This window comes from Benincasa hispida, chromosome 12 (assembly GCF_009727055.1).
Source record: "Benincasa hispida cultivar B227 chromosome 12, ASM972705v1, whole genome shotgun sequence".
Lineage (NCBI taxonomy): Eukaryota > Viridiplantae > Streptophyta > Magnoliopsida > Cucurbitales > Cucurbitaceae > Benincasa > Benincasa hispida.
This window is the reverse complement of record NC_052360.1, coordinates 59158050-59230138: the sequence shown is the minus strand read 5'-3', so window position 1 is coordinate 59230138 and position 72089 is coordinate 59158050. Positions and strand designations below refer to the sequence as shown.

The following is a 72089-nucleotide window of genomic DNA, read 5'->3' as shown; positions in this document are numbered from 1 at the left end:
CTCAATTGGTTTCTTAGGTGCAATATCTTTCACCAGTTCCTGATAAGCCTTCCTCTCTGCTACATCTGCAAGCTTCTTCAGTCTAGCCTTTAACTCCTCACTCTGTATACCCATATCAATAAATTAACAACCCCACAAGAAAATTTATATATATTTTTCTTAACCAGAAGTTCTGAAATCTAGAAGTTTTCACAGTTCAGCATATAAACTTCAATTTGGCTTCCTCAAAAACGTGGTTCAAAGACTCAAACTACTGAATACAGCTAGGGCCAAGTCATATCCAGATTGAAGGGATCCAGGACATGAATGACATCATTGGCATGGTCGTAGAAGTACTGAATATGCTGTTTCTTAAATAATGTATAAAATTTGTGTGCTCTGAGTTTAGTTCATATCCATGTAAATGTCCTTGGAGTTAATATACCACTAGTTTGAGCATTGTTCGAGCTAAATATCTTCAATTAAGATAACGTTTTTTTCACATTGATTGTACTCCAATTTTAAGAAATTTCAAAGAATCCGTCAATTAATTTTGGATTTGGATTTTCTTTCTCCAATTTTGTCATCAAATCATCACTCCGACTAACAAAACCATCAAACTAATTTGCTAATACATAAACTTCATACAGAACTAAATGAAGAGAAATTATTATACACACCTTCTCTCTGGGTTTAGGGCTTGTCAAGACGAACTCCGATCCAGCCAAAAGACGAAGCAAGTCCGGCCGTGCGGATGATTCCTTAGCAAACCAGATAGCTCTCAGCGGCTTATACGGAATGTTTTGTTGTGAAGCGAGATCTGAAGCAATCTGCCGGAGTTCATCGGAAAGTTGCGAGTCTATGGACGCTGAGGTCAGAAATGAGCGAATTGCTTCGGTGTTAGATAGAACAAGACCAGACGGATGTGTGTGGTCGTTGATCATCGTAGAAAAGGGTTTTGCAGTTTGAGAAAAGCGTTATCCTTGGCGCCGACGAGACCGGTGGAAGACGAGAGCTCAAAGCAACTAAAATGGAGTTCAACGTTTTAGTTAGATCGGGCTGAATTGTTAGGTGGAAAGAAAACCAATTTGAATAAATATAACAATTTTAACATTGACAATTTAACCTTGACAAAAATATGATGCATAGGAAAGAAATTTCGAATGTATAGTTGAACGGAAAAGTATTGATAAAAATAGGGTAATTTTGGTGGATAACATAATCATGTACCAGATCCAGTCATCATGGATGTTAGTATTGGAATTGATGTCATAAATCTAATGTATCTCACGGTTCGTAGTTTTGTTAATACAAATGATTTATCTAATAAAATTTAAGGTATTTTATTTGATATTTAGACAATATTAATTTAATCCAATAAACTAAGATCCAAAGTTATATGATATCACTTGAACAGAATGTAGTTGACATACAGATGGTTCATGTTCAAGTAATAACCTAAAAGGTCTATAATAAATGAATGAAGGTTAGGTGTCTTATCCTGGTATGTCTTATCCTGATAACACTGATACGTCATACTTTGTAATTATTACATGAGATGCAAGTGTTACAAACAATATGAACCATATTGTTTATGTAAAGTCATATGAGTGGGAGTATTAGTTTATATATATACCGGACCATGAAATAATTAATTTCTCTTTATAACACTTATTTGAAGAAACTAATATTTCACTATGATGATCATAAGAGACTTGACCTTAATCCTGAGTGAGTTGCGAACTCCTGTTTATGACGATGGTCTTTTGATCTGTATGGGTGAAAGTGACCATGATAGCAAACTCAATAAGCCTACCATTTTGGGGATTTGTTTGATTAGGGAGCTACGAACATAACTATACAAGATGAAATTCACTCCTTCCCATTTCATGGAAAAGTAGATAAATTACTCCCTTAATAGTTGGTTCCAGGTCTTGAACAATGAGGCCTCAACCTATCAGTGGCCTCATTGTTCAAGAAAGAAAACCAATTTTAACATTGATAATTTAACCTTGATAAAAATAGGATACATAGAAAAGCAATTTCGAAGGTAGAGTTAAACAGAAAAGTATTAATAAAAATAGGGTAATTTTGGAAGATAATATAATTGTGTACCGGATCCAGTCACAATGGATGCTAGTGTTGGGATTGATGTCCTAAATCTAGTATATCTCGTGGTTTGTAGTTTGTTAACACAAATGATTTATCTAATAAACTTTAAGTTATTTTATTGATATTTAGACAGTATTAATTCAATCCAATAAATTAAGATCAAAGTTTATATGATGTCACTTGAACAGTATGTAGTTGACATAGAGGTGATTCATGTTTAAGTAATAACCTAAAAGATCTATAGTAAATGGAGGAAGGTTGGGTGTCTTATCCTAGTAACACTGCAGATATGTCCTACTTTGTAATTATTACATGAGATGTAAGTCTTACAAATAATATGGACTATATTGTTTATGTAAAGTCATGTGAGTGGGGGTATCTTATATAAAGAAGTTTATACATAGACCGGACCATGAAATAATTAGTTTATCTTTATAACACCGTTACTTGAAGAAACTAATATTTTACTATGATGACCATAGGAGACTTGACCTTAATCCTGAGTGAGTTGTGAACTCCTGTTTATGTCGGCAGTTCTTTGATCTCTATGGGCGAGAATGACCATGATAGCCGACTCAATAAGCCTACCATTTTGGAGATTTGTCTGATTAGGGAGCTATAAACACAGCTACACATGATGCAATTCACTCCTTCCCATTCCTTGAAAAAGTAGATAAATTGCTCTCTTAATAGCTGGTTTTGGTTCTTAAACAATGAGATCCCAACCTATCATTGGCCAAGAGGTGTTAGTTTATAGTTGGACTATAAATTTTTATTCATTAGAGGAATTAGTGGTACTTAAGGAGTTAGATGTAATTCCAGGGGTAAAATGATATTTTGACCCAGTTGTAGTTATGAGCATTCGCGAAGGGTTATCCCTCTGTTAATTGGTTATATCTATGGACACAAAAATATATCTACAGTGCGAAGAATGCAACTATCGGTCTTTAGTGGAGTGATCTGTAGTTAATGAATATTGATTAATTGGATTAAAGGAGTTTAATCAGTTAATCTCATATCATTTGACCTTCTAATTTGTAGGTCCATAAAGTTCCCTTGTTAGCTCATTGAAGGATAGTAATAAGGAATGATTTAAATTATTCAAATCAAATTAGATAATTTTATGTTAATGAGATTAATATGTAATGGTTAATTACATATATGATCTATAATCTAAATTATGTAAGAGAGATATATTTGAATAAGACTCAATATCAGATTTATATGAATTGGATTCATAAAGAGATGTATACATATAAATATGTGATATTTATACGTTAATTAACTTCATATTAAATATGATTTAATTGATTAATTGATTAAGAAATAATGGAGATTGGAGATTAGTATAAATATATGATATTTATGATAATTAATTAAATGTATATGAAATAAGATTTAATATATGATCATTTAATTAATGTGAGACTTAATTAAATAAGGATTATTTAATTAATTAGCATTAAGGGTATAAAGGAAAATATTTGGAGAAGGGGTTAACCCTTCTCCATATAAATATATTTTTATAGTCCTTTTAGGACAAGGGTTTTGACTATACCAAAAAAATAAACAAAAAAATAAAATATTAGCCTCCCGAGCCTCCACCTTCTCTCTAACTTCTCTCTAAAAATTCTCTACCATTTTCCTCCTCAAATGTTCTAAGAAACCATTCTTCCAAGTTCTTTGGAACCCTAAAGAATAGCAAGGTAACTTTGTTGGCGGTGTCCTTCATTAGAGAAGTTTGAGATTGTTGATAATGGTGGAAGATGAAAGCTAGAAGAATCAACAAATATGAGTTTTGATTTCTTTTTTTCTTCCTTTTTTCTTTAGTTTTGTTTGAATATTTATCTTACAAATGTATGTTTTGTTTTACTATTTTTGTTTCTATAAAAATCGAATGTCTAAATACAAGCGTTCACACGCTTCCACAGGAATTCGATTCCTTCAATTGGTATCAGAACCAGTTTTTCTTGCATTTTGATTTTTTGTTTTTTGAAACAAAAATCAGTTCATGAGGTAGGTTATTTTTTTGCATTTTGCTTGAAAATGTATGAGGTTTGCTTGATAGATAATTTCACTTATTGGCACCATAGATTGTAAAATTTTATTTTGATTCGATCAATGTAAGGGTCTATTGTTTGGACATTTTATTTCTGCAATCGAGCCTGTATTTTTTGGTCATTCGAGTAAGAAACAAAGCTATCTGGAGCCTAATTTTTCAGAAAAAAAATAGAGGTTTTGCTTCTGTCTCGCAGTGCCTGGAATCTTAGCATGCGATGATAGCTTGCGGCGAGATGGCATACAACGATGGCTTGCAGCGAGATGCATTCCATGCAATGGGGTGATGGTCTTACAAAGCAAAGGAGCTTGAAGGTAAGCGCGTCAACCCATACCATATGTCGACACTTAAAAAGTTGAAACAAGCATCTCGATCTTGGAATATAAGGTTTGATGTTGCAGTCAAATCTTATGGCTTTGATCAAAATGTTGATGAGCCTTTTGTTTATAAGAAGATCAACAACAGTTCAATAGCTTGTCTTGTGTTGTATGTGGATGATATCTTACACCTTGGGAATGATGTAGGTTACCTGACTACCACTAAAGAATGGTTAGTTACTCAATTCCAAATGAAAGATTTGAGTGAAGCACAATTTGTTCTAGGGATCTAAATTATAAGGGATCGAAAGAACAAATCACTAGCCTTGTCTCAAACATCCTATATTGACAAAGTGTTTGTCAAATATTCGATGCAAAATTCCAAGAAGGATTTGTTACCTTTCAGGCAAGAAATTATCTTGTCTAAGGAACAGTATCTTAAGGCACCACAAGAGATTGAGAAGATGAGACGGATTCCTTATGCATCTGCAATGGGTAACCTTATGTATGCCATGTTGTATACTAGATTCGATATCTGTCATGCAATGGGAGTCGTCAGTACATATCAATCCAATCTAGGATTTGATCACTGGATAGCAGTTAAAGCTATTCTTAAGTATCTTAAAAGAATGAAAAACTATATGTTTGTGTATGGTGTTAAGAATTTGATCCTTACAGGATATACTGACTCTGATTTTGAGACTAATAAGGATTCAAGGAAATCCACATCAGGATCAGTGTTCACTCTAAATGGAAGAGCTATAGTATGACAGAACATTAAGCAATGTTGTATTGCGGATTCCACCATGAGGCTAAGTATGTCTGCCTGTGAAGTTACTAAAGAAGTCGTTTGGCTTAGAAAATTTCTCACAGATTTGAAAGTTGTTTCAAATATGTCCTTGTTCATGACACTTTATTGTGATAATAATGGTGTTATGGCAAACTCCAAGAAGCCTCGTAGCCACAAACATGGAAAGCATATAGAGTGCAAGTAGCATTTTATTAGAAAGATTATGCAATGGGGAGATGTGATCATCACAAAGATTGCCTCGGAGCACAATATTGTTGATCCATTTACAAAGATTCTCACGACTAAAGTTTTTTAGGGTTACCTGGAGGGTCTGGGTCTACGAGATATGAGTCGTCTAAGTTAAGGGAAGTGGAAGATTTTATTGGATATAATGTATGCCTAGTTTATTGTATTGTATATTGGGTTTGCTTTACATTGTATATTGATACTTTACTTTTTCACTCGTCTCTTATTGTATTTTGATATATTCCACTAGCTTTGGACAAGTGTGATATTGTTGGAATTGATATTCTAAATCTAATGTATCTTATGGTTTGTAGTTTTGTTAACACAAATTATTTATGTAATAAAATCATAGGTATTTTATTTGATATTTAGAAAATATTAATTCAATCCAATAAACTAAGATCCAATGTTATATGATGTCACTTGAACAGTATGTGGTTGACATATAGGTGGTTGATGTTCAAGTAATAACCTAAAAGGTCTGCAGTAAATTGATGAAGGTTAGGTGCCTTATCCTGGTAACACTACGAATATGACCTACTTTGTAATTGTTACATGAGATGTAATTGTTACAAACAATATGAACCATATTGTGTTGGGATTGGTGTCCTAATTCTCCCGGAGTCTCGTTGTTTTGTAAAGATACATATTGTTCAATGAATAAAATAAGTGTTATTTAATTCTGGCATTTACTCATATCCAATAAACAAAGCTTCTTGGTTATCTTATGTGAACTTAAGTATGTATATGTGATATACAAGTGGATTATGCCTTAAGTGATAACCTAAATCGGTTTGTAGTATAAGGATTAAGGTGGGATACCTAATCCTGGTGACACTACGGATACAGCCCGCTTTGTAGAGGTTTGCAAGTGTTGTAAACTACTACAGATGGTAGATCCTGGCCATTCGTGTGGAGACGTGGAGTGGGGGTGTCCTATACAAAGAGTTTATATAATACCTAGACCACGAGATGACTAGACTCTGTATATAATACCGTTGATACTAAAGACTTGCATCTCACCTAAACGACCATAGGTGACACGACCTCAATCCTGAGTGTTTTGTGAACTCCTACCTTTGAGGGTGGTTCTTTGATTAGTATGGGTGAGAGTGGCCAGATTGCCAACTCAAGATGCCTACCTTTTTGGGGACTTGTCTGATCTGGGAGCTGGGAACTCAATCCACAACATGGAATTCACTCCTTTCCCGAAGCAGGGATAAGTAGAGAGATTACTCCCTTAAGGGCTGATTTTGGGGCTTGAACATAGTGGCCACAGCTTCTCTTTGGAAGAGAAGACTTAGTCATAATAGGACTATGACTTATGTTCATTAGAGAGATCAGTGGTACTTAAGGAGATAGATTTAACTACAGGGGCATAACGGTTATTGACCCAGCTGTACTTACGAGCGATTTATGAAGGGTTGTTGCACTGCTGATTGGTTAAGATGGACACATAATATATTTGTAGTGAGAAGAGTTCAATTGTCAATCTTTAGTGGAGTGTCTGGCAGTTAACAGATGGTGGATCCCATGACTAAAGAGTTTAGTCAGTTATGCACGTACCGTTGGAGCTTCGGATCTATAGGTCCATGAGGTCCCCTTGGTAGCTTGGATTCTATTGAGAATCAATTCTTGGTATTGATTTGAAATGTTCAAACTGACAAAAGGTATTTTGATTATATATGATATAATCGGTATGATGTATAAGATACATCTAGTGGAGGATTGATGTAAATGAGATTTACGTTAAGTACCATGGAATAGAAAAAGAACTATGGTTTATATGTTTCATAAGATGAAATATTAAAACTATAGGTTATAAATATAGTATGACGATTTGGTCAAAGACTCCGTAAAGTGTTTAATGGATGATGATCAAAAGTTGTTCAACTATCCAAGATAAAAGTTACTCTTGAGAAAACCTAAAGTCAACTTAGTTAAAATCCTTAGCCGTGTTTTTTCTAAGTAAGCTAAAACCCTAGGTTATAAAATACTCAGTGGGAGGAGGAGGCGTATCAGATATGTCTATGATTCTACTCACGTTTCTCCCTGTATGTTCACACTGTGAGATTCATGTTTGACCTCAAGATGCCCCAGGATGCATCCCCCTTAAGATGGTTGTTTGCACGAGTCAATATCAAGGTGGACGGAGAGAATATTTTAATAGATCGCATAGCTTTGCTAGACGATCGCTGGCCCAAGGTAAACCATCGTGTAGAGTCTGTATGCGACAGACCAAGCTAAACGATAGAGCTAAACGATCGCATAGCTTTTGCTAGACGATAGCATACCTTTATCTAAATGATTGGGCATCGATCTATACGATAGGTCTCAGCCATCTCCCACTTACCCAGTCGATACACGATCATTGTTTCCTCCGTTCGTCTGCCTCACACCAAGTCCGAACAAAGCCCATCCTCTGGATTTTCACACCGAGAATACCAAGGTCGCCTTGTTAGTGGTGTCAAACTCAACTCGACATTGTCGAGGTTTTCTGGAGGCCATTCGTGTCGCTGAGGACGAGCGAGATATTCGTTCGTGTTACGGAGCAGATCGTGATCGAGGAGATGGTTGAGGACGAGTGCAAAGTGTTCATGCTCTGTTTGTGCGGTGTTGAGGTCGTGTAGATCGAGTGTGTGGTCGCTGTTGTTAGATCAAAGTGGGCATCAGAGCGTGGAGACGCTTCTGCCTATGTGCGTAGAGTTTCCCTCTGTACATTTGGTATTTGTTCATACTGTAATTTCTGCATTGTAATTGTATAACCATTTGTTTTGAAGTCAACTATAAACACATGTTAATTCATGATTGTAATTTAGAATAGTCTTGCTTCTGCTGCTCACAGAAATCTTGTTTCTGATTTCCTTTAATTGGTAACAGAGCCAGGTTCTCTGATATTCCAAATTACAGATCTGAATTGAACACTTTTTACAGTCACGGTGGGTTTCTGAATTTATAGTTAACCATTTTCTGCATTTGTGGATGATGTGTTGAACGTTTCGGGTTTAAATTGCCTATTTGTTAAATCTTTCAGTATTACAAAGTGTTAATTGTAAAGGCCCCTGCGTTTTTGGGCAAAATTAACTTTGCAATCGAGTCTGTAATTCGAAAAGTTCAAGTTCGTCAAGTCGTTCATGATGAAGCTTCGGTGCATGGCGATGTAGTTCTCAACAAAGAAGAAGATCAAGCGTTGGTCGGATCGTGTAGCCCCAGGTAAACGATCATAGGGATTTTACTAAACGATCGTTTAGATTTTTTGTTCTAGACGATTGTATAGTATTTTCTAATCGATCGTTCAGCTAATGCTAAGCGATGGGGTAAATTGTTTACCATATCGTGTAACGTTGGTTGCGTGATCGCGTAGGCGTTGGAGGTAGGCGATCGTAGTGGGAGCATGCGATGCCCATCGTTTAGTAAAAGGCGCACGTTAGGCGATCCCGTAGTTAGCAAGCTTCATCGCTTAGTTACTACCTATGTGATCGTGTGTATGCGATATGGAGGCGCTAGCTAAACGATCGCTTAGGCGATTGTGCTTCGCGGCATCGTAGTCGCTTAGACGATCACGGAAGGCGGGTGTCGTGCAGAGCGCACTAAGCGATCGTGTACTTTAGGCTTTATTGCTTAGTAAAGGTACACGATCGTGTAGTAAAAGCTCAACGATCGTTTGGATTTTTCTAGACGATCGTATAGTAATGCTAAACAATCGTTTAACTCTGCAGCGCTAGTAAGCGATAGAGCAAAGAGTTTATTTTATCGTGTAGACGATCGCGGGGTGCTTAGTACACGATGGTTGGTTGGAGAAGCGATGCTTTGACGAGTGGTTTAAGACCCGGTTCGCCTGTTTGAACCGGAGACTCCTTGTCTTTGTAATAGTTAGCTTTTCTTTTGTGTTTTTAAGGCAATTTTAACCAATTCATCAACTTTTATAGCTTATACATGTGATGTATGGTTCTTATGTGTCAAAGTGTATGTCATATAGTTAAAAATCCACCTTAGGTTGTGCAATTATTCATGCATCATCTATTATAAATGTTATAATCTTGCATGAAGAAATTACTTGAAAGCATGTGTATGCATCATGAAATATAAGAGTTATATTTTGCATGCAGTGATCATTATCATGCATCATCCTTTTCTTATAAATGTTTATAGTCTAAGGGTGAATGGAAGCATCTTTTTCTTGTTTCATTGTTGTTTTGTATAAGTGTTATATAAAAGAAGTAGCAATGAATGGACAATGCATTGAGCATGATACTTAGGCTGTTTATAATCGTTATGAATGTCTTGCATGTGTTAGCTTCACATTGTGGTTGTTTCCGTTTATAAGTGTTATAAAGGAAATTAGATCTAAAATCAATAATTCAGAGTTGCATTCGGACTTAGGGTGAACTCAAGTTTTTTAAAAGGGTTTTAAAATTGGATTGAGATAGACCTAAGTTCAAGTGGTTCTAAAGAGTTTAGTAACCTAGATTAATTTTTTCTAATCGGTTTAATAGGATTAAATTGGTTGGAATCAAAGATTAAATTTTTTGTAAACCTATCTATAAGGGACCTTTTGTCTAAGGCGGGTTTTGGCTAGGATAGGGTTCTTAAGTTGACGGAAACATAACACCCCTACTTGGGAACCTACCTGGAAAGGTGAATTAGATAGATTTTCAACAAGCATGCAACGATTTGGTCAAAGACTCCGTTAAAGTGTTTAATGGATGATGATCAAAAGTTGTTCAACTATCCAAGATAAAAGTTACTCTTGAGAAAACCTAAAAGTCAACTTAGTTAAAATCCTTAGCCGTGTTTTTTCTAAGTAAGCTAAACCCTAGGTTATAAAATACTCAGTGGGAGGAGGAGGCGTATCAGATATGTCTATGATTCTACTCACGTTTCTCCCTGTATGTTCACACTGTGAGATTCATGTTTGACCTCAAGATGCCCCAGGATGCATCCCCCTTAAGATGGTGTTTGCACGAGTCAATATCAAGGTGGACGGAGAGAATATTTATAGTTTTTTTTGTAAAGATACAAATTGTTCAATGAATAAAATAAGTGTTATTTAATTCTAGCATTAAGTGTTATTTAATTCTAGCATTTACTCATATCCAATAAACAAAGTTCCTTGGTTATCTTATGTGAACTTAAGCATGTATATGTGATATACAAGTAGATCATGCCTTAAGTGATAACCTAAATCGGTCTATAGTATAAGGATTAAGGTAGGATACCTAATCTTTGTGACACTACGGATACGACCCACTTTGTAGTGGTTTGTAAGTGTTGTAAACTACTTCAAATGGTAGATCCTAACCATTCGTGTGGAGACGTGGAACGGAGGTGTCCTATACAAAGAGTTTGTATAAGACTTGGACCATGAGATGACTAGACTCTGTATATAATGTCGTTGATACTAGAGACTTGTATCTCACCTAAACGACCATAGGTGACACGATCTCAATCCTGAGTGTTTTATGAACTCCTACTTTTGAGGGCGGTTCTTTGATTAGTATGGGTGAGAGTGGCCAGATTGCCAACTCAAGATGCCTACCTTTTTGGGGACTTGTCTGATTTGGAAGCTGGGAACTCAATCCACAACATAGAATTCACTTCTTTCCCCAAGCAGGGATAAGTAAAGAGATTGCTCCCTTAAGGGTTGATTCCGGGGCTTGAACATAGTGGCTACAGTTTCTCTTTGGAAGAGAAGACTCGGTCATAGTAGAACTATGACTTATGTTCATTAGAGGTATCAGTGGTACTTAAAGAGACAGATGTAACTACAGGGGCATAACGATTATTGGCCCAGCTGTACTTACGAGCGATTTGTAAAGGGTTGTCACACTGCTAATTGATTAAGATGGACATATAATATATCTGTAGTGAGGAGAGTTCAGCTGTCAGTCTTTAGTGGAGTGCCTGGCAGTTAACGGATGGTGGATTCCGTGACTAAAGAATTTAGTCAGTTATTCACGTACCGTTAGAGCTTCAGATCTACAGGTACATGAGGTTCCCTTGGTAGCTTGGATTCTGTTGAGGATCCGTTCTTGGTGTTGATTTGAAATGTTCAAATTGACAAAAGGTATTTTGATTATATATGACATAATCGGTATGATGTATAAGATACATCTAGTAAGACTATAGGTTATAAATATAGTATGATTGATGTAAATGAGATTTACATTAAATACCATGGAATAGAAAAAGAACTATGGTTTATATGTTTCATGAGATGAAATATTAAAACTATAGATAATAAATATAGTATGATAAGTTGGTTATCATTTATATTTATAATAATATTAATTATTGGATAATTAATACTTTTTCTTTTAAATAACCAAAGTAGTGAGTGATTATTGGATCATGGTAACCGTGAGTTTAAAAGGAAAGTAGTTTCCTATTTTGAAAATAAGTTTTTTTACAAAAGTTTGAAAAGGTTTTGAGTTTTCTCTCAGCGAAAAGAAACTCACGGGTCATCAAGTAAATACAGATTTACTAAATGACGGCTGGGCGAGCTAAACGATCGTACAGGTACGAGCTAAACGATCGTGCAATGTTTACTAAACGATCGCATAGCTTTGCTAGACGATCGCTGGCCCGAGGTAAACCATCGTATAGAGTCTATACGCGACAGACCAAGCTAAATGATAGAGCTAAACGATCGCATAGTTTTTGCTAGACAATCGCATAGCTTTATCTAAATGATTGGGTATCGATCTATACGATAGGTCTCAGCCATCTCCCACTTACCTAGTCGTGTACACAATCGTTGTTTCCTTCGTTCGTCTGCCTCACACCAAGTCTGACACAGAGCCCACCCTCTGAATTCTTACACCGAGAATACCAAGGTCACCTTGTTGGTGGTGTCAGACTCAACTCAACATTGTTGAGGTTTTCTGGAGGCCGTTTGTGGTGCTGTGGAGGCCGTTCTTGTCGCTGAGAACGAGCGCAGTGTTCGTTCGTATTGCGGAGGAGATCGTGACCGAGGAGATTGTTGAGAACGAGCGCGAAGTGTTCTTGTGGTGTTGCGGTCGTGTAGATTGAGTGTTCGTGGTCGCTGTTGTTCGATCAGAGTGTGCATTGGAGCATGGAGACGCCTCTACCTATGTGCGTAGAGTTTCCCTCTGTACATTTGGTATTTGTTCATGCTGTAATTTCTGCATTGTAATTGTATAACCGTTTGTTTTGAAGTCGACTGTAAACATATGTTAATTCATGATTGTAATTTGGAATAGTCTTGCTTCCGCTGCCCAGAAAATCTTGTTTCCGATTTCCTTCATATTGTTCTTGTAAATACATAGTGAATGGGGGTATCCTATATAAAGGAGTTTATACATAGACCGGACCATGAAATAATTAGTTTATCTTTATAACACTGTTATTTGAAGAAACTAATATTTCACTAGGATGACTATAGAAGACTTGACCTTAATCCTGAGTAAATCGTGAACTCCTGTTTATGACGACAGTTCTTTGATCTGTATGGGTGAGAGTGGTCGTGATAGCCGACTCAATAAGCCTACCATTTTAGGGATTTGTTTAATTAGTGAGCTGGGAACACAACTATACAAAATGAAATTCACTTCTTCTCTTTCCTTAGGAAAGTAGATAAATTGCTTCCTTAATAGCTAGTTTTGGATCTTGAACAATGAGGTCTCAACCTCTCACTGGCCCAATAGGTGTTATTTATAGTTGGATTATAAACTGCTTGTTCATTAGAGGAATCAGTAGTACTTAGGAAGTTAAATGTAATTGCAAGGGTAAAACGATATTCTGACCCAGCTGTAGTTATGAGTATTTATGAAGGATCATCACTCTGTTGATTGGTTATATCTATGGACACATAAATATATCTACAGTGCGAAGAGTGCAGCTATAGGTCTTTAGTGGAGTGATCGATAATTAATGAATAATGATTAATTAGATTAAAAGAGTTTAATCAATTAATCTCATATCATTGGAGTTTCTAATATGTAGGTCCATAAGGTCCCCTTGTTAGCTCACTAAAGGATGGTAATGAAGAATGATTTAAATTGTTCAAATCAAATGCGAGAATTTTATATTAATGAGATTAATATATAATGGTTAATTACAAATATGATCTATAATCCAAATTATATAAGAGAGAAATATTTGAATAAGATTCAAATATTAGATTTATATGAATTGGATTCATAAAGAGATGTATACATATAAATATGTGATATTTATATGTTAATTAACTCCATATTAAATATGATTTAATTGACTAATTAATGGTTAATTAATTGATTGAAAAATAATAGAGATTGGAGGTTAGTATAAATATATGATATTTATGATAATTAATCAAATGTATATTAAATATGATTTAATATATGGTCATTTAATTAATGTGCCAATTCATTAAATAAGGATTATTTAATTAATTAATATTAACGGTATAAAGGTAAATACTTGGAGAAGGGGTTAACCCTTCTCCATATAAATATATCCTTATAGTCCATTTAGAACAAGAGTTTTGATTGCAAAAAAAAAAAAAAAAAAAAAAAAAAATAGCCTCCAAGCCTCCACATTCTCTCTAACTTCTGTCTAAAAATTCTCTACCCTTTTCGTCCTCAAAAGTTATTGGAGACCACTCTTCCAAGTTCTATGGAATCCCAAAGAATAGCAAGGTAACTTTGTTAGTAGTGTACTTCTTCATTGGACGAGATCGTTGATAACGGTGGAAGAGGAAAGCTAGAAGAATCAACAAAGGTGAGTTTTGATTTCTTCTCTTCTTGCTCTTTTCTAGCATGTTTATATTTTTGTTTGAATGTTTATCCTACAAATGCATATTTTATTGTGTTGTTTTTGTTTCCATAAAAATCGAATGTCTAAATGTAAGGCATTCACACGCTTCTGCGGGAACCCGATTCCTTCAACTAGATGGTTGTCATGTCAGCCATATGAACTTGGTTAAAATGAGGACCAAACTCGTGGATCCCATCCACAATTTCAGTATTTTTTTTTATTTTGATTTTTTAAAATTTTAGTTAACAATTTTCTCCCTTACTTATTTTGTTCTTGTTCTTTTATATCATACTCATTTACTAGATTTAGTGTATCAAGATAAAAATGCAATTTCATTAGTTCTTTTATTTCAAGATAGAAGTTCACATGAAACAAAAAGTTTGAATTACAAGTCAATCAATTTTCCACATGGTGGATATCTTTGTGTGCCTCTAGATTAGCTTCGCCTTGTTGACATTGTCGTCTACAACGAATACGTCTTCGATCAGTGTCAGCAACATTGAGTTGTCTTCTCTGCTGAATAATATCTTATACATTTACCAAGTTTTAGTCACACATTGAACCCAACTTTGGTAAACTGTGTTGTACTGAATACTACTGTACATCTTGGACAAAATTATTTTGTATGATGAAAAAATTAATACTAAATAGTGTTCATATCATACATTTGAAAAACGTAAGATAATAAAACTTTTACCATGCAATAATAGTAAGCGTCGTTGGTGTGATAAATCGTCTCATGATTATATCGTACCAGGAAAAATAGTCATCTGATATAGCTAATCCATTTGTTATTTCTCCTTGTGCACAACAATCATGATGTGCATGCCAGTACGATATCTATTCTACATGAATTTGACACAAGTCTTGGTCATACTTACCTCTCAAATCAATCTGGTGTAGTACTAGGATTGTATGACACAACGACGATACCGTTTGTTGCAGACCAAACTGTCTCAACACACGATCTGGTCATGTCACTCTACTATATGGAAGCATATAAGAGGGCTATCAGTCAACCAAATGTCTTGACCATCACGATAATAATTAGGCAGTAATGATCAAATATCTTGCGTTTATGGCATCCAATTAAACTGAAAAAAAATTAGAATAATTAGACACCCAAAAAGTATGTAATATTTATTTGGTATATTCATTTGTTACCTGATTGTGTATCAGTCAGTCAAATATTTGTCGGTATACTAGTAACATATATGATGATTGTTCATAGGCAACTAATACATCTCTCCATCTAAAATTTTGAAAAAAAAAATATAATAATTTATTTTATTACATAAAATGATAATGGAAAATATATATAAATAGAATAATACTTGACACTGAGTGGACGATAATCTGGTGCTGTAATTGGACTTGTGGTGCTATAATGTTAAATCTTTCATAAGTCATACTTGTAGCAGTATCAGTGGTCGCTATTTCGAAAGCTTGTGCCCGACATAGTTCTTTATAAAGTCATGCAAGACAGGCACCACCCCACAACGATCATGGCGTGCATACCAGTACGATATATATTCTGCATGAATTTGGCGCTAGTCTTGGTCATGCTTAACTCTCAAATCAATCTAGCGTATTGTCGACAGTGTATGACACAACGACGCTACCATTTATCGCAGACTGAACTATCTCAACACACGATCTGGTAATGTCACTCTACTATATTGAAGCATATAAGAGGGCTAGCAGTCAACCAATTATCTTGACCATCATGACAATAATTAGGCAATAATGACCAAATATCTTGCGTTATGGCGTCCAATTAAACTGGAAAAAAAAAAGAATAATTAGACATTAAAAAAGTATGTCATATTTATTTTTATATTCATTTGTTACCTGATTGTGTATTAGTCGGTCAAATATTTGTCAGTATACTAGCAACATATTAGCTGACTATTAAGAGGCAGCTAATTCTCCACTCCATCTAAATTTTTAAAAAAACATAATTAAATTCTTTTATTACATAAGATAATAACAGAAAAATATATAAATAAAATAATGTCGAGCACTAAATGGATGATAATCTAGGGCTTGTAATTGGACTTGTGGTGCTATAATATTAAATCTTCATAAGCCCATACTTGTAGTAGTATCAGTGGCCCTGCTATTTCCAAAGCTTGTGCTCGACATAGTTCTCTATAAAGTCATGCAAGACAAGCAACACTCCACAAGTACATACTAGCATGCTTGAAATTAGCCAGTAGAAGGAAACATAAGATGTACCAAAGTGTTCAACTTGTCAACGAACAAAAATCCTCCAATAAGTTACATAATATATGTTTGTGCATATCTTTGTATGTTGATGACATTGGCATCAGGAGACAACTTTAGAAATTGGAACGCTAACCATAGGATATTCAATCTTGATCCTTTCAAATCATCTGATCGAATGCCTAAAAGATTGTGACAAATAGTTTTCTAATCATATTGCAATGAACCTGTCATAAGTTTTCTGTCCACTAGTAATCCAAAACCAAATTGTAACATCCTATAACGTAATTGTGCATTATGAAGGAACTGCGTAGTTTCGAATCGGAAGCGGGGATCGACCTAATTTTTATTTCACAGAACAACAAAATTACAGAACATACAATATGCATCAAAAAATTAAAAAAAAAATTATTATGGCATGCATTAAATTAAAGGAAAAAGAATGCTACCCTTGAAGCCAAAGATCTTCTTCACGAATCCTTTTCTCTAGTCACGATCTAACGAACACTAAATCCAAGGAACACCACCATAAGTGAGAACCCCGTATTCTCTTTTGGGATGAGAATTTCTCAGGAGTTTGTCGGCTCTGAGATTTTGGAAGAGGGAAGAAACGATTTTAGAGAGGCAAGGAGGTTTTTGGGAAAATTTTCCAGAGAGCTCTCACTTAGATTTTTCTGTGAAGAAGATGATAAACAAAATAATAATAAAACCAACCACGTACTATCATCAGAGAGAAACGAGATTAAGGAATTACAACTCCCTTCCAAATTAATTTTCAAAAAGATTAATTTAATAATATATAAAAATAATTTAATAAATAACAAATTATTTAATAAATTATTATATATACACATACATACATATATATGTGATAACCACCTTAACACACAATATATATTAAACTATATATTATATCAAATATAACACACAACCTATAGTTTTTATTTCTCTTAATAATGCATGACATTTAATATAAATCACATTTATATTAAATTTAATTATAAGAATATCACCCATATAATTAATATTTGAATCATATTCAAATACTTAATTCCTCTCAAAATAAACTTTATACTATAATGTATCAAATACATTATATTAATTATATCACATACAAGTAATTCAAATTAATTATATCACATATGATTAATTCCCTCAATTAATTTGAGCAATTCAAATGAATCCAAAATTAATTCTCAATAATCACAGTTGAGCTACAAAGGGGACCATATGAACCTGTAGATTGAAGCTTCAATGATTTTTGAATAATTAATTAAACTTATTTAATTAAATTACTCAACATCCATTAACTGTTGGTAGCCACTAAAGACTAATAGTTGCATTTTGACAGGCCCGAAATTTACGTTGTTAATAAGCTTCAAACTTGATTAAAAGAAAATTTGTATATACCGAACTACTTCTATTACTAATGAAACGTAGTAACAGTGGTAAATCCGAGTCGATCCGCAGGGAAGTGCGATTTGTTTCCTTAAGTTAATTTTCTAGAGTGGTAAATAAGGGGTTTTGTATGGAAGAGATATATGCATGAAACTAACAATAAAAAGGTAAATATAATCTAGAATAGGAGTCTATCTAATTTCTAGAGCAAGAGAGAGTTTCCTATGCAATTTCTTTCATCAAACATCAATTAGTTACATTGAATCTGTAAACCCTCAACCTATTAGAAAATCTAAAAGCCTAATTAGTCAAATTTGATATTAAACCAAATTAGCCCTAATTCAATTTATAACTCTTCCTTCTTAGCGATATACAAGTTAAAATTGAATTTCATTACGAAAGGTCCAATTGTTGAGACATACTACAAGTCGGAAAAGCCACATCTTATAGCATGATTTATTTGAAAAAGATTATATTATGGCATACATGTATTTGGTCATAAAAAGTCTAGACTTTACACATGCAATCCTAATATGTGCAACTAAATCAATCAATATATGCATAGGCTATGACGATTTTGCAAACAAGAGTTTCAATAAACTAATTTGCCAAACCAATTTATAAAAAAATCTATTAAGATTCAATCAAATCATCCTAAAGAGTTCACAACAATTCAATTAAATTAATTAGAAAATCGTCAAGAAAATAAACATAGGGCTCTTGCTCAAAAGAAATTAGATAGAAGTTACCTCTTAATTCATAGACAAATCTGAGATATATATCTAATCCGTTGATTACAACAAAAAAAAAAAAAAAAAAATAACCTAAAGACACTAAAATTTGAAGGAAAAAGAAGAAATTGAAGCTTCACCACGATCTCCATCAATTCAGCCTCCAAAAGTTAGTATATTTTGACATAAAGACGAAGGGAGGTATTTATAGAAATCTTCGCAGTGTTGCAATGCTAGAAACAATGTTGCAATGCTCGACAAAAAAGGTTACGAGCATTAGGGAAACGTTGCAACGTTGGCGTTGCTGCCAACTCGGAGCGTTGCAATGCTCCCCTGCACACAAGGCTACTGCCTTTCAGCATTAAGCGAGTGTCAGGGCTTTGTATAAGGTGAGCATTGCACGTTGAAGCAAGGGCATTTTGGTCTTTTTGACTTCTTTGAAGCTCGAGTGCTCAAATAACCTCCAAATTGCTTCAAATTACCCCGTTCTTCACCAAATAATTAATTCTACCTCTTGATTTCTCGGTACCTACAAAATAGGGAAATAAACATGTAAAATCTGATAATGAGCCTGAATTAAGCTAGGAATAATAGCTCTTATTTAGAGCTATCAAACACCCCCAACTTAATTCTTGCTCGTCTCGAGCAAGGTAGGAACACACAAAATAGAATATAACTCGATCAAAGATATGCTGGCTTAATTCACAATGTTATTATTCCAGTCTCGACAGTCAAATCGAATGAAGTTTGAAATTAATAATGAAAATCAATTATGATCAATCAATGAAGCACAAGTTTAAGAATAATTCTTAATCTATTCATGCATGAGTGAGGCTAGAGTTCTGCTAGTTAAGCTTGCACAGCCCAAAAAAGTTTTAAAAAGTTCTCATCCCATTTTTTCCTTACACTGGTTCGGTTATCAACCTAAAAAAATACTACACTTGCAAAAAAGAGGGCAACACTAAGACAAGGGTGCCTAAATACACACACAAAAAACATAAAGGCCATTTATTTTACCTAGAGGGCTAGCTTTCATATCCCACCGCTGGGAATCTATCCACTCTTTTCCTGCAGGCCCTAACTAGACACGGTGAAGGTAGTTCTTTTCACCTCTATCCATGCACACACACACTTTTGATCTTTCTCTTTTTTTTCTTTTCTTTTTCTTTATTCATAGTAGGCTTTATTTTATCCACTTTTTCTAGTTTTGCTCTATGACAAGTATGGTTACTCCTAAGTCAAAGGTGGACCTTTCGGGGTGACAACAAAAATACAAACCAGATAACCCAATTCTAAGCATGCAAGGCTTTAATTTCACAAAACAATGACTTGAAGATGCATGAGAGATAAGAAAATTTTTTAAAATTGGGCTAAAATCATGATCATGCTTTCCTAACATTCCTTCATGCAAATTTCCTTATAGGGAGAGTGCATCATAGACTATCATGAAAACAACAGAGCAAATAAGCTAACAAGACAATCAAGCACACAACATTGTCCAAGCACAACGCTCAAGGACCCCAAGCTAAAATAAAAACTACCCAACACTACCCTCAACTTAAAATAATACATTGTCCCTAGTATATCTCAAGTAAAGCTCAAAAAAGAAAAAGTTCAAGGGAACAGAAAACCTCCCCTAAACATATTGTCGCATACGGGATGGAGGTGGTCGGACTCGCCTCTAAAAAAGATGCTCCTTTCTTCTAGGTCGAACCTACAAAACAAAAACAAAAAGAAAACTAATCTTGAAAACAATTAAAGAAAGCAATATATTTTTATCATCTGGCTCCCTCCAGGAAGGGCAAACTTTTAATGTTGACTGATTGACGTGACCTGTCCCCTATCAAAGCACAAAGAAATTCTTGTATTTTTCTGATTCCTTCTTAGATGAGTCGATATAGCCCTGTAAGGCTATAAGGCTCATCAACTTTTGAAGAGAGCCAGACAGGTTGAATTTGGTATTTTTAATTTTCTTTGAAAAAAAGGAAAAATCAAAATCAAAAGTCTCAAGGACTGACTCAACTGAAAATAAAGACTCTGACTCAATTGACTCTTGAGAACAAGAATGACAAAACTAAAAAATTCACAATATACCAAATGGCAGAACAGGGCGAGGTTTCTCAACCTCTAACTCCATCACCTGAAAATCGACGAGTTTAGGCTCAGATTCTCCATAGTCCTCACAAACTGGTTCTAAACATGGCATACTATCCTCCAACTCATCCTCAATCTCGACATAGATTACGTCATCGCTGCACACCTTAGTGATGTCATAAGATGTGTGTAACAGGGGTTCCCATCCCCTCTTAGTTGAATCAGAAGATTGAGTGACTGAGTCTCTCAAACTCTAAAGATTAGCTCCAACCTCAGTTTGAAAACTAACACTCTTCTGGAGGTCGTGGATCTCCTGCTCAAAAACAATATTGTTAATAGCAAGTTGTCTAATCACATCTTCTAATGACATACATGAGTCGGTGGTGTGAGTATGCATCGTCATGTCGGATGTGGTAGGGTGTGAATCATAGTGGAACTGGTCCCATCCTAGGTTTCCATAGCCATAGAAATCCTCCCATCTAGGCCGATGAAAATCGTCATCCATATAACTAGGATACCTTCTCATAGAGTAGTCTCGTGGCATAAGGCTCCACTGCAGATTTGGGCATGCTTACTTAGGGTGATTAGTCCTACATGCTTGCACCTGCTGCAGGTTACCTGCAACCAACTGACTAACCAAAGAAGTTAACTCGGCAAGTTGACCTTGAAGGTCACGAACCTTGTCACTAAGCCGAGATGCTCCACTAAATTGTCCTCATCCTTGTTGATGATATCTATCCATGCTTAAAATATTGACACAAAAAGGAAAACAAATCAAAAGCAAAATAATACTCTAACTAGAAATTTAACTAACGAAACGCAGTGGCTTCCCCGGCAACAGTGCTATTTTTTACAGGCCCGAAACTTATATTGTTAATAAGCTTCAAACTTCATCAAAAGAAAATTTGTATATATCGAACTACTCCTATTACTACTGAAACGTAGTAACAGTGGCAAGTCCAAGTCGATCCGCAGGGAAACGTGATTTGTTTCATTAAGTAAATTTTCTAACTAGAGTGGTAAATGTGGGGTTTTGTGTGGAAGAGATATATGCATGAAATTAAAAATAAAAAGGTAAATGTAATCTAGAATAGGAATCTATCTAATTTATAAAGCAAGAAAGAGTTTTCTATGTAATTTTTTTCATCAAGCATCAATTAATTACATTGAATTTGTAGATCCCTTAACCTATTAGAAAATTTAATAGTCAATTAGCCAAATTCGATATTAAACCAAATTAGCCCTAATTCAATTTACAACTCTTCCTTCTTAGTGACATACAAGTTAAAATTGAATTGTATTAGAAAAGGTTCAATTGTTGAGACACACTACAAGCCGGAAAAGCCATATTTTATAGCATGATTTATTTGGAAAAGATTATATTAGGGCATACAGGCATTTGGTCATAAAATTTCTAGACTTTACACATGCGATCCTAATATATGCAACTAAATCAATCAATATATGCATAGGCTATGACGATTTTGCAAACAAAAATTTCAATAAACTAATTTGTCATACCAATTTATAAAAAATCCATTAAGATTCAATCAAATAGTCCTAAAGAGTTCACAACAATTCAATTAAATTAATTAGAAAACCTTCAAGAAAATAAACATAGGGCTCTTGCTAAAAAAAAATTAGAAAGAAGTTGCCTCTTAATTCATAGACAAATCCAAGATATACATCCAATCCGTCGATTTCAAACCAAAATAAAAAGAAAAACTAACCTAAAGACACTAAAGTCTAAAGGAAAAAGAAGAAGATTGAAGCTTAACCTCGGCCTCCATCAATTCAGCCCCCCAAAGTTAGCATATTTTGACCTAAAGATGAAGGGAGGTATTTATAGAAATCTTTGCAGCGTTGCAACGCTCGACAAAAAAGGCCACGAGCGTCAGGAAAATGTTGCAACGCTTGCATTGCTACCAACTTAGAGTGTTGCAATGCTAGGAGTAGCGTTGCAACACTCTTCTGCACAATAGGCTACTGCCTTTCAGTGTTAGGTGAGCATCGAGGCTTTGTATAAGGTGAGTGTTGTGACGCTGAAGCAGGGGCATTTTGGTCTTTTTGATTCCTTTGAAGCTCGGATGCCCAAATCACCTTCAAATTGCTTCAAACTAACCTCGTTCGTCACCAAATGATTAATTCTACCTCTTGATTGCTCGATACCTACAAAATAAGAAAATAAACACGTAAATTCGATAACGAGCCCGAAATAAGCTAGGAATAATAACTCTTTTTTAGAGCTATCACACTCTTTGCATTACAGATATATTTTTGTGTCCATTGAATATAACCAATCAATGGTGTGATAACCCTTCACAAATTGTTCGTAAGTACAGGAGGGCCAAAATTACCATTTTGCCCTTATAGTTACATCTAACTTCTTAAGTACCACTAATCCCTTTAATGAACAATAAGTCATAGTCCAACTATGACTAAACCTCTTTCGGGCTAAAAGAGAGTGTGGCACCACATTGTTTAAGCCCCGAATCAACCTTAAGGGAGCAATTTATCTACTTACCAAGACGTTAGGGTAGGAGTGAATTCCATCTTATATAGTTATGGTCCCTGCTCCCTTATCAGACGAATCCTCAAAATGGTAGACTTATTGAATCGGCGATTTGACCACTCTCACCCGTACAAATCAAAGGACCGCCTTCATAAGTAAAAGTTCACAATTACGTAGGACTCAGGTCATGTCACCTATGGTCATCCTGGTGAAATGTAAGTCTCTATTATGAACGGTGTTATATAATGAGATTAGTCATTTCGTGGTCCAGTCTTGTACAAAATCCTTTGTACAGAACACCCCCGCTCATATGTTTCTACATGAATGATTAGGATCAGATCATTTGTAGAACTTTACAACAATTGTAACATCTACAAAGCGGGTCGTATTCTTAGTGTCACCAAGATAAGGTACCCAGCCTTATCCATCTAGTACAGACCATTTAGGTTATCACTTAAACATGATCCATCTATATGTCTTTACATACATGTTTAAGCTACAAAAGATAACCTTAGATGTTAATTTATTGGTTTTGTAGGTTAATGCTACTAAATGTCAAATAAAATATCTCATATTTTATTAAATAAATAAATAATTTGTACATTATAATTACAAACTATAGGATCCACGAGATTTGGGGGATCAACCCCAACAATCTCCCACTTGTCCTAAAGCTATTGGGGTGTACATCATAAAATTCATACTAATATACAAGTATACAAAACAGTAAACTAGAGCATAATACGCATCCAGTACAAAATCTCTCACTTGCCCTAGACTAAATGTGACATGTCCCATATACCCATATGAAGGATCTCATACCGAGAGTTCCATTAGCGGGCTTAGATCGCTCCGATTTCACAGTGATCGGAACACAAACGATATACATTCCATACTAACAGTTATGCATATTAAACTCATCAACAACATGCTCAGAATACAATAAAACATAGAGAAAGTGGTTCATACCAGAGGAAGACTATCTTTGTATGAGTGAACCCATAGCAGCGGAAAACTCCCACCAATCTACCAGCACCCGGCGAGTCTGTCGACTATTATTGCACGATCCGAATGTACATGAACAAAGCTGCGGGGACAACACCACCATAAGGGAAACCCGAGTATCCTCGGCGTAAAAAACCCAAAGAGTGGGCTCTGGTGAGTTCGGTAGAGGATGAGGAAAAGACTTCGTGTAGACGATAAGCGCGCGCGAGAAGAACTCTGCTATCATATAGCAAAGACGCTTATCATATAGTAGAACTACACGATCGTTTAGGAAAAACTGGTCGATCGTTTAGGAAAGTGGTATACGATCGTTTAGAGAACGCTTGAATTAGACGATCGTTTAGACGAATGAGATTCTATCGTATAGGTTCTCGCGATCGCTCTTTCACAGTTTCTTTTTGGGCACAGGATCTCTAAAGCACGACTGAATTAATTCTTCAAAATGAAAATGATTTTCATACTTTAACCCGCCGGTTACCTTAACCTTCGCGGCCCCATGTTCCCATGTTCAAACATGAATTAATTTATTAATTATTAAATAATTAATCAATTAATTTAATTAATAAATATAATTATATTATATTTATATCCTATAGATTGATATCATATATCTACTATGGTATTTTTCCTCTACTTGATATAAATCATATTTATATCTAATTTCCTCCAAAATAATATATCTCATACATTTAGCCAATTATATCATATATAATTAACCAGTCCAATTATATCATATATAATTGAACTTCTTTTTGTCAATTTGAACATTTCAAATTAACTCAAACACCGGTTCACGACTTTATCCAAGCTACCTAGGTAACCTAATGGACCTGTGGCTCGAAGCTCCAACGGTATGTGAATAGCTGACTAAACTCTTTAGCTACGAGATTCACCATATGTTAACTGTTAGTGATTCCACTAAAGACCAACAACTGAACTCTTCTTACTACAGATATATTTGTGTCCATTGGATATAATCAATCATGAGTACGATGACCCTTCACAGATGGTCGTAAGTACAGCTGAACCAATTTACCGTTTTGCCCTTGTAGTTACATCTCACTCCTTAAGTACCACTGATTCCTCTAATGAATAATACAGCATAGTCCAACTATGTGTGAACACCTCTCGGGCTAAGAGAATGTGTGTGGCGCCACATCGCTCAAGCCCTAGAATCAGCCCTTGAGGGAGCCATCTATCTACTTACCCCTACCTCGGGGAAGGAGTGAATTCCATCTTGTGTAGTTTAGTTCCCAGCTCCCAAATCAGACGTATCCGCAAAATGGTATATTTGAATCAGCGACTTGACCACTTGCACTCATACAAATCAAAGGACCGCCCTCAATGGCAGGAGTTCCCAACTCACTCAGGATTGAGGTCATGTTACCTCTGGTCATCCTAGCGAAGTGAAGTCTCTGTCATGAACGGTGTTATATAACGAGACATTAACACTTCGTGGTCAGGTCTTATACAAACTCTTAGGATGCCCCCGCTCGCATATCCCCAACACGAATGATCAAGATTAGATCATCTGTGGCAAGTCACAACACTTGTGACCATTCCACAAAGCGGGCCGCGTCCGTAATATTACCAGAATAAGGTTTCTCTCTTATATCCATATACTACAGACCATACTAGAAAATCTTTTGTATAGAACAACTCTGCTCACATGTCCCTACATGAATGATCAGGATTATATCATTTATAGAACTTTACAACAATTGTAACATCTACAAAGTGGGTCGTATTTGTAGTGTTACCAAGATAAGGTACCTACCCTTATCCATCTAGTACAGACCATTTAAGTTATAACTTAAACATGATCCACCTATATGTCTCTACATACATGTTTAAGCTATAGAAGATAACCTTGGATGTTAGTTTATTGGTTTTGTGGGTTAATGCTACTAAGTGTCGAATAAAACATCTCATATTTTATTAAATAAAGAAAACATTTGTACATTACAATTACAAACTACGAAACCCATGAGATTTAGGTCATCAACCCCAAAACATTCCCCACAAAGCATGTGAAATATGTGAGTTTCTGGTCTTTAACGCTCTACTAAAGCAGTAATGAGGTGCCAATTTAGTTGGATAAATCCAATATATGCAATCCCAAGAAAATCAGCTTGTTGTACGTAAGGCATAATACGTGGATCAAACGGGATAATATATTGTGCAGATGCCTCCCTTCTCCGACAGCCTAAAACTACAATACAAGAACTATTTCATATCGCGATGGGTATTTTGTTGATATAATTGCACAGGATTAGAAAGACCAGTATCCATGATACACAAACACTGAAAGAATATGAACATATATTAATAGAGTCAATTCCATACCAAAGTCCATTGCATAACAAAATTCATTATGTAACAAATTCAATTATAATGAAATATTTACTCAAATGTTTAAAACTGTTATAGTTGACAAAATATTAGTCTAACTTAATGATCAGTCCAATTCTTTTCTTTTTAAAAAACATCCAAATTACAATAATAAACAAAAAAAGAATCCAAATTTTCAAGCCCAAACCCAAACATACTAGAAAATAAATTTCAAATCCAATCTAATTATCATGAAATACGAAATCTTAGACAAACAACCTTTACACACTAGATCTCCCTCATTTTAAACAAAACTGGTTTAAAAAAACTCTAGTTTTTCATGCATATATCTAAACAAAATACTAGATTTAGGGATATTCAAGCCACAGTCTCATATATTGAAGAAAAAAATGACCTACAATACGCGGCGACATGATAGTGGTGGTAGGGAGAACCACAGACGACGGAGCAGAAGAAGGACGGTGGACGAGCAACTAGCGGCAGGCTGGAATAGAGAGAAATAAAGAAAAAATGTTGGAGATGAGGAATAAACTGATCGGAGAAGGAAAGGGTGGGGGGTTTTGGGACCACTAACTCATGTACCCGATACACGAGTTAGAAAGTTGTGGACCCGATTAAAGCTGCATAGCAGACATGTGGCAATCGTTAGGTCAACGACTGGCTATGTGATGTGGAAGGAATTCGTGGACCCCGTCCACGATTTAGTTTAAATCATGGATCGGGTACACAATTTACCTACAATCATGTATCGGATCCATGATTTTACTTTATCAATTCTTTTAGGCGATTCCTACTTTTGTCAATAATTAATAAAATAACATTATTTTAAAAAAGTCTAGTTGAGTTAAGCTCTTGTTGGCAATCTTATAACAATTATATTAAGAGAATTGGAAAGAAACAAAAAAAAAAAATTAAAAACTTAGGTTAATATTTTTCTTCTTGCTTTTTCTCCCCTTAAAGGTTAAGTGCCACACTTCGAAGATCAATAAAATCCTTAACAAAGATTGTTGGGGCTTATTTCAAATCTCGAATGTTACTTAGTACTTTCTTTTTCTCGCTCCTCAAGTGAATGTTATGAGATTTTCTTGTTGTAATAGGACTTGAATCAGGTTGCTCATGCCCTGCAATGACAAAGATCTGGCTTCCAACGATATTTATTGTAGTGTCTCTTTTTCTTGTAGGGGACCAGAACAACTTTTTTTTTTTTGTTTGGTTTCCTAATAGAATGTTTTCTGCTTTATTTGAGGGCCTTTCTTGTGTTTAATTTTCTCTCGACTTAATATACTTTTTTTTTAAGAAAAAAAAGACATTCTTATTACTTGAAATATATATATTTAAAAAAATATTCTCTATTCCAAACTTTGAAGTTGGTGTGTATTTAGTCTCTTAACCTTTAGAGTTTGGTTTTTAATATTCTCTATTTCTATTTAGATTTTGTATGGTTTTTAATATTCTCTATTTCTACTTAGATTTTGGTTTTTAATATTAAAAAATTAAGACTATAAATACTATTTTTTACCTCTAAATTTATTGATTTATACTTTTTGCCAATGTTTTCAAGAAAGCAAACGAAGTTTTAAAAACTAACAAAAAATTAAGCCACATTTGGTAACCTTTTGATTTTTTGTTTTTGAAAATTACTTCCACTTCCAAATTTCTTTCTTTCTTATCTACTTTTTATCAATAGTTTAAAAACCAAGCTAAAATTTGAAAATAATAAAAAAAAAAGTTTTAAAAACTTGTTTTTTAAATTTGGAGTTTGGCTGAGAATTCAACCATTGTACTTAAAATAGATGCAAATTATTTTAAGAAATGGGAAGGAAATAGGTATAATTTTCAAAAACAAAAAACAAAAAACGAAATGATTATCAAACAAAGTTTTAGTTTTGAAAATTTATTTTTGTTTTTAAAATTTAACCAAGATTAAACTATTTGACTCAAGGAGAGAAAATATGGACTTAATTTTCAATAACAAAAAACCAAATGTTTATAAATAAGTCTGAATTTTCAAGTTTATATTTAATATATTGTTGAATTTTCGATTTTGTTTATAAGTTGTCAAATTTAAATTTTTAAAAAATAATAATTGATTTAATTTGAATGTCAATATGAGATAACTCAACCGACATCAAGTATATTTTCTTACAACATTTTATTTTTAGTGAAATTAATGATTTTACGAAGATTTTTACACTATATTGCTATTAAAATTAGTAAATGAATTAGCAAAAAATTAAATTGATTGAAAACTATCCAATTTAATGAAATTAAAAATCTTGAATCCTAATCGATAGAATTCGACAGGTTTAAGGTTAAAAGTCGATTTTCTTTTTCGTCACTCCGCCAACTTTCTATTTAAAACTTATTAGAAAAAACCAAAGCAAACATAAATGAAATGTGTTATGATGCTAAACTTTTAAATATATTTAATTGGATTTTAAAAGTCGTTTAAATTCCTTTAAAGTCAAGATTTTAATTTGTAACGTAAATACATATCAACTAATTAAGACATATATAATCGGGATAAAAACCATATATCATCTCTCATTTCCATCAATATTAACATAGAGATAATTGAACATTTCCATTATATCATACTGGATAAATATCACTAATATATTATTAGAAATATACAATCTTTTATTTGTATATTTATAACTATTTAAAAAATACCTATGAATATCAAAATTTTATCCATATTTTAATAAATTTGACTGACATATAATATGCTAGTGACCAAGACATTTGTACTAAAAAACCGTTTCTAGTGTAGATAAATCTGTAAACCAAAAGCAATTAGAACGGTTCGGTCTGAGTTAAATGTAAAACCGAACCGTTAGCTCAATCCTACAAAACACGTGTGACCCACACGAAAACACGGTCATCCACTCGTTTCACGCTCACTCTGTTATAGACTTACACGCCTAATTCGTGTGTACTGCGTGCCAATTTTCCCAATTCTAAATCATCTTCACACGCGCGCGCGTGCGAAACCCTTCCCCTCGCATGCTCGCACGCTTGAGCATCAATCTCTCTCTCTCCTCTGTTGCCGGACCAATGAGTCGCCGGTGAATTCTCTAACACACGTTCCTTGATTCTTCTCCGGCCGGAGCCTGGCTGATCGACGGCAAATCGATTCCGGAGCACCTTACCTTTTGCCGGAAAGGTTTCGTCATCTCCGCGAGAAATTTTTATGGGTTTGTTGAAGATTTAGGTATGTGTTCATACGGATTTTATTTTTGAAGTAGTTGTTTTTGCAGAATTTGGTGCTGAGACTTGGAGGTGAAAATTTCGAAGAAATCAGCTGGTTTGAGGCTCTGCAAACGTAGTTGCTTTGTGCTGGTGTTGATAGGACTTGGTAAAGAAAAGAAGATGAAACATGACGTTCTTGAGGTACTGCAGTTTTCTTTTTTCCTTTCCCTCGTAGGCTTTCCGAGTTTTTCAGCCGGAATTTCAAGTTGCTTTTTAACTGGAAACACACTCTCGTGTACAGAATATATATACTCAGAAGTGAAATTTTTACAGTGTTTGTGGAGAATAGGATGAACATGGTACTCTTTTCGGATAGCGTCTTTTCAGATGAAGAGTTATTTTCTCTAGGGAAAAGATTTGAAGTTTCAACGTTCCAAGAACATTGAACTAGTTACTTGTTCTGTTTCGTTGATTTATTAAAGATGGCATATGTTGAATATTCATGTACTGACATGACCTAATGTTTGAGATCTTGCAACTCTAAAATGGTTCTGAATTTTTGTTGGATGATATTAAGTTTTATGTTAACAGTTTGACATGTGACTGTTAATATCGAGTTTCATTTTATTACCAGAGTACTCTTTCCTGCCAGCTTTCCAAAGAAGTCCTTGTACATAGTGGTAATGGTACCATATGGAGTGCATTATCTGGACATTAACTGTCGCTGGATTGAGAAATAGTGGATTTGCAGTATAATAATTGATCATAAATTAACTACGTCTAAGAGGTATATAATTTGGAGACAGCGTGATTATGGCAACGGATATGCAAAAATTGATAGGTACGAGTGAGGAAGATGATGAAGAAGATGTGGAGATGGATGTGAAAGAAGAGGATGATGAAGAAGATGATGGGGCGAGGCGGATTCATAGTTCATTAATGGTTGGGGATGATGGAGGAATGGTGTCAAGTGGTAGCAACAATAACCGCTTTGAACAGCACCAGGTACAAGAACAAGTGGGCACCCCTGGGGGTGGCCGTAGGTGTAGACCATTAGAAGAGAAAGAGAGAACAAAGTTGAGAGAGCGGCATCGAAGGGCAATCACTGCTAGGATCTTGGCAGGTCTTCGGCGACATGGTAATTATAATCTTAGAGTTAGGGCAGATATCAATGATGTGATTGCAGCCTTGGCTACTGAAGCTGGTTGGGTAGTTCTTCCAGATGGAACCACGTTTCCTTCAAGATCTCAGGTACTTGTTACTTGAGGTAGCCATTCCCTTCTTGGATATAATCGAATGATATTTTGTACACGATTTAAGTATAATCCAGCTCTATTGTGAAACATGTGCTTTAACTCTATTTCCCTCCTATGTAATGAACCTTTCAATTCTTTTAATGTTGAAGATGCATTGAAGAACTTATTACAAATAAACAATAATCATTAGATTTGGAAAATCAACCAGCAAAGGTAATCACCAATTCACAATGTTTTGTTTGTGAGCAGATTGTATTCATCAACTTTATACTCCTGTTACAGTTTTATGAAGGTTTACAAACATAGTGGTACCTAAATAGGCTTTGTCAACATTCCTTGTATATCACCTCTAACAAATTTCAGGAAATACCCAAATGGAAACATTTCTCTTCAACTTTTACAGGGCATCAAACCTGCTGGAGGAGGTTCTACTGCAGTAACTTCATCTTCTTCTCATATGGCGTCTCAACAAACTCCATCAACTTCCATTAGGGGAGTCAGTTGTGGCTTTAGGAGCTTGCCAGAATACAATGCATGTCGAATGAAAGGTGTTTTTTTGCCTAATTCTCCACCATATGATGCATCCCCAAATGCTAGATGTCAAAGTTCATCCCTGATGGGAGATGCCGGGGAACATTCAGCTGGTCATCCACTTATCAGTAGTTCAGTTGATGCTGTAGATGGAATGCAGGTAGTCAAATTGGTTGTTTCATTGTCCATCTCCAGGCTTGTTCTTGTTATTCTTACTCCTGCATTCAGACACTGATTGATCTCATGGATATACTTATTCCTCACTATGGCATGCACTGTAGTGGAGGCATGAATGTGACTGTGGTTGATGATGCCCAATAACCACCTCTTCCTTTTTTTTTTCTTTTTAATATTCTTGTAGTCGCTTATTCTTTCTCAATGAAAGTATTGCTCTTTATAAAGAAGAACAATAAATAAAATAAAATCATATCTCATTTTAAGCTACCTAAAGCATTTGATAACACTGATGAGCGCTTTGAACTCCTTATCATAAGTGCTGGCATGGATTAATTTTCATATATTTTAATAACAGTGAACATACATTCTGTAGAAATATATTGAAAATTGAATGGTATTTGTTCTTTGTAGATTGTTGACGCAACACCAAAATTACCTGAACGTGATTTTGCTGGGAGTCCTTACATTCCAGTTTATGTGATGCTGCCGGTAGGTGCCCCTTATTTTCTAACTGATTAAGTTGGATTGTGGTAAATCTATTTTCAGTACTTTAAGGTTCTGTTCCCTGTGAGTTCCTCAATTTTTCAGCCTTATGTTAGAAAGCATCTTTTGGTGTTGATAAAAATGGGGTCATTGTTGGATATTGTTAATACATCTTATTTTGGAGCTACTTATTTATTTGCCCCTTTTCTGCGTGATAGTTGGGTGTCATTAATATGAAGTGTGAGCTAGTTGATCCAGATGGGTTGCTTAAGCAGCTAAGGCTGCTGAAATCGGCAAATGTTGATGGAGTCATGGTTGATTGTTGGTGGGGGATAGTTGAAGCTCATTCTCCACAGGAATATAATTGGAATGGCTATAGGAGACTTTTTCAGATGGTGCATGAATTGAAGCTCAAGTTACAGGTGAAGTTATTGTCCGATGTCGCCTTGACTCTTTTGCTTTCACGTGTTCTCTCTTTATGGATAACATGATAGTTCTCTATCCAAAATCTTTTTTTGTTTTTTTGTGTCTCCTAATTGGGGTTCCGAACCTTACTCAAATACCAGTTACTTAAGTAAGGTAGGTTGCTCCTAAAAGCAAGAACGAGACAATTTTGCTCAGTCCTCTTTATAGTATTCATTTCAATAGTTTTTTTTTTTTTTTTTTTATAAATATTCTATTACATGTATTGCACTGCAGTTTAAAATTTAAAATTATGATTAAATTATTATGTAATTTTTATATTATTAATAGATAAAATAAATCTAACAATTATCAATACACTACACTACAACACAATACATAATTTTTCAAAACTAATTTGCATTTCATTTTATGATTTAATAACTTTGTTGAGCTATATGTTCTCCTACCCTAGGCTTCGTTTGGGGGCGTTGTAGCTTTTAAAATAATTGTTGTCAGTTTTGCTTTTTGAAAAATTAGTTGTGGGAGGAAGTAAAATAGCGTTTGGTAAATTTTATTTTTAAATTAGAACAATGAGTTACGGTGTTAGATAAATTAATTCTAAATTGACAATTTAATTATATGAACCAAAGTAGACTTATTATTTTTAATTATTTTCACATTGATAATTAATTTATAATTTTTTATAATATATATATATATATATTTTAAAATTTTATATGATTGGAATTTCAACTAATTTTGTTTAATCTAAATTATTTAATAAAAATTTAAGTAAAATAATCGTTATAGAAAAATGAATCAATTAAAATTAAAAACATATGTAAAAAATATATTAACATGGAAGAATATTATTATAATATATTTATTTAAATGGTTAAGAAATTAGCAGATTTTTAGAAAAGTTGAATCTAAAAGTTACTACTATCAGCTTTCACACATTAGTTATAATTTTAAAAGTGATTCTCTTAGATTATTTAATAATTTGATTTACCAAACAATAAAGGCGGTTAAGATTTTTCCAAAATCACTTCCTAGGTTGCAAACGCAATCCCAAACGGAGCCTTAGACGTATAAACTTGCACCAGGAAGGTTATATTTTGCGCTTGCAAGATACTTAGTATGTGGGATTTAGGCTATTGGAGATTGGGACGTTGTTGATATAAAAAGTTTCACCCACAGTGGATCACCTAGGTGGACTTTGGAAATTGGTAATAGATAACAATGCAATGAATTAAAATACATTTATTGGGTGTTGTTAGTTCCCCCTACTTTTAAGTAGTTTGATGTACTTTTGGAATTTTATTGTTAAAGTTTTTGTTAATTGAAATATGTCGTCTGGTTTATATAATTCAGGTTGTGCTGTCATTTCATGAATGTGGAGGCAATGTTGGTGATGATGTTTGTATTCCACTACCTCATTGGGTTGCTGAAATTGGTCGAAGTAATCCTGACATATTCTTTACTGATAGAGAGGGAAGACGCAATCCTGAATGTCTCTCATGGGGAGTTGACAAGGAGCGAGTGTTAAGAGGCCGGACAGGTCTTGAGGTAACATTAATTAAAGATTACCATGAGCTCATATTTAATTGTAAAGATATGAATTGAGCATCTTGAAATAAAAGAACTAAGTTTGTTTTCTGGGATGCTCAATTTCAGCTAGATTCATTACCATAATGAAGTGGAGGCATATTTTGGAAAAACTCATCACTTTGTAGTATGTCCTAGCATGCATGTTTTATCATTTATATTTTCTTTGGGCGTCTGTTGATCCAGTGTTATATGTGTCTGTCTCATCTTAATGTGAAACAGAAGGCTTTTATTGCCAAAGGCTCAACTAGGAATTTCCTTACTAGTCGTTACATAGATCAGCAGAATTTTCATGATGTTTAATTTCATTCATTGGGTGTACATATAGGTTTATTTTGACTACATGAGAAGCTTTCGTGTTGAATTTAATGATTTCTTCGAAGATGGTGTCATCACAACAATTGAAGTTGGTTTGGGACCATGTGGGGAGCTTAGATTTCCATCTTTTCCTGTTAAGCATGGCTGGAGATATCCTGGCATTGGTGAATTCCAGGTACCATTTGCACTATATAACATTATGAGATTTTCTTAAAATTATAACTAAAATTGCAATTTTATGGATTCTTACTGTTTTTTAAATCTTAAAATTATTGTTTGGAAATACGTCTCTTGACCCCACCAATTCCATCAAAACCGTATATCAACACAACAGATTGCCTGTTTTACTCTGGTAATTGAGAATGATCCTGATCATTTTAGACGCCTCCCTAACTTTATCTACGTTTTGTTGTAATAATATCCCATCCGCCTCCCAAATCGTTTGTTTAGTATTCTGATCTTAACAGTTTCTTCATTTCAGTGTTATGATCAGTATTTGTTGAAAAATTTGAGGAAAGCAGCAGAAGCAAGGGGACACTCCTTCTGGGGTAGAGGACCAGATAATGCAGGTTCCTACAGCTCTAGACCACATGAAACAGGTTTCTTTTGTGATGGAGGTGATTATGATGGCTACTACGGTAGGTTCTTCCTTAATTGGTACTCCAAAGTTTTAGTGGATCATGGTGATCGGATACTTTATCTGGCAAAGTTGGCTTTTGAAGGAACCCGTATTGTTGCTAAGGTAAGTGCACAACTACCAATAGTCTAGTTGGAAATATGTATTGTATATCTAGTAGCAAAATTGACTTAAGATGAAAATTTATTTGATTAATAAATAGCTTTGCTTGATTCACTCCACTGCTGTATTTTAATTGCTGAGCAGCTCTCAGGTATTCACTGGTGGTACAAGACAGCGAGCCATGCAGCTGAATTGACTGCTGGGTTCTATAACCCTTGCAATCGCGATGGTTATGCTGCAATTATGGCTATGCTGAAAAAGCATTCTGCTTCTTTGAACTTCACTTCTGCTGAGTTTCACATGTTACACCAGCGGGAAGATTTTGCAAATTCGCTGTCTGATCCCGAGGCAGTAGTCTGGCAAGTAAGAACATAATATTGGACTTGAATTTTCTAATACCGCTTGCATGCCTTATTTTATGCCTGTATTGTATGCATACCAGGAGAAACCATAGTTCAAAATTTGTTTAGATTCTGTAGTATAATACCCATTACTGGATGACTATGCCCCTTCGACACTTCCTCACTCCCTACATTTTCTGCTTTCTGAAATTGTTCGCCAACGATCCAGGTGACGAATGCTGCATGGGACGTTGGCGTAGAAGTTTTAAGTGAGAATCCTCTTCCTTTCCTCGACAGAGTAGGTTATAACAAGATATTGGATAACGCCAAGCCCTTGGCTGATCCGGATGGGAGATATTTGTCGTCCTTTATCTATCACAGACTCAGTCCACTTCTCTTAGAAAGACAAAACTTTATGGAGTTCGAACGATTTGTCAAGAGAATGCATGGTAAAGCTCTCGGTCGCTACTTCTCTTCCTGAAATCATATCCTTCAGCAATATCCATTATTTAACATGTACATAAAAGAAAATAAATTCAGAACACTGCAACTGTTAATCTGCCATTGACAGATATGTCATTGTCAAATGCAGGAGAAGCTGTTCATGATCTCCAGGTATAGCCAGCAAGAAGTTGTATAATTCATCTCTCAACAAATATTGGGAGTTGTCAATATATTGCAGATCAGGGTAATTAATATTTTATTAGTTTCCAATTAAAAATTATAGATATTGAGTCCATATTTATTGTCAATTAGATGTAGCTGTTGCAATGATATGATTAAACAGCACTTGTAAAAGGTATTCTATGCATTAATATTGAAATCCCTTTTACAATGGATGCAAGAGGTTATTTATTTGGCACAAACACCAACCAAACTGTCTTTGAATCCCTTAAGGTGTAGGTTGCAGCTTCTTGCTAGCCTTTTCAGAGATTCTGGATTAGTTTTGGCTTTGTAGAGGATGCAATTACATGTGAACAGAAATGTCTTTTGGGAATGAATATTTGGACACAAAGCCCTTCCAATTTCTCCTCTCAAGTCTCCTCTTTGTAAAATGACCATAGCAATTTTGGGCTTTTGTGCTTAGAGTCAATATAATGACATGTTTGGGAGTAATCCTAAAATGGTTAAAATCATTTTTGTTATTTTCAAAATCACACGAAAAATGCTTTTTAACCATTCAAAATTTTAACCATTCAAAATCAATATTAACAGTATGAAAAATGCATTTAAAAGTGTAAAATTAAACATTAAATTGAGTAGAGTGATTAAGGGTATGTTTCGAAATGATTTTAAACATGACAAATGTAATTTTAACTTATTCAAAATCACTCTTGAACATACCTTGATTAGGTAAATATCAAATTTTTTTCTCGCATAAATTCATTTCTTTCATTTCTTTTATGTTTCGAGGCGAAAAAAATATATGTGCTAGGCATCCAAGAGAGTGGAAAATCTTTAAAATTGGATTATATTTTGTTTTTTGCTTTGTTACTTTTAAAAATTAGATAAACTTTCATTCTGGCTTTTAATCATTTCCAAAAACATGTTCAGTAAATTAGAAAGGTAATGAACAGTAAACAAATTAAACATTTAATTATTTTTTAAAAAAAGAATATCATACAGATAAAATTTCTACCACTTCAGTTGTATTTTTCATTCCTTGACATAAAAGAAACGCGTTTAAAATTTATGTAACATTTATATATCATTTGTTTAGACATGTCAAATGGCGAATGAAAGGGTATATACTAACAAATTACATGAAAATTTTCCAATAGATAAAATGCTTAGGTGTCAAATTCCAACATAATGGTATATTAATTAATTGAATGGAAGATTAGACTTTGGAGATTTATTTTGAAAATTGAAGAAATAATGTTTTGACCAATGGGAAGAAAAGTTGGTTGAAATAACAAAAAAGAGTACTAAAACAGATTACAGCAAAACATGTCAAGAATATTCTCGAAATTTATATTTATGAATGTGAAATCTTATTCACTAATATAAAATAATAAATGATAATAATGAAATAAAATCCCAGTTTACCACAAGGCCATTTCTACACTATGGCTATTGCTTGCCAAATGAAGCAAAGCAACAAAGAACCCAAATTTTTTTTAAAAAAGATACTCTATCTGTGCTATTCTGGGAACAAATAAAGCTATCTACTAAATCTCTGTTTCTTTTTACAGTCAAAGAATGGTACTTCCAGTTCCTACTTCCCACATAAGAATTCAGAATTCTGTAATGCTTATGACTTTTTGAACACCATTTGACCAGACTGATCCTCATCGAAAAACCGTTTTATGAATTTATCCCAACTATCCCTTTGTTTTGTCGATGATGCTACCGATGCATCTTTGATTGATTGGCTAGAATTCTCACCTTCTTCCAATTCATTGAATGTTCCATAGGAGAGTGGCAAGTTCTCATCAGGGATTTCCAATGCAGCAGCTCGCTCGAGGGCTGCCTTGTACTCTTCACCATGTCCTCGTGCCACTGAAGCCTGCCGTTGCATCCTCTGCTGCACTGGGATTTCTAAGGCTTTATCATTCTCCATCATGATCTGGGGAGAGGAAAAACATAATATTTTTCAACCCATTTTAATTTCTGCAATTCTCTACCAAAACTTGTATGAATCATCAGAATACTTGTGTAGTGGCAAACATCTAGCTTGTTCACTCAATGTCGAATCAACTGTAAGCAGAAGCTTTTGGCATGAAGAACTAGTGAATATTAATCAATATATAAATTAATTTCGTGATAAGAACGTGGCTGGGAACCTTTGGCAGTTATCGTTCATAACTTGTAAAGATAATCTTCTTGTATTACTTTATTGAGAAAAGCAATCTCATGGAACTTTACTACTGAAGCAGAGACAAATAAGGAGAGAGAAGTTGGGTGACTTACATCAAGAGCCTTCTGAGACTCTCTCTCTATCCAGATAATAGCATGGTCTGAAGTAGCATTGCAAGAAAGGACTAAATGCTCAAACCTCTTATCTACAGGCACTGCTGTCTTTACAACTGGAGGAAATCTTCCAATCCTGCAAATTGATAAAGTAAATAAGAAACTATTCCACTGAAAAAAAAAGCTCGGACACAAAAGAGAGATGAGCAATCTCCCAATATGCTAAACATTCCAAAATAAAATAAATAAAAATAGCGTTCCAAGCAACAGAAATCTAAGTAGGACTATAATCACAAAATTCAAAAACACAACCATGGAAGCAGGAAATCCAATGAGATCACAACCCCCCCCCCCACCAAAAAAAAAATCTATCATCCTTCTAGAAGATTCTGATAGGGCTTCCTTCCCAAAAGGAAATGCATATCATACAGTACAAAGGAAAGCAGACTTTAGAGAGGTCTCGAACTCTTCCAAATCACTCAGGTCTTCTGCTAGCTTCTCTCCACTTTTTCCCTTTATTACATTGCCTCACAAGTCACAATTCATAACAGAAATATGAAAGGTGGAGCTTGCTAATTCTAACTACCGGGGCTCTACGACACTCGGTAATTGTTACATTGCCTTTCTAGCATAAGTCAACAAGCCGCAAGTATATCCGCATTACAACCTATCAGGTTCTGTTTTTCCTACTCAAAGGGAAGCTGCTCGTTCCACTAGACATCAGCCATATCTCAGCATGAATTTACATGCAAAAGTTGAATTACATTCTGAATACAATTTCTATAAAAACATCAACCAACTCCTAAAGCATATAGCAACCTCATCGGCAATTATGGTGGTCTTGTTGATGATCCTCCACGTATTTCATATGTATCTCACTAGTGGGTTTTAAAAACCTTGTGAATTGGATGGGTTGTGTGAGTGAACGATCAAGGACAGAATCACCAAAATAAAACTTCGGATTCCCACATCTCGAACTCAAGACACAAGGTGTCAGAGTTGCACCTTTTAACTAACTACGCTAACCTTATGCTTCGCTAAGCTATCTAGAGTTTATTACATTTCTACAATTGACCGATTCGGTGTAATGTGATCTGTTTAGTGTTTTTAAAAGTTCAAGGTGCAATAAAGTGCAAAAGTTTCAGGGGCTTAAGCATAAGGCGGAGAGAGGGGGGAGGGGGGAAGCGTAAAATTTTCTTGTGAGCGCACTATATATAAGTACTACATTAAAAAGAGACAGCAAAGTTGAAATGGTAATATATATATAATAATAATAATAATAAAAAAAAAAACACACACAAGAAATTTTGTATTTAGGATTAGTAAATTTGATCTTTTTAGTTAATAAAAATGGAAAAACTCTAATTATTACTATTTTTTAAAAATAATGAAAAAGCCCCGAGCATTGGGGCTTCACAAAAGGAGAGCACCCACCTTATTTTGTGAAAAGGTGAGAGAGCTTTTTTAAAACATAGGCTCTGCTATTTGTTAGACCCAAACCCAACCTAAAAGTTTCAGTTATTTAAATTTTCAAACCAAAACCGCCAAACTGACCGGTTTCGACCCAACTCGACAATCAGTTTCAGTCGGTTTAAGCAATTTTTTTCGGTTTTTCCTTGCACCCCTATCAGCAAAGGGCAAGCTGTACAAATATATATATAGACATATTGACTTCAGTTCAAGGTGGTAGATTTTGGCCTTGCAGACGCCATTCACTGTAGTTGCTCAAGAACAAATACGGACGTAAATAGTTAGCATGTGATGCACCCCTTCTAGGATTCCTATACTCAAACAATTAGCATGTGCACCACTCCTAAGAGAACATGTTAGATAACTATTAGACACAAAATTGAAAGTTTAAGGACTTATTTGATACTTTTCAAAGTTCGCAGGCCTATTAAACACAAACATGAAAATTTAGGGCCAAATCCACATTTATAAACCATAAAAATAGCATATTTAACAAAGTTTTGATATTTTCTTAATGTAATTTTGTATTTTAAAATTTTAAATTCAAATATAAATACACTAAAAACATAAAAATGTTGTTTTTGAAATTTCTACTATTGGAACCACATAATACAAAATATTGTTCAAAACCAAATTTGCCAAATGGATATTTGTTAAATCCATTTAACTCCATGAATCTGAAAACATAAAACGGAACTCAAAACCAAATTGTATATCAAACGGACCCTAAGAGTTCCCTAACTAGTTAGAAAAAGTATCACCACGCCACCAAGTGAGAAATCGTCCCTAATTGAATTAACTTTGAACTTCTTGAATTTAATAAAGCCTTCCTTACCTAAAGGGTTTTCGCTCAACAATGTGATAAAGACGACCGGGAGCATACAGCCGTCTTGGATCCTTGAGCATCTTCTCCTCCATCGTGCATGTATCCTTCAAGCACATCACGCATAATAAACATGGTAGGCTGTTCAAATAAGGATACTCATTATGATGTAAAAGATCCAGGACATAACAAGTGAAAGTGCTCAACTTCACTGGCTAGAAAGAAGCTTGAACAAATGCCTACCAAACCTTCCTCCAAATGTCCAATATTAGACAATTATTTTTTTTTTCTCAAGTTCTTTTTTATAATCGGTACGGTCATGCTTATTGAAACATAGATGTAAGGGCCCTTATAAAAAAAAATTCAAAAGGTGCTGACAAAATTGTACTTTTACCAGACAAGTGATTTGAATACATCTTCCAAAGCTGTAGTGGTCCGAGGTAAGAAATCATCCTGGTACATCAGAACAATGCACATTGCCCATAATCACTTAATTGCAAGAGTAAAGAATAAATGGAGAACTATTGCTTTCAAGAGAATAAACTTGGGCTTGAAAAAATAGGCAACAAAACTACACTATCATCTTACGTCTGCAAGTGCAGAAGTAATACGCAACATGTAAACTTAATCATCAAGCATAGAAATGTGCTGCTTTGCATAGGACTCATCTTCAGACCAGTCCTGAAATTTCAAACATTGTTTCTCTGAAAATATTACAGAAAGTACCTCCTCCCCTGTTTGTTGATTTTAATACCCACCTTCCCTCCCTTTTATAGTTTTGTACCATCAATGAAATAGTTCTTACAAAAAACAGAAAAGTTATGTTGGTTAGTTTCAGAAAGCATTTCCAATATTGAATATTGATGCATTTCCATTATTTTATATTAACTATACAGTACATCTTCCCAATTATGAAAAGCTTTGAATATGATATGTTAAAAAGTACAGAGTCCACGGATACAATCCCTTATGTACAACATATCCAATATAGTCATAACTGAATTTAACCACAAGTCTAGGCTGCATCTATCTAGTTTACTTCAATTCAATATGTAGCCCACAAAATATACCAAAATGAGCTTAATATAACACCTCAAAGAACTTAAGCCTATGAGTTATAATCATTCAGAGAAAACAAGTTTCTTTGCAGCCATATTTGATGACTCTACCTGGAGTACTACAGAATTGATCACGTCCGCATATCTCACTGCCAAATTTAGTGACATACACCGAGGAGGAGCAATAGCAAAGCATCTGATCCTCTTCCTCTGAATGTTCCCCAATCTATCCTGTTTCTGCAGTGCAATTATTGTCAATAATGACACTACTCCAGCCCCTAGGGAATGCCCAACAAATGTCAAGGTGTAACCTGGATTCTTTTCAACCAGTTCTCTTAAAACCTCACACTCGGCTTCAAAAATCCATACTGCTGCCTTCAAAAGACCATTGTGTACATACCCACCACAAAACTTTGTCTGTCCAAGTTTGTTATCTAGCAGAACTGCATAATCACTTTCTTTTGCCAAATTAAGTCCTCTAACTCCCAAGACTACATCACCGTGATCATGATCAAGGTAAATCATATATGGGGAAACACGACCAAGAGTTTCTTCATAATCCTTTCGTAGTAGTACCCAATCAGGATTAATGCCATAACCACCTGGCGGAGCCCAAAGTGGGTTCCGGAGATCATCTTCATATACAGATAGAATTAATCGACAATACCGAGGAATAGGTTCAAATTCCTCAGTCGTGGCCAGGCTCCAGTTTTCACTTTCATGGCCAGCATTATAGAGAAACTTCAACCACAACCAACGAGCACATGCTATACAGTAGACACCTTCCGCGACGGGAATACAACAGGCCAGTGACATAGAAAACGAGGCTAGGAACACAGGAAGTTATCAGAATCAGATACATTCAAATATGAAAGTTTAAAAAGCTCAACTCACAAAGAAGGATAATATCCAGGTGTCGTGAAAGGAAGAAAAACTCAATTTGGAAACCCGAAAGCAGTATAACTTTTAACAGAAAAGAAGGGTGTTTAAGAGTTAAGACAGGAAGTGAACAAATTCAACTGGCTCTAAGACTTCCTGAGATTCTGAAGGAATAGTATACCTACTAAAACATCCAGTAATAAAAATATTACAACATGGAGAATAAAAAGTGAAATTTAGAAGGGGAAAAGAAAGGATCAGAGATTTTCAAATCTTCCCAGAACACTAAAATTGGCCAAAACAAACTCAGATATAACAAAGAAACCTACTTGAAGAGAGGACTGAAAGAATTCCTCTCGAACTCGCAAGTGATAAAACCTTACACAGTCAGCAAAATTTTTTAATCGAAGAAAGGCTAGCATCTGAAGGGGGGATGGTAAAGTGAAAGAACAAAACCATATAAAAATCAGCAGCCTAAAGCCAACAAGAAAGAGAGAACCCACAACCCATCAAAGAAGAACAACTGGGAAACCCTAAATCATCACATCACTAAACTGCTCATTCAGCCATCAAAAAATTCAAAAACTCAAAGGAGTATAAGCAGAGACAAAAAATGGGGGAAATATTGACATCCAAGGAAAGATAAATTTTCCCAAGCTATAAAAGTTGCATCCTCACAACACAGTTGTGAACAGAGTTGCATTTAGATTAAGTAACGATAATAGACAATAAAATGATTATTCAATAGTAAGAGACAGAAAGACAATAGGTGGAAACCGTTGTCTAGTGAGAAAAAACAACAGTGAGCAGAGAAAGACAGTGGGAAAAGCAAGTATACCTGCTACAGCCAAGGCCAGTCAAACCCATTTCACCGATGAAATCAAGCATCTACCATAAGAAATACGAAGATTCCACGAGTTTCGCATAATTAATTAATTTATTAGAATTAGGAGCGAGAATTATTGACAGAATTGATCGCAATGATGGGGATTTCTGTAGTTGGGGGACCAATTTTGGGCCCGATTCATCGCTAAAATGAACTCGACCGATGCAATTGAAGTCGATGACAAATTCTTCGAAGGCCCATTTCTTCTTTACATCGATCTTATTCTTAGGTCCCTTTCGAAACGGCAAGAACCTCGATTGTCTGCTTCTACAGAAAAGCGCAGCAGATCATCGAAAGGATTTCGCTTTGGTTTATGATTTTGGTATTGGCCTCTTGGGGATTCGTACAAAGGCAAAAAGAGAAACTTCCAAAAAAGAGGGATCAAGTTTTGTATTTGAATTTGGATTTCTTTCGCAATTTTCACTAAATTTAGAACTTACTTAGAGAGATTCGAATACCTCCGCATTGCTTTAACATTTTAAATTTAATATTTTGTAAGAAAAAATGCACTTTTAATATCAAAGAATTGAGTTTGATGTTTATTTGCTAGAATTTATAAGAGAGAATTTTTAAGTCATTTAATTTTGTAGAATGATTCTAAAGGGTTGTTTATGTAATTTGACCATTTGTTACACTAACATATGTGGCCATAAAACATACTAAATGGCTTTGATGTTGTGTTGATGTTTGACTTAAGTGAAAAAAAAAATGCTTAGTCTCTACTATTATTTTATTGTTAACTTTTTTTAAAAAAATAATTTGTATTAGAATTCACTTAATAAAATTTAGGTTTAAATCCTATTTTGATATCTGAACCTTGATACTTGTTTTATTTTGATCTCTAAATTTTTGAAAACGTCTATTCTAGTTCCTAAACTTTTAAAAAGTGTTTATTTTGGTCTCTATACTGAAATTCCATTAACTCTTAATCAAAATGATGAGATAGTTTGTATTTTTAGGCCAAATAAGTTAATCATGCTAAAAAATGTACGGTTTCAATTTTGAGTTAGTTGGTAAGTGATTTTTTGGAGAACTCAAAAGTCATTTTGTGTTCAAGATTTTGGCCGTAGTTATTGTCATTTTTCTTCATCTTCATTTTTGCTCGACATATACTAGATGCAATCTCATCAAAAGGTTAACAAAATCTTAATAGTAGGGATCAAAATAAACACTTCTAAACGTTCGGGGACTAAATCGGTCATTTTTAAAAGTTTAAGAACCTAAATAGAATAAAAAAATTCAAAATTCAGGGACCAAAGTAAGATTTAAACCTAAAATTTAAAAATAAATTTACGAGGTGCATTTTCTTGCCTTAAAATTGTTATTATTATTCTTATTATTAGTATTTAATTAATTTGAATAAAAATTAACTTTGAATAATTAAATTTGTGATTTATTAAAAGTGTAGGACCAAGTATTTGTTTGAATTGACTAACGAATTTTTTTCCAAAAAAATCATTTTTATTAAACTCTTTTGATGAAAAGTGTTTAAAATAAACTTTGAAAATGTTTCAAAAATTGGTTTAAATGGTTATCAAGTACTTCAATTTTTCTAAAATAATTTATTTTTAAAATTAAACATTTGAAAAATTAAAACAAACACGTCATAAATTTTAGACCACTAAAAATATAATAACTAAAATGAAATTAAACCTGCAAAATAATACGTCAAACGTTTAAAGATAAGGTTAAAAAGAGGTTCAATGACAATTGTACAGAAACAAAAAGAGTTCTAAAAAATAATTAAAAATAAAAAATAAAAATGGAAGAACATATAAATGGGCAGGGATGAGCTTAGCCGTAGGATGTAACTGTAAAACGTGATTCATGCCATGTCCATGGGTTTGGTGGAAATGCAATGCAATCTTTTAAATAATATAAAATCCACGTGTATTACACACGTGGATAACTAATATTCTTACATGAAAAAGAGTGATTCAAGGAGAGTAAGATGTACTCATGCAATATTACAATGCATATACATAAGAAGTTTAAAAGTGATTCAAACAAATATATAATTTTGTATATATGTGTGTGTATAGATATATAATTGTATTTTAAAAAATAATAATAAAATGGGATTGGGAATGTCTTCCCTATCTCCATTCTCATTTAGTTCACGGATAATTTTTTTTCTCCACACCCTCCATATTACTCGCCTAAATTGAGATTATCCACCCATTATGGACGAGTCCCTTGAGATCTTGACCATGTGGGAAAGATGGACATCTCTATTTAGACATTTTTGTATTCTCAATATAGTACTCAATCAAAATTTCATAAACAATTGTCTCCCAAGATAAGATGGATTACTAACGTGTTAATGCACTATTTCAACCACGTGAGTCAACCAACACTATAATAATTGAGTAATTGTATAGAAAAGAGAAGGAAAAAAAAAAAAAGCGAACAATTTTATTTATTTATTTTTGTGTTCTGTGTGTATAAAATTAAGAAAAATACTTAGGTGTATCCTGGGTATCACCTATTTTTGTGCATCCCATCAAATTATCCTATCATAATTTGTCATGTGACAAATTTTGCTTTTTACTTTTTTGAAATATTTTAATATCTTTTTAGATGGGAGTGATGAAAAAAGATGTATAAAGATGAGTGATGGTCGAGATGCAACCATGTAGTACCTAAAAATTAATTTGAAAATCACATGTTTATAAATTATTTTTCACCATTCAAATAGTCATAACCTTTTGTTATATAGTTGTGTTTTTTTTTTTTTTCTAAAAAAAAAGACATTTTTTTTTATTAAGGTTGTGCCTTTACTCAAAAAGATTGCGCCCACTCATGAAAAGTTGTAGTTTTCTAAATTTAAAAAGTAAACTAATTTTACTCATATTTTTCAAACGCAAGTTGTACTATAGAATAATTTCCCCTCATTAAAGAGGATATTTGGGTTCTTTAAATACTATTTTAGTATTTTACTTTTGACCTTGGTTTATTATTTTTGTATTTTTAGTTTTTGTTTATTTTACTCTTTATAAACAATTTGATCCCTATTTAAAAAAATTTACATGCAACGAAAATCCTTTTAATATAAATTATGATTACATTTTACAAAATTAACCTAGCGAAAAGTGTCATACTAAATTTTAATCGAAAGAAATAAAATGAGAACAAAAACGAAGAGACTAAAACAAATATTTCAAAAGTATCAAGACTAAAATGAACCAAAAAAATGAAAGTATAGAAAATAAAATGAATGTTTAGAACATACAAGAGTATGGGCATACTTCAGAATGGGTCACAAGGGCATGTGCTTTTTATATGTAACGTTTCACTCGTAAATGTATAAGTGTGTGTTGACATTGTTGAGTTGGCAAATTTTAAACGAGTTGTCAATATTTATTCATTTTGTATTATTTTTATATATGAGATGTCATTTCTTTTTCCATTTCTCTTCCATCTCCCACCCTCTCATTCTCTAGTTCTTCTATCTTGGATTTGTCCTCCTTTCATAATGTCTCCATTCAAAATCAAACCTCCCTCCTTCTTCGCTATCCAATCTTTCTGCAATTAGCTCGTTCATGTTCTTGGTGTGTTTGACTTTTCTCTCTCCTTTTCTCATCATCGTTAAAAATATCATTTTCAATTATAGATAAGATCGCAGGAACAATGGCTATTCTAAGGCAAAACATTCGTTAGAACATTCAAGTACGAACAATGATTATTAAAAATCGATCAATACTTCAAATTGGTAGAAGTTAATTGAAATCAATATCGTAAAATAGAGTATTCAATTGAGTTGTTAAATAGTTTATTATTTTAAGAAAAAATAATTTAAATGATAAATGTAATATCCTGCACATTTTTTTTATATAATAATGCAATTTCAGAACGTTATCCTTGGTAATTCAATAATTGCTTAGTTGGAGGGCATTTTTGAAATTTTGGACTTTAAGTATAATTGCGAGAATTTAATTATTGACGTTGAAAATTATTTATGTTGGAAATTGATGGCAGAAATTAATTCCATTTAAGGGAGGGATTTTAAAGAAATAACGTGGATTAAGAAAAGAATAAAATAAAATAAAATAAAATCTACTATTTTATTTTTTTATTTTATTCAATACAATTCTTTTCTTTTCTTTTTCTTTTTCGTTCCCTTTCCCTTCCCCTCTCCTTTCACGTGCAGCAGCCCTAAGCCCTCTTCCCCGATTCGAGCCGTCGCCCAGCCACCACGCTCCGTCACTCGTCCTCCGCGAGCCTGCCGCCTCGCCTCTTCAGCCGACCCAGCCCACTCTCGTCACGTCTCCGCAGAAGCTCAGCCCCTCGCCATTTTTGCCTAACCGAAACCCACTCAGTCATCCTTTCCCTTCAGTAGCGCGCCACCTTTGCCAAGACCCGATCTGCGCTTCAGTCGTCATTTCTGACTTTAGCTTTCGGCCGCCCCTCCATGCTCGCCTAGCTGCCGATCGAAACGCAGCTACTACTACAACCGTCGACTCCAGCTCTATCTCTGTTTCACCACTGCTGTAGCCAAGGTATCGCCTGCGTCTGCACTGTTTGCAGCGGTCCGACCAGCTTCATCCGTCCAGTTGTGCCGTTTTCTTTCTTTCGGTCACGACCGTCGCCGCTGCTGTCATTTGGGTCTCGTTGGATTCTTGAATAATTTGGGTAAGAGTTGAGTTTTGGCTTTTTCTTTGAGGGGTTTAATTATCCCATTTGGTTTCGGGTTAAAATTGTTAATCTTTTTATATTTGGACCATAGATTCAAGGATTGGAAATTTTGAGACATTGCTTTGGAGTTTGAGACTATTTCCGATAGAAATTGTTCAGATTTGGTAAGTTTTTGGGTGAGTAGTTTGGTTGGTTGTCTTTTGGGTTAAGAGTACTTAGTGAAAAATTAAGTTATTAATTTTGGATTCAAATTATGTTCAGGTAGGATTTGGGACTAGAGTTGTTGGATTGTATTGATTTTGTAGCATGGGGTGCGTTCGGACCAACACACTTTAGTCCTGATTCAAGATTCATCTAGGCTAGGAGGAAGATTATTTTGCTCGTCGCTTAGACATAATTTTGGGTAAGTAATCTTACCACTAGAACTGCCCACGGACCAAGCTTTAGTTGTATGCTAGCATGGTGAGTGTATGTTATGGTAAATTGTTAGCATGTTGATTGATAGTATGATCTGAATCAAAATATGTTCTAGCACGAGTTCTGAATTTTTAAATACACACCTAAGCACTTGATCGTTAGTATGTGATGGTATGTGTTTTCATATGTCGACGTCTGATCTGTTGGTATTGAGGCATATTTGTATGTTGTAGAATTATGATGTAAGGTTTACATGAATGTTGTATAATATGTTGTTGAGGATTATGTGTCTGTGGTGGAGCCATGGTACCAAGAATTTCATGTATGTTTTAGAATTGTACGGTGTTGATTCTTTGAACGTTGAGACTGTGTGAATATCCTCATTGATTAGTTAGATGCTCACCAGTTTTGTATTTCTTTCGGGATTCACCAGTTTGTGTTTCCTTCGGGATTCATCAGTTCGTATTTTCTTCGGGATTCACCGGTTCGTGTTTCCTTCGGGATTCATCAGTTTTGTGTTTCCTCCGGGATTCATCAGTTTTGTGTTTCCTCCGGGATTCACCAGTTTTGTATTTCCTTCGGGATTCACCAGTTTTGTGGGCATACTTAACTACAATAGGATAGGACTAAGTCTCTTGTCCGTTTCATGTGTTTACGTGCCATATGCGGGTATCTAGAGAACATAGATGCCTAGCTTGACCCCAGTGGTGGGGCTACTTACTGAGTATTTCATACTCATTCTTTCTTATGTTGATGTTTCAGGTAAGTGTAGAGATGCACCGGCGATGGCGCAGCGGAATTCATGATCGTGTCACTGGGACTAGTTTTTACGCTTCCGCATCATGACATTTAGAGTCCTTATTTTTTTCCTTAATGTTTATTTTTACTGTCTTACACTTATTATTACGGATTATTTCTTTTATATACTTTTAATAATCTTTACAAATTATGGTTACCCTATTATTGTTTTAACAATTGCAGTTAATAAATGTTTTTTGAACTTCCCTTGTTTAATTAATATTTATTTCAACATAACTGAGCGTCGTGTTAAATTTTATGCATGCATTTATTTTAGTAACGATCTAACCCAAGTCCTAGGGGGTCGGGTCGTTACAACAAAACTATTGAAAATATTTACAAATAATAACAAAATATCACCGTCTATCTATATAGAATGCGAAAGACTATTATCTGCGTCTATCATGACGCAGATAGACATAAATAGTAGTCTATCGCGGTCTATCTTAGATAGACAGTTAAATGTTTCTATATTTGTCTCCATTCAAAATCAAACCTCTTCCCTTCTTCGCTATCCAATCTTTCTGCAATTAGTTCATTCATGTTCTTGGTGTGTTTGACTTTTCTCTCTCTTTTTCTCATCATCGCCAAAAATATCATTTTCAATTGTAGATAAGATCGCAGGAACAATGACTATTCTAATGCAAAACATTCGTTAGAACATTCAAGTACGAACAATGATTATTAAAAATCGATCAATACTTCAAATTGGTAGAAGTTAATTGAAATCAATATCATAAAATAGAGTATTCAATTGAATTGTTAAATAGTTTATTATTTTAAGAAAAATTATTTTAAATGACAAAACTATTGAAAATATTTACAAATAATAACAAAATATCATCGTCTATCTATATAGACTGCGAAAGACTGTCTATCATGACGCAGATAGACCTAAATAGTAGTCTATCGCGGTTTATCTTAGATAGACAGTTAAATGTTTCTATATTTGTAAATATTTTGGACCATTTTCCTATATTTGAAAACAACTCTTGTTTTAAATTTGCAATATTAAGTTATCCATTACTAGGGTTGGCAACGGGGCCGGGCCGGGGCGGGGGGCGTCCTCCGTCCCTGACCCTGTGGGGGAAATTCTCCCCCATCCCCACCCCTTTCCCTGCCATTTGAAGGCGGGAACGGGGGTGGAGATTCCCCATCGGGGAAACGGGGTCCCCGCAGGGCCCCATTCCCCATTTTCCCATGGGGAATCCCCTACTAATTTCTGGAATCCTCTATTAATTCTCCGTGGGGTTCCCCATTTTTTGAATTAAAATTTATTTAAAATTTGACTAAAATTTGGCTTGACTTTTGGGCTTAGATTTAAAATTTAGATATTTAATATTAGGCTCCACAACACTATAAGTCTATACATTATAAACATACATATAAATAAGTTATTTTATATATTATAAATATATATTTATAAAATATTAAAAATATAAATATATCAAATCGGGGTTGGGGCGGGGATACCGTCCCCGTCCCCGAATGGGGCCCCAAAAAATTTTTTCGGTTTGATCTCATCCCCGGTCAAACCGGGGATTCCTCGCCCCGATCAGGACGGGGCCTCGCAGGGACCCGATCCTGCAGGAAATTTTGCCAACCCTATCCATTACAGTAAAAATCCAAAGTTATTTCATGAGACTTGAACAATATGTAGTTGACATACATGTAGATACTTTTCAAGTAATAACCTAAAGGGTATATAGTATATGGATAGAAGGGATCAAATCCCCAGTGGAAGCGAGTTATTGCTATGCTTTCGAGTTTGTTTTGAAATTTAGAACACATAACAAAGAAAACACAGTAAACACATTATAGAAACAACATGCTAAACATGTAAATTAAGTTATAGCGAAGAAGTGAAAACTTATCTTTGAAGACCCTCTTCAATTTTTTAACAATTTGTCCTCCTCAACGACCCTCTACAACAATGGATCTTTCGGGTACAATAAGAAGATTCCACGAAAATATCTTTTCTGCTATTTTCTTTGTAAGGATCGATGGTGGGAACTGCCTTTTGAAATAGAAAAGAGAATTTGATGCTTGAAGAAAATCCAGAGAGAACTCCTTTCTCTATGAACATAATTGAAAGAGATCAAGAGAAATATGGGAGAGAGGCAGAACCATTCTATGGAGAGCCTCCAACTAGGAGAAAAGTTTATATTTTCCCTCTCCTCAACCATCGTGAAAAAGAATGGGAGTTATTCTCTTTATTAACTTCCCACTTCCCACTTAATTAAATTAATTTAATTTTAATTTAAAGAATTAATCAAATCATCGGAGGCCGAATCCGGCAGTGGCAGCATCGGCGGCCGGGCAGCGATTTGAGCGTTCGTCGTTTTACGAGGTGCTTGGGATTCTGATGATATCTTCTTGCCGGGAAATCATGTCGGCTTACCGAAACTAGCGAGAACCTGTCGTTCAGACATGGTGGCGGAGAATTTGACGGAGGAGTTTATTAAAATTCAGGTGGCGTATTTGACATTGTAGGATCCGGATAAAAGGGCAGATTATGATATGGAGATTTACAGAGCTCAATTGGTTTCGGCGTTCAGGTTTGTCGTCTCGGACGACGGTTTTGGATCATTCCGGCTAGTGTACATGATGTAATTGGGAATCTGATCAATGTCGGTAATGAAATTGAAATTAAAATGTGACTCGGAAATGGAAGGGGGATTTTTTAGGCCTCTTTTTGGATAGAATCAAAATCACTGTAATTCAAAATTTTAAAATATCGGAAATGGAATTTTGATTCCATTGGGGGCCAGTTTAATGGATGAAGAAAGAAGGTAAGCCGAAGAAGATGATAATCTGAATAAAATATTTTCAATTCACGTTTTATTCAAACAAAAAGTAGAATTATTGAATAAATTTTTTTCCAAACAAAAAATGGTCTTTATAAAAATAGATTATTATAGAGTTAAAAAGATTATCCCAGATATCCTTAACATATAAACTAATTCCGCACTCCAAACACGGACATATTAACTTCCCACACACATGAACTCCAAACATCCTATATCAATTTAGCGTCCCAAATAACCTCATAGTTTTAATATGAATCTCATTCATATAAATTTTAACCTATAATGTTAATACGAATCTAATTCATATTATTTTTTGAATAAGCTGATTCAAATACAATAAATCTCTTTTTATTATAAAATTCAATTTTGAATCTTATTCAAAATTAACTTTACATTATCTTGTATTTATATTCATTTTATTAATTTTAACATATATAATTCATGAATATTCTCTTAATAAATATAATTTCAAATTCTTTCAAAACTAGTGATCATTGCTTACCTGTTATGAACTAGTAGGGAGACCTAATGGATCTATTGATTAGAAGCTCAAATGATACGAGATTAATTAATTAAACTCTTTAATTACGTTAATCAATATTCATTAGTTGTGAATTACTCCACTAAAAGCCCCCAGTTGCACTCTTCGTACGGTAAAATATTTTATGTCCATAGATTTAATCTTTACAAGTAAGTCAATCATTCACAAGTTGTTCGTAATTACAACTCGGTCAAATTATCGTTTTACCCCTGTAATTATCTCTTTCTCCTTAAGTATCACCGATCCCTCTAATGAACAATCTGTTTATGGTACTATCATAAACCAAGTCCCTCTCGGGCCAATGTGAGGTACCCTTTGTTTGAGACCTGGAACCAACACTTAAAGAAACTACTCATCTACTTACCCTAAAGGCGGGAAGGAGTAGATTCCATCTTATGTAGTTATGTTCCAGCTTCCCACTCGGACAAGTCCCCAAAATAGTAAGCTTATTAAGTTTACAACTCCGGCTATTCTCACCCACATAAATCAAAGAACAACCCCCATAAACAAGAGTCCATAACTCACTCAAAATTGAGATCGAGTTACATATGATCATTCTATGAAATATTAATCGCTTCAGTCAACAATGTTACAAATAGAGATGAAGTATTTCACAGTCCGGCCTTATACAATCTCATTAGATAGGATACCCTCACTCGCATGCTTCTCCACGAACGATTTGGATCACATTGTTAATAACACTTACAAAGTGGGTCATATCTTTAGTGTTATTAGGATGAGGCACCCAACCTCATCCATATACTATAAACCTTTAGGTTATTATTCGAACACGATCTACCTGTATGTCTACTACATACTGTTCAAGTATCATGAAACAACCTTAGATTTACGATAACTAATTATTGTATATTTAAAAGTATCAATTATTATATCAAATAACTAATTAACTGTGAGGTTTTAGGGCATAAATCCCAATATGGATAACGTTGGGTGTCTTGTCCTTGTAACCCTATGGATATGACCCACTTTGTAAGTGTTATAAACGATGTGATTCAAATTGTTCGTGTGGAGACATGCAAGTGAGGTAGACCGTGTTGGGATTGGTGTCCTAATTCTCCCGGGGTCTTGTAGTTTGTAAACTTTATACACATTTTTATGAATAAAATGAGAGATATTTTACTTGCATTTACTCATATCCTATAAAAAAAGATCCGTGATTATTGTATATAAACTTAAGCATGTATATGAGATATACAAGTGAATCATGCCTTAAGTAATAACCTAAAAAGGTCTGTAGTATAAGGATAAAGAAGGGATACCTTATCCTGGTGACACTACGGATACAACCCGCTTTGTAGAGGTTTACAAGTATTGTGAACTACTACAGATGGTCTGATCCTGACCATTCATGTGGAGACATATGAGCGGGGGTGTCCTATACAAAGAATTTGTATAAGACCGGACCACGAGATGAATAGTCTCTTTAACGTCATTGATACTTGAGACTTACATCTCACCTAAACGATCATAGGTGACATGACTTTAATTCTGAGTGTTTTGGGAACTCTTGCCTTTGAGGGCGGTCCTTTGATTAGTATAGGTGAGAGTGGCCAAATTGTCAACTCGACAAGTTTGCCTTTTTGGGGATTTGTCTGATTTGGGAGCTGAGAACTCAGTTACACAATATGGAATTCACTCCTTCCCCGAAGCAGGATAAGTAGATAGATTGCTCCCTTAAGGGCTGATTTCGGGTCTTAAACATAATGACCACATCCTCTCTTTGGAAGTGATGACTCGGTCATAGTAGGACTATGATATATGTTCATTAGAGGAATCAGTGGTACTTAAGGAGTTAGATGTAACTATAGGGGCAAAATGGTAAATTGGCCCATTTGTACTTACAAGCGATCTATGAAGGGTTATCATACTGTTGATTGGTTGATATGGACACAAAAATATATATGTAGTGCGAAAAGTGCAACTGTCGGTCTTTAATGGAGTACTCGGTAGTTAACGGATGGTGGATCCCGTAACTAAAGAGTTTAGTAAGATATTCACCTACCGTTGGAGCCTCAAGCTAGAGGTCCATAAGGTCCCCTTGGTAGCTCAATAGATTCAAGTTGAGAATTAGTTTTTGGGGTTAGTTTGAAATGTTCAAATTAACAAGAGAAAATTCAATTATATATGATATAATTCGTGTGATGTATGTGATACATCAAGCGGAGGATTAATGTAAATTTGATTTACATTAAGTACCATAAAATAGAAAAAGAACTATGGTTTATATGTTTCATAAGATGAAAATAATTTAAAACTATAGGTTTAAATATAATATGGTAAGTTGCTTATCATATTTATTTATAATAATATTAATTATTTGATGATTAAATCTTTTTCTCTAATAACCGATTGAGTGAGAGGTTATTGGTGGTTTTATGGTAACCGTGAGATAAAAGGAAAAATGTTTTCCTAATTTTTAGTAGTTACTCGATTCGGAAATAACTCACGGAGAAAGCTATCAAGTGAAAGTGTTTTCACTAAGCGATAGCTATAGAGAGACTAAACGATCGTGGAGCTTTGACTACACGATAGCTCATTAGCTGATCGTAGCTAAACGATCGCGTGACTTTGTCTATACGATAGGCTACCATTTACTACATGATTAAGCATATTGTCTATACGATAGACAACTTCCTATCTCTCACTTGCTCGATCGTCTACACGATCGTTGTCCTTCAGTCTCATCCTCAAGCCACATACAGAGCCCACAAATCCTGGATTCTCACATCGAGAATACCAAGGTAACCATTGTGGTGGTATCCTCACTCAACTCGATTAGTTTTGAGGAGCCGTTAGTCATTCATTGTGTTCGTGCTATTGATCGTGATGTGCACCGGTAGTTGCGTTTGAGCATTGCTGGTCTTGGACGTTTGGAGATTGATCGAGGGATACGTGAAGAATGTTTCTTCAAAGGTATGCATACTTTATCACTTGATTCTCTTATAAGCATGCTGTAATTTCTAGTTTTGCATGACCTGTTAGTTTCCGTTCTTGTACTGTAATTGTTTATGTTCAACTCGAATGGAATTTGGAACGATCCTTCCGCTGCTCATGGAAATCCTCATGTTTGATTTCCTTCAGCCCGTGCAATGAGTTTGTATAAGATCGAACGCAAAATCATTAATCTCTATTTGTAACACTGTTGACTGAAGAGATTAATATTTCATAGGATAATCATATGTAACTTGATCTCTATCCTTAGTGAGTTATAGACTTCTGCCTGTGATGGTTTGTCCTTTTATTTGTATGGGTGAGAGTGGCCCAAGTTGCCAACTCAATAAGTCTACCATTTTAGGGACAAGATTGAATGGGAAGTTGGGAACATGACTGCACAAGATGAAATTCACTCATTCCTGCCTTTCGGGTAAGTAGATGAGTAGTTCCTTTAAGTTCTAATTCTGGGTCTTGAACAAAGGATACCTACTATTTCAGTGGCCGTAGAGGGACTTGATTTATGGTAGGACCATAAACAAATTGTTTATTAGAAGGATCAGTGGTACTTAAGGAGTAAGAGTTAATTATAGGGTAAAACGGTAATTTAACCCAACTGTAATTATAAACAATTCGTGAAGGATCTACTTACTTGTAATGGTCAAATCATGGACGTAATATGTTCTATAGTGCAAAGAGTGTAGCTATGGGTCTTTACTGAAGTGACTTATAATTAATGAATGTTGGTTAATTTAATTAAAGAGTTTAATTAATTAATCTTAGAGCAATGAAGCTTGTCATCTGTTGGTCCATTAAGTCCCTTGCTAGCTCACAACGGGTAGACAATGATCAATATTTTTTTTTAAAGAATTTGAATTGTTCAAATTAACTAAGGGAATAATATAATTTTTATGTATGATACAATCAATATAATGTATATGGATACATTATAGTATAAAGTTATTTTCTAATAAGATTTAAAATTAAACTATATAATAAAAGAAGATTTATTGTGATTGAATAAAATTCAAATAATAATTATTATGAATTACATAAATATTAAAATAATATGAATTAGACTCATATTAAAATTGTAGGGATGTATGCCCTAAAGCCTTGTAGTTATATGTTAGTTGAATCAATGATCGATAGTTTTATGAAACTTATGCAATAATCTACTAAACTAAAATCCAAAGTGATCTTCTGTAACTTAAACATATATGTATAGACATATAGTTGGATCATGTTTAAGTGAAAACCTAAACGATCTTTAGTAGATGGATAAGGCTAGGAACCTTATCATAGTGACACTATGAATATGACCTACTTTAGAATTGTTACAATTGTTGTAAAGTGCTACAAATGATCTGATTCTGATCTATTCGTGGGAGATATATAAGCAGGGGTATTCTATACAAAGAGTTTGTATAAGATCGGATAACGAAATGAATAGTCTCTCTATATAACACTGTTGATAGATGAGACTTACATTTCATCAGGATGATCATAGGTGTTTTAACCTGAATCTTGAGTGAGTTGTGAACTCATGCCTATGAAGGTGATCCTTTGATTTGTATGGGTGAGAGTGGCTAGTTTCACCGACTCAATATGCCTATCATTCTGGTGATTCGTCTAATTGGGAAGCTGGGAACACAACTACACAAAAAAGAATTCGCTCATTCTTTGTTGTTAGAGTAAGTATAGAAATTGCTCCCTTAAGAGTTGATTCCAAGGCTTGAACAATGTGGCGTCATATCCTCTCTTGGCCTAAGATGAGTTTGGTTATAGTTAGACTATAATTTATTATTCATTAGAGGGATTAGTGGTACTTAAGGAGTTAGATGTAACTATAATGGCAAAACAGTAATTTTGGCCAAGTTGTACTTATCAGCAATTTGTGAAGGGTCGATGCATTGTTGATTAGTTATATCCAATGGATACATAAATATATTTGTAGTGTGAATAGTGCAATTGTCGGTCTTTAGTGAAATGACTGAAATTGATTAATCTAATCAAAGAGTTTGATTAATTAAATCGAGTACCATTGGGGCTTAAAACTACTGGTCCATAAGGTCATCTCCTTAGCTCATTTGGGATAAGTGAGAATTGAATTAATTTGGATTAATTTGAATTGTTCAAATTAATAAAGGGAATTGGTTATATAATATATAATTATGAGATATAATATAATGTATGTGATACATTATAATATAAAGATTTATTTGAGAGAAAAATAATTATTTGAATATGATTCAAATATTAATATGAATTTGATCCGTATTAAATATTGTTGATTAAATGAGAGAATATGTTTTGTTGTTATATATATATAATATTAAACTAGTTAATCTATGTATATATATTAATTAAAGAAAAATTAGTTTTTGTTTAATAAAATATTTTTAAATTAGAGAATTGGTTTTAAATAACATTTTCTCTTCATATTATTGTATTAATTGCCATATGGAAGATGAATGAATTTATTAATTTATTAATTAAAAATTTAGTTTTTTTTGTTGTTTAGTTAAATGTTTTTTTAATTAAATAATTGGTTTTAAATTACTTTTTCTCTTCATATTCTCTTATTAATTGACATATGGAAGATGAATAGATTTATTCTTTCATCTTCCTCTTGCCCACTTATAAATACACTAAAGTGTGTAGAGTTTGGGTGGGTGTATATTGCCTTGTTTTCTCAAATTATTTCCTTCAAATCCTTGCACCAAATTAATCTTGAATCCCACAACTCTCATCGATCCTCCACCCGAGAATAACGAGGTTTTCACGTGATGGCGTTTGATTGATTGCTACATTTTTACAATCAAAGTGTTCGTTGGGTTCGAGTTTTGGAGAGGAATTGAGAAGAGATTAGTCTTCAAGGGTATGTGACTTTTGAATCTCTTTCTCCTATTTAATTTCTACAAAAATATATGCTTAATAAATCTTGTATATCTTGTTTTTATCTTTTATATTTTTTGAATGTTTTGTAAAATTGGAAGGACGTGATCACTTCCGCAACGATACTCGCGTATCCTTTCAAAAACTATATATTAAAAGTTAATCGGAATGAGATTCATATTAAAAACCATAATTTAGAAGAGAGATATATTTGAATAAGATTCAAATATTTAATTTCAAATAAGAATCAAATAATAATTAATCTGAATTAGATTCATATTAAAATAATATGAATTAGATTTATATTAAAACTATATATTAAAATAGTTTATGGAAGAGAGATATATTTGAATAAGATTCAAATATTTAATTCTGTAAATAAATAAATAAATAAATTTAAGTTAGTTATTAATTACTTGTAATTAATAACTAAGTTAATTAAATTAAACTAGTTTAATTTAATAAATGGGTAAGTGGATGGTTTTGTTTTTGTAAAAACCAATCACATTTCACGTTAAAAGGAGGTGGGAAGTTTTTCTCTATGTTATTAGTTTTTGCAGAAGAAAACTCATTCTTCTCCATTGATCTTTCTCTCAAGTTTTGACAGAAAAAAATGTTATCTAAAAAAACTCTCCTGCAACAAAAATTCCCCCACTACAAGAAATAACAGATATGACAACTAACGAAAAATGCTATAAAAAGGCTTCTATAGCGTTTTTGCTTAGGTCCTAACAATCCCTGTTATTAAAAGTCTAGAATTTTTTATAGCGTTTTTCTGTAGCTATAACCAATGCTATAATATAATACAAAGGTATAGCTTAAATGTATGTCTATGAAAACATTTGAGAGCATTTTTGCTTAAAGCTATAATATCTTCACATGGCTAGAACATTGCGCTATCGTTTGCTTATAATAGCATTTTTTATTGCTAATATATACTATCAATAACTTTAATCTTATGTTATAAATAATCTTATTTACTTTTTTCTCATTGCTATGGTTATTGTAGTCACCTTTTCATGGCATCCATTTTTTGTTATAGCCTATTTCCATTGCCATAAAAAAGTAAGTCTTTTAGTAATATAATTTTCAATAGTGTAATTTTTTTAGTAACTAAATTTATTTTTTGTGCTAAAAATGAACTCATTTTATTATTTAGATTCACTTTGGACAAAAGTTGCTTTTTATTTTTGTTTATATATAACACATTAAATGCAACATTACTTCGTGTTCTAATTTAAATTTTGTAATCCATATATATTACAAAACCAAAGTGTTCATTAATTTCCTAGAATAAAGAGTTATCCAACAATACAAGGGTAAAGTGTTCGACTTAACTTCATTTCTAACAAGTTAGTTCACAATATACAGAAAATCATCAATTATCCAAGGTAATAACATCATCATGGAGTTAAAACTAACTACCATCTTTGATCCTCTTGCATGTGTAAATTTATGTCGTCATTAATATTACTTCACTTCACCATCTTATCCGAAATTCAATTCCGTTGTGGTCTTGACCTTAGTTGTTCAAGAGGAGGGTCATCCCATTTTCTTTCATATCTCCTACTTTCATAGTTTGTTTCCCTTTGTTTCCTTGGTTCATGGACAACATGAAGCTAAGATAATCTAAATAAATCTAGAGACAAGAAGAAGCCAACAGAAATTATCATCTTCATTTTGAATGCTTGAAGTGCATCAGGGAAAGTCACAGTGTAAAGATGAATGCTTTTTCCGTACAAGTTCAAAGACAAATGAAATAACTTATTACATAAGTCTAATACAGAGAAGTGCAATGATGAATGCTTTTTCCAACCCTTACCAAAAATTCAAAGTCTAGTGCCAACTTGAAAATAAAACATCACCTTCTCCAAAATATGTGATCAATAGAAAATCATTTCAAAAATATAAAATGAAATAACTCAAAAACACCTTACCAATAGAAACGAAAAGTTACCAAATAAAGCTTGACTTCTCAATGATTTTACATGAAGACGGAAGAACAAATGCACATTAAGAATTACTCTCTAATTCTGGAGAAAAATCATCAAACACCTTACTAGTAGAAATCAAATATCCACCATCTAAGTACCCCTGTTCGGCCAGAAATTTACGTTGTTAATAAACCTCATACTCAATATAAAGAATACTTATAAATCACTGAACCACAACTTATACTATAAGATAGTACAAGTCGCAAGCACGGGGCCGAATCACAGAGAGGTCAAGAATTAAATATTTCCTAAGCTAAATTTGACTGTGGAAATCGATAAAAACAAGGTTTTGGTTTTGGATAAACTGAAAACATGCAAGAAATTAAAACGCGACGGGTAAATGTAAACAGAGATTTTATCTAGTTCTTAGATGAAGATAAACATTCAATGTGATTTCTATCATCGTCTTTTGCAAATTAATAATGCAATCGAATTCTGCATGCACAACTACTTGCTCGATTCGACCAAACTAGCCTCCATAGTGGCGGACAACTAGCAAGGATCTCACTGAGAAAGCGTCATAATTATTAATTAAGGTTGGAAAGGTCATACCCTAACTAATCTACATACTTCTAAATTAATAATGCAATCGAATTCTGCATGCACAACTACTTGCTCGATTCGACCAAACTAGCCTCCATAGTGGCGGACAACTAGCAAGGATCTCACTGAGAAAGCGTCATAATTATTAATTAAGGTTGGAAAGGTCATACCCTAACTAATCTACATCTGTCTCTTATACACATCTAGATGTGTATAAGAGACAGCAGTCATAGTTATTAATTAAGGTTGGAAAGGTCATACCCTAACTAATCTACATACTTCTAAATTCTATTGGGTTCGATAGCAGCCATATAGAACTAAAAACACATGCATTATGATTTAGGATTCAATTATATCGATTAATTGTCAAGAAAACCATATTCAAACCTAGCAATTCATGCATCCTAGGAATAGCCATCAAATGCACAATTAACTAATGCTACTTGATTGATTTTAACTAGACATTCAGGTAAGAATGTGATATAACTAAAATTGATTAGTCATGCATGATTATGCGTGAAAAGTCAGTCTCACATTCATGCATAAAGAAATTAAAGCGAATTCAAAGAAAACATAATTTCAGAATGCAAAACACCAATTAAACTAGAAAACTCAAGAAATAAGCAAAGAATTATTAATCTAAGAACTAGATGGAAATTACCTAAAAGATTCCTAGACAAATTCAAGAGATGATTCAATCTAAGCTTACAATCCAAAATAAAATGAATAAAACCTACCTAATGATGCTAAAAAGATAGGAAGGAAGAAGAAAACCAGGACTCTCCTCGGCCTCCATAAAATCCAACATTATTTGACCTAAAAATGAAGAGAGGTATATATAGGAAGTAGTCAGAGGATTGCAACGTTGTTACACAGCTAGCCCTCGAGCGTTGGATAGGTAGTGCAATGCTAGCTTGTGCAAGAGGCGCGCGCAGAAAGGCTGGAATCGTGTCAAGAGTTCGTAGCATTTCAGCTGCCCTATATATTCAGCTACTGCCTTTCAGCATTGAGATAGTGTCAGGCTTAGGCATGATGAGCGTTGCGACGCTCATGTCAGCGTTACTCCTTTGAGGTCCGGATATTCAAATTACCTCCAAATTACTTCAAATTAATCTGGTTTGGCTCCAAATGCTCGATTTGACCTCTTGGTTGCTCGGTACATACAAAATAGGATAATTAATATTAAAAATCTACTAACGAACTTGAATTAAGCTAGGAATTATAGCTCTTTTTTAGAGCTATCAAATACCCTCAACTTAATTCTTGATCATCCTGAGCAAGGTAGAAATTCATATTCAAACAAAAATTTACTAAAAAATATCATGCTTGCGCTAAAATTATGCTTAATTGTTACTTCTAGTCTCAACAGTAAAAAAAGATGAAATTTGCGATCGACAATGAAATTCAATTATAATCCATCAATGAGCATATTTTTAAAGAACGATTCTAAATCTATTCATGCATGAGTGAGCCTAGAGCTTTGCTAGTTAAACTTGCACGACTCGAAAAGATTTTATAAAGGTCCTCAATCCGTTTTCCCTTACTCTGGCTCGGTTAATGACCTTGAACATACCAAACTTGCAAACAAAAGGCAACACTAAGACAAGGGTGCCTAAACTCACGCACACAAATTTTAAAAGGCAATTCTTTTACCTAGAGGGTTAGCTTTCACACTCAATTGTTGGGAACCTAACTGCTCTTTTCTCACGGAGCCCTAACTAGACACAGCGAATGTAGCTCTTTTCACCTCTATCCACACACACACACACACATACACATATATTTTGTAAGCAAGTCAGCCATTGCCTCATTTTTTATGCTTTAAAAAAAAAAATCAAGCAACTAATTTTATTTTCTTATATACTCTTTTATTCACACACTAGACCCTTTTTTATCCAATTTATCTAGTTTTTCTCTAAAACAAGTAAGATTCCTCCTAAGTCAAAGGTGGACCGAGATGACAACAAAAATATAAACCTAATAATACAATTCTAAGCATGCAAGACTTTAATTTTGCAAGAACAATCACTTAAAGGATGCATGAGAGATAAGATTTTTTTAAAACAATTGGCTAAAAATCATGATTATGATCTCTTGACATTATTTCATGCAAATTCAATCACAGGAAGAGTGCGTCATAAACTACTCATCAAAACAAATTAAGTAACAAAGCAGACAAACATTCAAGCACACAACATTGTCTTAGCATAACGGTCAAGAACTCCAAATCAAATCAAAATTAAGCTACCCAATGGGTGCCCCACCCTCAAGTTAAAATGATACATTGTCCCCAATGTATCCTAATAAAGCTCTAAATTAAAAAGTACAAGGCAACAAAAAATCTCCCTTAATAACGTTCTCGTGCACGGGGTGATGGTTGGGTTACCGCTCTCTTCAATTTGGTTTTCTTTACTTTTTAGGCTTTGAAGAGAACTACAAAAAAGAAAAATAAAGTAAAAACAAAAGAAACTATACACACAAAGAAGTTAGTTTAAATTCTACTCCTGGAAAGCAATTAAAATTTGTCACTTGGTTGCCTCCAGGAAGCGCAAATTTTTAATGTCAATTGCTCGACGTGATCTATCCTCTATCAAGGCACAAAAAATTTTTTATATTTCTCTGGTCCCTTCTTGGATGAGTCAATATAGTCCGGTAAGGATATAAGGTTCTTCACCTTTTGAAGAGAACCAAACAGGTCGAATTTGATTTTTTTCAATTTGTGGCAAAAAAGTGAAAAGGAAAGAATCAAAAGACTCAAAAACTAAAAATATAGAAAAGACTCAAAAACTGACTCTGACTCATCAGGAAAAGATGAGCAATAATAAAAAAATATATGAGATGCTAGGAGAAAGAACATATCGAGGCTTTGAAGCCTCTAATTCTTTTACCTGAGACTCCTCGAGATGAAGCACAGGCTCACACTTTACCTTACTGACTTATTCTTGACATGGCATCGAATAAACATCGTCATCATTGTGGAAAGGAAAAAATTCCTCTATGAATTCAGCTTCAGTGGTATGAACGATAGGAAGCTCTGAACGGTTCTCCAGTGTAAGCATGGAATTTACAAGCTGAGGAATAGGACCAACCTCAACAAGCATGAGAGCTCGAGTCTCCATGTGAGACTCAATAGAATCCTACACATACTGAGAAGAACTATCAGTAAGTTCAAGCATTATAAAACCTAAAGTCTTACCTTGACCAGTGCTCTGAGGAACCAGCAACTCCACTTAATGATCGATGTTAGTCACTTCACTGCTCAGTTCGGTATGATTAGAAGATGGTTCCATCCAATACTCTTTAAGCCTTCCAATTGATTCAATAATCTAAGCAACGAGGTCACTCAGATTCTAAAATTCAGTTTTACCTTCGGATTCAGAATGGAAGCTATTCTGCTGGAAACTCGAGAACTCCTGTTGATTAAAGGAAGGTTCTTGCATAAACTCACTAGAGTTCTTAGAAAGTTCCCTAACCAAATTTTCTAAAGACATATTTAAATTGGCAGAGAAAGCACGCATCATGGTCAAGCTTGGGCTAGACATCTCCCAAACATATTCGGCATGTCTCAAGCTCTTGCAATTTCCTAGTAGCCAAAACTTGAACAAGAGAGGTTAGTTCATATACTTGATTTCTAAGCTTACTCAATTCTCTTAACTCTTCTTCTTTTCATTGAGCCGCTTGCTTCGCATGAAGCGCATAGTAGTTGTTCAAGTCGTTTGCCATCAGAAAAAAAATGATTAATTGTCAAGAAAGTCATATTCAATTAACCAATTTTATCTTCGAACATAGTAATTCATGCATCCTAGGAATAGCCATCAAATGCAAAATTAACTAATGCTACTTGATTGATTTTAGCTAGACATTCAGGCAAGAATATGACTTAACTAAAAATCGATTAGTCATGCACGATTATGCGTGAAAAGTCAGCCTCACAATCATGCATATAGAAATTAAAGAGGATTCAAAGAAAACATAATTTCATTATGCAAAACACCGATTAAACCAGAAAACTCAAGAAATATGCAAAGATTTCTTAATCCAAGAATTAGATGGAAATTACCTAAAAAATTTATAGACAAATTCAAGAGATGATCCAATCTAAGCTTACAATCCAAAATAAAATGAATAAAACCTACCTATTAATGCTAAAAATATAAGGAGGAAGAAGAAAACTAGGCCTCTCCTCCGCCTCTATAAAATCCAACATTATTTGACCTAAAAACGAAGAGAGGTATATATAGGAAGTAGTCTGAGCGTTGCAACACTAGGGACAATGTTACAATGTTGTTACACAGCTAACCCTCGAGCGTTGGATGGGCGATACGATGTTGGCTTGCACAAGAGATGTAACAACCCCACCTCTTAGGACTACTAAAAAGGGGATCGCTATTGCATGCATGCATAAATATTTTCATTGAGAAAAATAAAGTAAATTAAAATAATAAACATAGTTTTCCAAAATAAATAACAAATAAGTAAAACCTTTGTTCAGGGCCCCTAAAATAATGAAGAAAAAAATAACTTAAACAGATAAATTTTTTACCAACATCGAGTTTCAAATCAAAACTTTTAAATAGCTTGAAAACGTAAACTAAGCAGAAGCGATTTACATGTCCCATATGGCACGATCACAGGTCCCTCTCGTCACCCGCCGGTCCGTTCCTATCATTACCTGAAAAACATAAATTAAGAAAGGTTGAGTATAAAATACTCAATAAGTGATCCTATTACCAAGATCAGACTACGCATCCACGAGCAAAGAAAAATAGCCCGTGGCTCATACAGCTACATCGGGTTTTTATGATGAAAGGAAAACCAAAAGACGTACTATCTTGCCTTAATACGCATGTCAAGTGGCCCGTAGGCACACCGTTAAACATGGATAAAATGAACGTAAACCTATCAGCTCACGCATGTCTAGCGGCCCATAGGCTCGTCGTCAAACATGAAAATAACATGAACGTAAACCTGTCGGCTCACGCATGTCTAACGGCCCGAGGCACACCGTCAAACATGAAACATGAAAAAAAGTAACATGAACATAAACCTGTCGGCTCACGCATGTCTAGCGGCCCGTAGGCACACCGTCAAACATGAAACTAGACCCGTAGGTCCTCTGAAATAAAACATGCGTCAAGGCGAGACAGTAAACCGCTCTATTGGTCTATTCATGCATTACATACATAATATCAATACTGATTAGAAATTTGAACATGCTCATAATACTCATAATTGTCATGCAACAAGTAAAACATAATAACAAAATCATGCTTCAAGAGTCCATCAGTTAACTTTATAATTCTAGACTAGGTCGACTGGCACAAAGACACCGATAATAGTACCACTTACCTCAACTTGGTCACAAAAGTCCACGCAAATAATTCCTTAAAACCTTTGGAGAACTTGAATCAACTCAAAGTTATGGCTTGGTCCAAGACAAATTCCAAAACTTGATTCAATTAGCCAATCTGATCAAGAATTAAATCCAAAATCAATAACTTAATTTTCCCACTTTACTCTCAATCCAAAAGAACAACCAACCAACAACTTACCCAAAACTTACCGATCTTTACTAATTTTCTGCAAAACGAAAAATGGTCTCTAGCTTGATGATCAATGCCTCAAAACTTCCAAATCTTGAATCTAAATTTCATACCAAAGAGAGGTTACTAATTTAACCCAAAACCAAATGGGTGAAGAATTTCACCTCCCAAATTATAAGGAAAAATAAGTCTTACCCAAGGTTTTTCTCAAGATTTCGGCAAAGATCGGGCAGTGGCGGTTGATGGCGTGTCGGCTCATGGATACTATAGATAGGCAGCGGGTGTTGCTGTTGGATGGTATAAATTATTTAGGCTAGCGGCTAGTAGCGAGGGTCTTACATGAGGAGGGTTTGCGAGAGTGGGAGAGAAGGGAAATTTCTAGTCTTACAGATTTTATTCAGTAGTAAATACGAAAAAACCATAGCTTTAAACAACGATCCAACCGTTCAAAATGAAACTCCATATGTCTCGAACAGACTGACCAAATTTGAGCACGATCCAACGGTTCAAACTTCAGAAATCGACAATTTTGTGGAAGCTGTCGCTGAAGAATTGTTTTCTCCCAATTTTTTGCCTCTTTTCATTCTAATTTAATTTCGAAAAAAAATCTCAATTCTTTTTTTTTTTTTCAAATTTTGAAAATATAAATAAAATATTTTACCACAATATCTCCAAAATCTCCGAAGATTCTATTAAATTTATAAATCAATTAACTTTTCAAATTATCTTAATTTAGGCTTCAAAAACCAAAATTAAAGGACATAAGATCCATCAATTTGATATAAATTAAATCCTTCCAAATATTTAAATCAATTAAACCACATGAAATTAATTATCTCTTTAAATTTTTTTTAAGCTGACCCTAAAATCCAAAATCAAAGGAAAACAAAATTCAATATTTTCAAGATAATCAATTCGAATATCTAATCAATTAAATTCAATTTAATCAATAAAAGTTTTTCAATTACTTCAATTTAACCCCAATTTTTTAAATGAAAGGGAAATTTAAACTCAATAATTTTAGATAATTAACTTAATTTTTTCTGAAATTCGGGATGTTACAAGAGACGCGCGTAGAATGCTAGAATTGTGTCAAGAGTTCGTAGCGTTGCAACGCTCAACACTACCCTGTATATTCAACTACTGCCTTTTAGCATTGGGATAGCATTAGGCTTAGGCATGATGAGCGTTGCAATGCTCATATCAAGGGCAGTTTGGTCATTTTTACTCCTTTGAAGTACAGATGCTCAAATTACCTCCAAATGCTTCAAATTAACCCTATTTGGCTCCAAAATGCTCGGTTCTACCTCTTGGTTACTTGATACCTACAAAATAGGATAATTAACATTAAAAATCTACTAATGAGCTTAAGTTAAGCTATGAATTATAGTTCTTTTTTAGAGCTATCACCCCCCTTCAAACCCCAATCTTTCAACTATCTTCACAAAACACTCATATAGTAGTAGCAGAAATTCAAACAAACAAAAAAATAAATAAATATAAATAGTACACAAATAAATATTCAAGATCAACATAGTAATTTTAGGGAGATCTTAACTTGAACTTGAAAATAGAAACTCATCTCAAGATCTTCGCCTGGTATAACTAGTGCACTGTTGGGATTGGTGTCCTAATTCTCCTGGTGGTCTTGTAGTTTGTAAACATTTTTGTACACATATTGTTATTAATAAAATAAATGTTATTTTATAAGCATTTACTCAAACTAAGATCTGTGGTTATTTCATGTAACTTAAGCATGTATGTGAGACATACAAGTGGATCATGACTTAAGTAATAACCTAAATGGTCTGTAGTAGATGGATAAATGAGGGATACCTTATCTTGTTGACCCTACGGATACAACCCACTTTGTACATGTTACAAGTATTGTAAAGTGCTACAAATGGTTTGATCCTGACCATTCATGGGGAAACATGCGAGCAGGGGTGTCCTATACAAAGAGTTTGTATAAGGCTGGACCACGAGATTAATAGTCTCTTTATATAACGTTGTTGATACTTGAGACTTACATCTCACCTAAACGACCATAGATGGCATGACCTTAATCATGAGTGTTTTGGGAACTTCTACCTTCGAGGGCGGTTCTTTGATTAGTATGGGTGAGAGTGGCCAAATTGCCAACTCAACAAGCCTACCATTTTGGGGATTCATCTGATTAGGGAGCTGAGAACTCAGTTACACAAGACGGAATTCACTCATTCCCCAAAGTAGGGTAAGTAGATAAATTGCTCCTTTAAGGGTTGATTGCGGGTCTTGAACATAGTGGCCACACTCTCTCATTAGAAGAGAGGACTCAGTCATAGTAGGACTATGACTTATTATTCATTAGAGGAATCAGTTACTTAAGGAGTTAGATGTAACTACAGGGGAAAAACAATAAATTGGCCCAGCTGTACTTACGAGCGATTTGTGAAGGGTCATTACACTGTTGATTGGTCATATGGATACAGAAATATATCTGTAGTTTGAAGAGTTCAGCTATCGATCTTTAGTGGAGTGACCAACAGTTAACAGATGGTGGATCTCGTGACTAAAGAGTTTGGTCAGTTATTCACGTACCATTGGAGCTTCAAGCTACAAGTCTATAATGTCCCCTTAGTAGCTCAATGGGTTTAAGTTGAGAATCAGATTTTGTGTTAGTTTGAAGTGTTCAAATAAACAAGAGGAAATTCAATTATATATGTATAATTGATATGATGTATTAGATACATCAATTGGAGGAATTAATATAAATATGATTTATATTAAATACCATAAAATAGAAAAAGAACTATGGTTCATATGTTTCATATGATGAAATATTAAAACTATAGGTTATAAATATAATATAATAAGTTGGTTATTATATTTATTTATAACATATTAATTATATGATAATTAATTATTCTTTTTCTCTAATAAACGAATTGAGTGGGAGGTTATTGGAAGTTCTATGGTAATTGTGAGACAAAAAGGAAAATGATTTTCCAAAATTAGATAGATGATTCATTCGGAATTAAACTCACAAAAAAGGCTATCAAGTAAGAAGTGTTTTTACTAAGCGATAGCGTAGAGAGCATACACGATCGAGCTACGAGTTTACTATACGATAGTTATTTACTTAATCGTTGATACACAATCGAGTAGTAAAGTCTATATGATAGGCTTTCGTTTACTAACGATCGAGTATTTTATCTATACAATAGACAATGCCATCAGTATTAGCACTTCCTCTGATCTAAAGAACGTCTGGATTAGCTAAATCGAATATGCTTCGCTAACATAAAACCATTCCTACTTCATTAGAAGAAAAAGGAATAAATCAAGTTATATACAATATCAAAACTCATTCTCTCTTCTAATGCATATCCCAATCAAAGACGACTTTGGAAAAGATAAACAATAAGTCATAACTGCTATAATTAATTGAACAAGTAGCCAATAATAAGAAACCAACTGACTTAAAAGTAAATGAAATGAATAGAAGCAAATTAAAATCTAAAGTGAGCTCCACACTCTGATAGAAATGAAATGTTCTCCCATAGAATTAGATGCAAATCAAATTAAGTAATCAGAAAAGGTAAAAATCTGCAGCTTAAATATTCTCAATCATGATCATCCAGGCACATAGAAAGAATCAATAGCTAAAAGGTATATTGCTTGTAGTAAAGAATAAATAGCTAATGAAGCAACAATGCCATTTGTTGAATGGATGAATATACTAAATGTTACAAATCATACTAAAGTTAAACAAGATTGCATAAACATCAAATCTTTGCTGACTAAAAAAATAATAATAAGATACAATATAGGCACTAAACAATGATAGGTATTAAAGCACATAGAAAGAATCAAGAGACTCACCTTCAAATTAGTAACATATAAAGGTTAGGGCTTTAATGGGTCATCTTCAGTAAGGTACTTTTGGGCAAACCTAAAAAGTCACTTAGTTAAAATCGTTAGCCGTGTTTTTTCTAAGTAAACTAAACCCTAGATTATCAAATACTCAGTGGGAGGAAAAGATATATATGATATGTCAATTTCACTCACATTTCCCCTTAATGTTCATGTCATAAGATTCATGCTTGGCCTCGTGGTGCCTTGGGAGCATCTCCCTTCGGATGGTATTTGCATGAGTCAATATCAAGGTGGACAGAGAGAGTATTTATAGTAAGTGGGTGAAAGATGTGCGTCAACATGTCCTATGTTCTTCTTCATTGGTTTGTACCGTGAGATCTTCTTGCACTACCTTGTGGCACCTTGGGAGCGTCCCTCTTCGGATGGTTTTGTGTAATTGGTCAATATCAAGGTGAACTCCAAAAATGGATAGGGTCGCTTTAGTTTTTTCCCTAATCAGATTTTTTCCCTTCGGATTGGCTGCTTGGGGCAGAACTCTAGGATCTAAAATGAAGGGTCACACTTATGGGAAATTGTTAAGCAAGTTAATGATTTATTGACCAAATCAATGATGGCTAGTCGTTATAGGAATAAAAGTTGTTCTGGTATTAATGACTGGTTAAGAGTGTCTCAATTAAGAGGAGGGATAAATTGACTACCCTTCGGTGGTTTTTGTCCTAAACCACTGAAGCGTCATTGTGAAGCTAGATGTCACACGGGGTTCATTTCAGTTTTGCTAAACCGTATTGAATGTTGTTTTTTCAATGAATATTTTCTAAAATCTAATGTAGATAATGTGTTTCTTTTTTCAGCAACATGAATGATTTTTCGTTAATTACCTCTTTTACTTTGACCGATTACATACATTGGAAAGAGTCCATTAAAATATATTTCATGGTAAACGACCTCGAGTTTATCATGGTTGAGGAGTGTTCTCAAGTCCCCACACTTGATGCACTGCAAAATGTCGTAATGCATATAAGGTGTGGATGAAGGCTAATCCGATGGCCCACTTCACATTTTGGCTAGCATACCTGATGCATTGGCCAAAAAGGTTGAGAACATGGTCATTGCACGTAAGATCATGGACTTGTTGCAAGAATTGTTTGAAAGTCAGTTCTCACTTTTTAAGCACAAAGGGATGGATGACAAAGAAACCAGTAGTGTCAGTTTCCAAAATAACCTTCAGTCTTTCTTGAATGTCAAGGGAATAAAAGAGAAAGTAATTGTTGCTGACTCTGGAAAAGTTCATCGACGAGAATTGTTCTCTGAAATGGAACTTGGAGATTATTTAGGTTCTGCTAATCCCACTACTCTCCATAAGAGGAAAAAATCTAAAGACAGTAAATGTGATTTATTTGTCGTGGAGACATGTTTGGTAAAGAATGGTGATTCTGTCTA

The 72089-nt window shown here is 34.2% G+C and overlaps 3 protein-coding genes and 1 long non-coding RNA gene across 14 annotated transcripts in view; 2 read left to right on the top strand and 2 right to left on the bottom strand.

Annotated features, from left to right (window-relative positions):
• Positions 1-1064, bottom strand: part of LOC120068388 — a 3738-nt gene extending 2674 nt beyond the window's left edge. For 6 of the 9 annotated variants that reach the window (XR_005479188.1, XR_005479187.1, XR_005479190.1 and 3 more), the window contains exons 1-2: positions 660-1063; positions 1-102 (exon numbers count right to left, since the gene is read on the bottom strand). The exon at positions 1-102 is cut by the window's left edge and continues 37 nt beyond it. Coding sequence is in view for 1 of the 9 variants with exons in the window: in XM_039020139.1 (XP_038876067.1) it covers positions 1-102; positions 660-923 (366 nt within the window). In the remaining 8 variants the exon portion in view is untranslated. Of the gene's footprint in view, positions 103-659 lie in introns of all 9 variants that reach the window. The other 3 variants (XR_005479192.1, XR_005479193.1, XR_005479194.1) reach the window with 1 other exon arrangement.
• A 28406-nt stretch (positions 1065-29470) lies between these two features.
• On the top strand, positions 29471-36661 carry LOC120067854 (beta-amylase 7-like). 2 transcript variants are annotated; one of them, XM_039019456.1, is made up of 12 exons: positions 29471-29747; positions 29842-29974; positions 30408-31024; positions 31433-31720; positions 32149-32226; positions 32439-32642; positions 34000-34194; positions 34562-34726; positions 35033-35293; positions 35435-35653; positions 35861-36080; positions 36224-36503. In XM_039019456.1, the coding sequence occupies exons 3-12, from the start codon at positions 30587-30589 to the stop codon at positions 36250-36252; spliced, it is 2097 nt and encodes a 698-aa protein (XP_038875384.1). In that variant the 5' UTR covers positions 29471-29747; positions 29842-29974; positions 30408-30586; the 3' UTR covers positions 36253-36503. The 2 variants fall into 2 exon arrangements, with proteins under 2 accessions (XP_038875384.1, XP_038875385.1); XM_039019457.1 differs by lacking the exons at positions 29471-29747; positions 29842-29974 and having other exon boundaries at positions 30854-31024; positions 31393-31720; positions 36224-36661.
• A 932-nt stretch (positions 36662-37593) lies between these two features.
• LOC120067204 lies at positions 37594-44056 on the bottom strand. 2 transcript variants are annotated; one of them, XM_039018702.1, is made up of 6 exons: positions 43613-44056; positions 42007-42722; positions 41232-41290; positions 40850-40978; positions 38545-38680; positions 37594-38200 (listed from the first exon to the last, which is right to left on the bottom strand). In XM_039018702.1, exons 2-6 carry the CDS (start codon positions 42709-42711, stop codon positions 37886-37888), a joined length of 1344 nt encoding a protein of 447 aa, XP_038874630.1. In that variant the 5' UTR covers positions 42712-42722; positions 43613-44056; the 3' UTR covers positions 37594-37885. The 2 variants fall into 2 exon arrangements, with proteins under 2 accessions (XP_038874630.1, XP_038874629.1); XM_039018701.1 differs by lacking the exon at positions 43613-44056 and having other exon boundaries at positions 42007-43596.
• Positions 44057-47746: 3690 nt separating this feature from the next.
• LOC120067726 lies at positions 47747-49641 on the top strand. Its single transcript, XR_005479008.1, has 4 exons — positions 47747-48292; positions 48387-48459; positions 48557-48698; positions 49475-49641. It is a non-coding gene; the product is annotated as an uncharacterized LOC120067726 (long non-coding RNA).
• The last annotated feature ends 22448 nt before the right edge of the window (positions 49642-72089 follow it).

Excerpts from the sequence above, each read along its gene's own strand:
- LOC120067854 (XM_039019456.1), top strand. The coding sequence starts at position 30,587 with ATGGCAACGGATATGCAAAAATTGATAGGTACGAGTGAGGAAGATGAT. Across the intron at positions 34,195-34,561 it reads GAGGCCGGACAGGTCTTGAG|GTTTATTTTGACTACATGAG; the intron begins GTAACATTAATT and ends GTGTACATATAG. Across the intron at positions 35,294-35,434 it reads GAACCCGTATTGTTGCTAAG|CTCTCAGGTATTCACTGGTG; the intron begins GTAAGTGCACAA and ends ATTGCTGAGCAG.
- LOC120067204 (XM_039018702.1), bottom strand. The coding sequence starts at position 42,711 with ATGTCACTGGCCTGTTGTATTCCCGTCGCGGAAGGTGTCTACTGTATA. Across the intron at positions 40,979-41,231 it reads GTATTCAAATCACTTGTCTG|CCTACCATGTTTATTATGCG; the intron begins GTAAAAGTACAA and ends TTATTTGAACAG. Across the intron at positions 38,681-40,849 it reads GTTGAGCGAAAACCCTTTAG|GATTGGAAGATTTCCTCCAG; the intron begins GTAAGGAAGGCT and ends ATCAATTTGCAG.